Consider the following 72089-nt stretch of genomic DNA (forward strand, 5'->3'; position numbering starts at 1 on the left):
AGGATCTCATCATGTTTATATCGTTGAATTAGCCTCAATTCCCTCCGTCGCTATTAATCGCATTTTATAGAAATAATTTCCATTTTGTTTCTCAGAGAAGGTTTAACTTTTTTTCGAAATTTCCTTTGTAGTTTTCATTAAGAGAGTAAATGATTGCATTTGAAGCACGAACATCAGGTTTTTGAGTTGCTACTCGTGCCTCTGCATGGTATATAATAAAGGTTCGATCAAAAAGCAATATGAAAATAGCATGTGCAATGTTTAATATTTTCCAGGAGATTGTTGGAATGAAAGTGTAGGAAGAGTTCATCAGTAAATTACATAAATAAAGCTGCTGAAGGGTCATGTGCACCAAGGTTTACGTTGAATGTTTTTCTTCATTACATGTTTAATCAATTTCTTTGTCCTCTACTTCAAATGTATCTCATTGTCAAGTCTTGTTCATGTGCTCTACTAAATGTATTCACCCGTTGTCACGTTAACGATAATGGCTGAAGTGGAGTAGCTGCACCATTAACGTTCATTTCTGTTGACGCTTGCTTTAATATTCTAAGACCAAAATGAAACTAATAGACCATCATTGAACTAATCTACGATCGTGGAGCGTGGCATCTATACAAATTTTAAATTCGTAATCGTGATACGATGTGGAATTTTTTTAAGCTTTTCTATGTTTGATAGCTGCTGAGGGATGAGGTTTATCAACACTGCACCCTGACTCCAATTAGTTTCAGCCCTTGAAGTGATAGCTGCGCTGAACTAGTATAAGGTTGACCCATGAGCTCATTTCCGCGGATGGCGCATTTTGTTCGCGTGTGACGGCAGTGACGTCACGGGCATTAACCAATCGCCGAAATGCGTTCAAACCAGTCAACCAATCCGTCGTGGGAATGACGGGTTTGTTTACGTTTCTCGATCTACGTGACGTAACAAGAAAGCTGAACTGAAAGACGGAACTTCTCATTACAATACTATAATTCGAGTGTTTGAATACAATAAATAAAAATTTCGTTCGTGAATTTTGACGGCTATTGTGTAGATTGTATATTTTATAGTGTACAGAGATTCACCATATATACTAAAATATATGGTATAACTTCATATCATTATTGAGGAAGAACAGAAAGCTTTTACAATAAACTGTTTAATAACTTTCTTCAAAGTAAAACGCCAGAACGAGAAGTTCCCTGAAAATTCCCATTTACTTCAATCGATCTTCATTCTATATATAGTATCATTGCAGGGTCAGCGTTGAAGATTTTGACCAGACTGGTGGCAGACGGTTGAAAATTTTTGAACCTCCAATCTTGGAGGATCTCACCATGTTTATATCGTTGAATTAGCCTCAATTCCCTCCGTCGCTATTAATCGCATTTTATAGAAAAAATTTCCATTTTATTTCTCAGAGAAGGTTTAACTTTTTTTCGAAATTTCCTTTGTAGTTTTCATTAAGAGAGTAAATGATTGCATTTGAAGCACGAACATCAGGTTTTTGAGTTGCTACTCGTGCCTCTGCATGGTATATAATAAAGGTTCGATCAAAAAGCAATATGAAAATAGCATGTGCAATGTTTAATATTTTCCAGGAGATTGTTGGAAAGAAAGTGTCGGAAGAGTTCATCAGTAAATTACATAAATAAAGCTGCTGAAGGGTCATGTGCACCAAGGTTTACTTTGAATGTTTTTCTTCATTACATGTTTAATCAATTTATTTGTCCTCTACTTCAAATGTATCTCATTGTCAAGCCTTGTTCATGTGCTCTACTAAATGTATTCACCCGTTGTCACGTTAACGATAATGGCTGAACGGTAGCTATACACCATTAACGTTCAGTCCTGTTGACGCTTGCTTTAATATTCTAAGACCAAAATGAAACTAATCGACCATCATTGAACTAATCTACGATACTGAAGCGTGGCCTCTATACAAATTTTAAATTCGTATTCGTGATACGATGTGGAATTTATTTTTTTCAAAGCTTTTCTGTTTGATAGCTGCTGAGGGGTGAGGTTTATCAACGCTGCACCCTGAGACTCCAATTCGTTTCAGCCCTTGAAGTGATAGCTGCGCTGTTATTAGTCCATTAAAACCGACCAAAACTCGGTCGGAGGATAGTGCCCTGTGGGTCGGTTACGGCATGGTTGAACTAGTATAAGGTTGACCCATGAGAAGCTCGTTTCCGCGGATGGCGCTTTTTGTTCGTATGTGACGTCACTGATCTCAGTGACGTCATGGGCATTAACCAATCACCGAATTGCGATCAAACCAGTCAACCAATCCGTCGTGGGAATGACGGGTTTGTTTACGTTTCTCGATCTACGTGACGTAACAAGAAAGCTGAACTGAAAGACGGAACTTCTCATGGGTCAACCTTGTATAGTTCAACCATGGGTTATGGCGTGTGAATCGTGCACTACACTCGGAACAATGGACAAGCTAATTCTAACTTGTCCGAATAGCGATGCACTTCTTGCTCTAGTGTGGGCCATCCAGACCAAATTTTGTCCGGCTTATGGACGTATCAGTGCTACGTCACCATTCTGATAGAAATGACCCATTAATTTTCTGAGTGTACCACTTGTAAATCACGAAATTAGAAACCATGAAGGCACGATTCTTGCCCAAATACAAGTAAAAAGCTTAGGAATTTTTATTCTTGTAACAGCTTGGCAGGTATTGTATGCGTTAATAAAATTAGTTACTGTAAGAAAGGAATCTTATTCGGTGGCACCATTGATTTTTACCTTGCAGTCTTAATTTTACATGCGCAGTCAGCTTAGAGTCCACATCGCAATTATTATCATCGTTAATTTAAGCTAGATTGAAGTGTTGAATTCGAGAATTTTTCAAATCTATTTCTACTCTTCTAATGTGTCCATTTTTTAAAATAGTTTTAAATCGTTGGTTTGGCAAGAAAATTTCGCGATACGAGGAAATACCTCTTTTAATTTTCTAAATTCATATCCTTTTTTTTTCATTTGTTAAATTTGTAGGATTTGTTTAGTCACACAAGAAAATGTTATAGAATTTCGTTGAAATCTAAAATTTTTTGTGAACTGCGACTTGATGCCACATCTCGATAAGTTTATTCCATGTCTTGTTTACCATTTCACTGCTTCAGTTTCAGAAATTTCTAACTGACGTTCTAAAGTGTCATAGTTAGAAGATAGTCGAGGTCTTGTGGCCTAGCTTGGCGAATTCAAATTTTCGAATAACAAATTCTATTGTGATCTTTTTGCTCTCAATTAACGATGCCTAACCACCATTGCATTGACGACGTCGACGTTCCACAATACTCTTATTCGGTGAGTATATACAGTGCAGTGAAATAACTATTATAACTCGAACGGAACAGTAGTAATGGATAATTATGAGTGACTCTTATTTAGGATTAAAATGTTGGAAACTAATTTAGGATTTCTTTTCTATTCTCAATCGAATTGGAAGGATATTTGAATTTCCGACATTTCGGCGGATGGCCTGCAGGTTAAATTAATTTGGACAAGGGATATGTCAAGATTTTTTTTCCGAATATGGTAAACCTTAAATGATGAAAATTGAATGCATGATTTTCAATATAAAGCGTGACGTGCCATGGAGTTGTATACACCGATGGGATGGATTATCTTAGTTTTATCCATGAAATGATGGTTAATTTTACCAAGTTTCACTAATAGTTTCCCAGAGAGCTTCTATTGTTTTAAATTAATGCAGTTAGTCTAGCACCCGCGAGTTTGAGTGTGATGACCAACGTTACCAGCCCTCCACTAGAAAAATATTTCATGTGGACAGTTTTTTGTGACATGAACCTCCTTCATAGCTTGTGTTCCATTAGTGTAGAGAAGCTAAAAGTTTTAGGGACGTCAACGAACACCAATATTGTTCATGAAGTAAAATTGTGGAGGAGTATTTTTCTAAACAATTTTTAATAATTATGAGATTATGTCCTTTTCAGAGATTGTTAAGCAATTTTATTATTGAAGTTTTATTCCACAGAAGCCTGAAGCCGAGAACTGCAGTAGCCGACACTCACCAACGAGCGTTTACGTCTCCAACACCGACGAGCGTCTTCCTGCACTTTACGCAAGCGTTTTCCGCTCGGTGTCGCCTTACAGAGGTGAAGAGAACTATGGGCAAATCTCTCCTACACTGACAATTTCAGAGGTCTCCTCATTGTCTACGTCTAAGTCGAAATCGTGCAACAACAGTAGTAGCAGCAGTGACACTAGTTATTCAGGTCCTGATTTTGAATATGTTGGAACGAACGTCGCCCATCCAAGGGACAAACGGCCTGTTCAACGTTCAAGCCGATGTTCCACCAGTGAATTTAGAAAGGTTAAGAGTTCTCTGAATACCTACTCGTCTGTGATAATGTCGCGGGTGGCTGACGCCATGGAGAAGTTAGAGACTGATCGCTCAGAGGAAGACATATTTTGCGAGTATCTAAAAAAGCGCCTGCAGGATCTGGGTCCACATGAAAAACGAAGAACCATTTACAAGCTGCATACAGTAATGGCTAATGAGCTTGACGAGAACGGCGCTTGCTGGGTGCCTTCTAATGAACGATTGCAAGCTCCAGCATCCGTCGTAGAGCTGGAGAAAGGCCTTGAAAAGCTTCTAAGTAAATTAAACAGATTCGAACATGAATTGAGAAGTAAATTCAACGAAGTCGAACATGAAATGCAAAGTAAATTAGACGAAGCCAGACAAAACGTGTGCTACTCGGAAAACGTCGAAGTGGTGCAAGATGTCTGAAGCCTTATTTTCGTTTCTGAGAATACTTCATCTGACGTTGATATAACGTCGAAGTAAATTTGTTTCAACGAAATTAGCTCATAATCAGCGTTGTTTCAATGTCATTAGCTTGGAAGCAACGGCTTGTTTTAAGAATTTTATAACCTGGACATTCTCTCCTAATCCATGTTGTNGCGAGGCCTGAGCGCAGTCAAGGCAGCGATTGTTCTCCGGTTTCAGGCAGTCGCCGAGGGTTTTCAAAAACGAGGGTTTTCAAAAACGAGGGTTTTCAAAAAAGTAGTCAAGATTTGTTGAATGTTAAACAATTTACCCTAATTTCCGACATTCTCTACGTAGTCTACAATTCTTTTCAAAATTAGAGCTTACAAAGGAATGTATAGATATTGTCATTGGAGCGTGCATGTGATGGTCATATACTTGAAATTTGTTGATGTGTCTCAAGTATCATGGAATATTTTGTATAGAATACTCTCCTTGCCATCGTTTGCCCGGTGAAACCTGTTTTTTTATCTTCGTATGCAAATTAAAGTTCAGAATCGACCGAAAATAATTTATATCCAAAATCTTGTCCAGACAAGTTTATTAATATCCTTAAACTTATCCATGAAATTGATGAATGTCGTTAAATCCTGTTCGGGCAACTTCATGCACATTTTTTAAACGTATTAAGCATGTTTACCTTCCGTTGCATTCTCGAATAATGAACTTTCAAATCCATCGTTACGTTCACTACGTAATGTTTTTTATGTCGATTGTAAATGTTGAATATTGAAAAAGTCTCGGTGTTCAATGTACTTATGTCACTGACCAAGTTTTTAGTGCAAAGGCAAAACCTTGGATTGGAAAAGATTCTATATTCCAACTTTCAACTTCCAGAACACTAAGTTCTCTTCGGAAGACCTACAATCCTTACACGATTAGTTCCATCTAGATCCCGGCTATCTTGATCACGTCTTGACTGAAAGCACAATGACTCTTATGAGTATTAGACATTTAACTTGAAACCATGGATTTCGACTTGTAGAAAATCCCTCCGTGAGAATATCTGCCTCCTTCGATGACGGACTGTCGTACCAATTAGCAGGATGTTATGCAGGACGCAAAACTCGTTTTGTAAAGACTTTCTTTAGTGTTCTCGTTAGCAAACGCGGATGCTGCGCAAAATTGATAGCGAACGTTCATGAATAGAATTTTTCTGATGCGGTAGCTAATGTTTTCATTCTCATTGGCACCATCCCGCGAGATGAGTAATTATGCCCTTACGGTCGCTTAAACCAGGCACCATCCTTTTGATTCTATTAACTAAAAGAGTATACAAGTTCTTCCAGTAAAACCTTCTTGCCACTAAAATACTAATTCTTTCTGAATCAGTTCGATATTATTTACACGTATTAGCAAGGTTACAGAAACGAATCGAAAGTCTAACTTTTACTGGGAATTAAAATGTATCGTAATACAGAGACAGTTATTCAGGCTGTACAGAGACCAATAGTTTACTCAGAACGGCAGCGATGCAGGCATGAACTCCCAAAAGAGGGTGTGAGGGAATTATGGAGAGGGAAGGTGAGGTCGTGGCAACTCATTGAGGCTTTTGAGGGGTGGGAGTTCGGGGTTGAAATGATTGGAATCATTGGTATTTACATTGACATGATAATGAATGGTTACCAGAGCAAATAAATGAGCTTTCAGCCGCAATTTTTGGGATTTCTCACTCATGTTGTTACGTTATTCAATCTTGAGTAACGAGCGTGATAAATCATACCATCATCTTTTCAATGTATTGATACGTTTAGAATCAATTGGGCTTGGGCTTTTCGTTTGCTTAGTGTCACTTAAAGAGAAGCGCATGTTGTCACTGGGATGCTCGCCCACAAACAATACAAGGTTTTAATTTAAACGTGTATCCTTTTAACATCAAGCCGTAGGAAGGAACTACAAGTGAGGGTAAGCGAGGCAGTCCATGGTTGAACTATTAAGGTTGACCCACGAGGATTTCCCTCTTTCAGTTAAGTTTTCTTGTTACGTCACTGAGATCGAGAAATTAAAACAATCCTGTCATTCCCATGACGGATTGGTTGACTGGTTTGAACGTATTTCGGTGATTGATTAATGCCCGTGACGTCACTGAGATCAGTGACGTCACACGCGAACAACAAGCTACATCCGCAAAAATGAGCAGCTCATGGGTCAACCTTATACTAGTTCAACCATGGGTCAGTCTGCCTCCAAACGAGGTGGGGTAGAGAAGGACTTCCCCACTGCTCCATGTGGCGTAGACAAGAGCTGTCTACTGCACGCCAGTAGATTTTTGACCGTACAGGAAGGTATCGCAGGAACAGTACGACACTTGTTACGTTCTCAGCGCCAGCGTCCAAAGAAAATGTGAAAGCTCAGATATAGTAGTGATGAAAATGTGTATTGCCTGTAGATGTCTGCAGAACGGGTGTTGATTCAGATATGTATTCAACAACAATCAGTAGAAAATGAATCTGAGATGAGCGATGAATCTGAGAGCGAGTTTTTCCCGCCCATCGTGTGAAATCCTTGATCTGCCCGAAGCTCGGCCAGTCGCTACCATCGAGCTTGTACTCTTTGATATCCTAGCCAGCCCTTTTCTCGCGGCAACTGGTCGCTTTCAGGTGGCCGAGGAATGGTCAACGGTTGGCTATAACTAATTGGACTTGGCCCACCACTGGCCACGTGTTATTCCTCGCCCCTTATTGAGTTCGCAGTCACCGTGCCGCCCGTCATGAACTGACATTTCAGTAATTTACGACGTCTCTTTCCCTCATACCTTCCACAGCGCAGTTAGTATTGAGCAGTTAGTATGCGGGATTTTCCCTCCGCGTACCAGCAGGCTCGATCAAAACTTTTTTTTGGTAGATAATATCTACAACAAGTAGGCTGATCAAGGAATGCCGAGTATACCATTCAATGGAGAATAAAAATTACAACCCGTTAACATCTCGAAAAAAGTGAAAAATTTGCAGACATGATGAACAATAATATTCAAATTTTCTTGAAATTTCTTTTCATTATAACGCTTTTAATACAAATTTTATATATTTTTTGTTCCTGGCAACTGTTTATAAATAAATAGATGGGTAAACAATGTAAAAATCCATATCGCACCTCATTTACGAGCGGAGTAAAGTCCATGCAGCCTAATTTGTGAAGAAACGCATAGGGAAGAGCCGAGCCTGTTCGTAGCCTCGCGGTTCTCAATCAGAGCCTTAATTAAGTCTCCGGTAACATCGATGTACAACATTTTTCTGTCAAAACCGATGTTATACAATATTTATATTTATGTTACTATCCAATGATTTTAAATAAATAGCTGGATAAGGAAATAGCTGGGCCCGCGCTAACTGACCTCGCAAGTTCTTAAGAAATAATTTATTAACTATAAATGGAATATTCTGGAAAGTTGAACATGAATTTGGCATTACTCTGAAACTAGGTGAAATAAATATTTTTTTTGAAATTAAATTCATTGAATGTAAATAGTAGACAGTTGTTATTCTACCTAATGAACACTCATTCAAAAATAAAAAGGGAAATTTTTAAAGAAAATTCAGAAACTGCGTTTTTGAATTTTTAAAGTTACAGTCACTCATGGCAATCATTTTCAAAGTTGCAGTCACTGTATTATATAGCTTATTTTAAACATTTGGGAGCTTCACCGAAATTTCATTTCGGCGAGTCCGAAATAGATTGAAAATAATAATAATATTAATTGCGGAATCAGCGTTTATTAGGCCGTAGGCCTGTCGCCGATTCCTAACATCACAGAACATTCACAGCATTTTGCGGTCTTGAACACGCAACTCCCTGCTCCTATTTTTGCCTTGTTTCACCGCCCGGCCTCTTCGCCGATTTGACAAGAATCTGTCGCAGGTAGCTGGGATCGAACCCGCACCTCTCTGCTATAATCCTGGTACTCTGAACTGTAACCACTAGGCCACCTGCCCAGTAGTTACACCTGATATATGTGGTCGGACATATTGAAAAGAAATTAGCACTTGAACTCTTCAGAACCTTCCTCTTGTTGGGTTGTGTGTTTTTTTCGCAATGCAAAGATACATTTATCAGGCAATGTACAAAAACTGAAAAATATATTCGAAAATGGACGCACAATAACCTGCAATTGTACATTCAAATGGTAACGTGCAATATACCACAATTATACAGTCATATGATCACGTACAATAAAATGCTGTTGTATATTTGAACGGCAATGCACAACAACCTGCAGTTGCATATTCGCATGGATTTTAATATAATAAACTAGAATCATTCAATCGATTGGTAATGTACAGTAAACAGCAAATATGTATTCTATTTGTAACGTCTGAACAACAGCGCCTTTTTTTCCATAAATGAGAAAATGCGTTAAAAATTGCAGTTATACATTCGAATTGAACACATGAGAAACTGAGAATGTACTTATGAAATATAAACTGCAACAAATTGCAGACTGAATTAACAAAGTCATACGAATCAAAAAATCAATATAGTGACTTAAATGACATCGATGGACATTCAGACAAAATTCCTAAACTGCACACTACACCAACCTCCATCTTCCATACATTTATTTAGTACATTCACTGGCGTTCAGCGCTGCTTCATGTCTTTTTTGCACGCATTAACATTAATATTGTCTTGTATATATACAATATACTGTATCCTAACATGTACTTGGCTGAATGTGGGTAATATTTTTGCACATGTAGTGCATGTTTTGCGGTAATTTGTACAATTGTTTACATGTTGCCCATAATTATAAGGGGTGTACATGCTGTCCATATTTACAACGATTACATGACTTTGGAAGGGTACATAGTAAAAATTGCATTGGAAAGATATATGCAAGTAGTTTCTTAGGTTTACATTGGTAAAGTTAGCTTAATTACTGGCAGCTAGGGACCTGCACATATCACTATACTGAGGTTATTTTCAGCATTTACACCATTTTACAAATAGAACATCTAAACTTTTTTACATTTATGACAATATATACACCATTTTACAGGCACACCATCCATGCCTCATAAACAAAATAGACATAAATCAATAATTTGTCATTCAAAACTAGATTTAAATTTTCGAGATTTGAGTTTGTCGAATGATTAGTTCAGCAGCCAGATATAACACACAAGTGTATAAGCCGCTGTCAACCGATTTGCATGAATAATTTTTATTGACGAAGAAACCAAACATTGCAAAACAAGTTCAAGTTTACAAAAAGATTATTCCGTGAAAAAAAATTGAGTTTTCATAAAGAAAAAGCAGAATAGGAAAGAATAGTCGCATTTGAAAATTATCTGGAGACGTTACTTTTCCGATATGATTGATAGTTTCGTGCATGATTTTGAAAAAAATGCTATATTTCCAAACACATTTATGATTATGAGAAATGTTTATTTACAATTAATCGTTGCTGATTTCAAGTTCATATAAGAATTGTAATTTTTTTACAACGAGGAAACCTACTAATTTTTTTTAATTGGCCGACAATGAGTAGCATGATATGTAACTTACAGTGCATTTATAATATTTGAAACAAATGAAATCATGTTCATTTAATTTCAATTCGAAGTGATGTTTTTGAACGATAGTGGAAGAAACGAATAATCTATAGGTGAAACAAAAACGAATATCAAAAATATAAAGTAATATATATATATTTTGAACAATGAACTGATGTCCTTGCAAAAATTAAACTGATATAATTTTTGGTTTTCAAGTCGGCCAATTCACTTATTGTTGATTTAATTATTTATTTATTTGATGTTATATCTTTTTCAACTTATTTGCTTTGGAACGTTACTAGAAGAAAAGTTTAAGGATCTTGCCAAGAATATCAGGAAAGAATCCGGGAGAAAGTGATTTTTTGTTGTTATAGGCTTGACATTAAATGATGTTATCTACATCATAATTATTATGTAATATGATATTAGGAGGGTAATTTATTGATAATTCGTATTACATAATTTAATTTGCATGCTTGGGATTTTTAAAATTTTAGGCTGTATTTTTGGACCAGCAACTGATTTTCAGCAAAGTAAATTTCATCAGCGTAAAACACATCACAAACAAATATGATTTCTGAAACATTTGATACGTTCACATAGCAGTACAAACTAATCTAACGACATTTTACAACATAACGGTTATAGTAACAATATATAAGGTTATTGTGGTGATAGCACTACTGTAACCACCCCTCAGTTTCTGCACCACAACCACCAGAACAACCAAATTAGCTAATAAATGCATAACGACATTGCACCATTGAAATTAAGGTAATTTAAGTCTTCCATCCAAGTTATATCAGCATTATAAAATACAAGGACGACAATCCTGACTATCTATAGACAGTCGAGAAAAATAGACTTATGAAATATTATACTTTTGACATAATTTCAATATCTTACACATTCGAGAATATTTGTTATTTTGGTACATTTTACCCTTTTTTTTATTTATTAACATAATTTGGCTATGGTTTTGGTACGTTAGAAAAACCATAGCGTTTTGAGAACACAGAAAACTTTGTTCGTACATCATTTTTATTTCGATCAAGCATTGAAATATAGCGAGTCGCAGAAACAAGACAAGACATCAAGAGTTATGCAAGAATTATGATTTAAACAAGTCTCATTTCATTTTAAATTTCTTTGATCAGTTTTTAAGACTAGACATCATAATGCCTTGACCGGAATGATCACGTTTAAGGATACCGATACTCTAGATCCCGGTACTCTAGATACCGGTGCACTATGTACTGGTACTTTGGATTCCGATACTCTGGATACCGGTACTCTATATACCGGAGCTCTAGATACCGGTACTTTGGATACCGGTATTCTAGATACCGATACTCTATGTACCGGTTCTTTGGATACCGGTACTTTGGATACCGGTACTCTTGATACCGGCACTCTATGTACCTGTTCACTAAATACCGGTACTCTAGATACCGGTACTCTAGAAACCGTTACTCTAAATACCGGTATTCTAGATACCGGTACTCTAGATACCGGTACTCTAGAAACGGGTACTATAGATACCGGTACTCTAAATACCGGTATGCTAGATACCGGTACGCTAGATACCGGTACTCTAGAAACCGGTACTCTAGAAATTGGTTCTCTAGATACCGGATCGCTTACTTTGCTTTCATAAATAGTATAAAATGTATTAAAACTGCTCAGACGACGTGACTTAAGATTAAAAATATAAATTCAACTTGCTGCTCATCTGAAATAAATGTTTCACACATATATTCACCAGGATATAATAAAAGGATAAAAGTAATAGCTAAATATATTATTATTGATTAGCATGTTGCTCCTCAGTAATCGGTAAATCATTCTATTATAGATAAGACAAGGTCATATTTACAGAGACTAGATCTTCGATGTTATCTGAAGATGCTCCTTGTAGTAAAGGCGTTATCAACGCACACGCACTAGAAAATATTTTCGTTATTGCAAGATATTTATTAATTTGATTGCAATGAATTAAACATGATGTATGAGCAACGTCGTTGAATGCATGTTAAACGATTCATTTTTTACTAGTTTACGATGGATATACTGGAAAATGTTTGTCAAACACGAAAATTGTAAGATTTTACCAGGGAACAAGAAAACAGTAGAAAATTTTGTGACTGAACACTATACATTTCTCACCTAATAGATTTAATGCCTGCTCTGACATTTCAAACCGTCATAAATTTGTAATGTTTCGAATATCTACAACTAATTTATTATAGAACCATGTAAAAATAAATTTTCCCTAACTAAAATTAATAGACTAATCTTTGCGTGGCATTCACCTTATTTTGAAAACTTCCATAATGACACAATTCAGAGCTAATGTATCACAATGTGCACTTGGTCGCAAGTTACGGCAGTGAATTTACAATACTATAATTCGAGTGTTTGAATACAATAAATAAAAATTTCGTTCGTGAATTTTGACGGCTATTGTGTAGATTGTATATTTTATAGTGTTGTATCGTAATGAGATCTTTTGAACTGGCCACTCCTTATATTGACTTTTCATTGGAGCACAATAATTCGTTTTAATTTTCGGCAAATAATCAGATTGAAGTGTTGGTTCTCAGCTTCAGATCCAGGGATAACTTAAGGATATGCTTAATAATAATTTCGAATAATTTGAAGGGATATTTATTACCGTATCATCATATATTTTTTCCCTACAATATTCGATCGAAAAAATCATCTGTGTAACTATTTACACAAATGACCTTTTTTTAAAGGTCCTTTAAGTACGGAGTCAAAGAAAATTCTTATATGAATGTGAATTCACAAGTTGATAATTATCAGTGTTGTGAACGGAGCCGTCCAATCACAAAAAGTTTTCGGCGAGAATTTTGCCTCAAATTTGGAAAATCTGGACCAGGATCTCACGCTTCTCCAGGGCTCGGTAGGTTATCCTATGAGGACAGTTTAGACAGTTTAAAATTAAATTGAATTATAAAACAACGATGTACAAGAATAATTAAGTATACATTGGCAACATTATTTAAAAGAATACTATTCACTTCATTAGGCCAGCGTGCAATAAGACTATGATATAGCTACTTCAAAATACTGTTCAGAATCATCACTATCACATTCAGGTTTTAATATTTATATATATACTTCAGTGCCATAATTGTTGAAAAAATTTAAACGATTATTATGAAAGTCTTTAAATCCAAAAATATCCTCGTATTCCTTTTATAGTCCTAAATTGAATCCTGTAAATCTTCTTAAGCAATGTTTGACATAAAGTTTGCGGTCATTTTTGTTAGTAAATCTTCAAGAACATTTAAAAATCGCTTTAATAAGCATTTAGTTTCAATAGCACCGCATGGAGATTCTATAGATTTGTACATGTATGCTATGATTATTTTCTCATAAATCATTTAGAGGTATGCAGGGAGGCATCATTTAGAGGTATGCAGGGAGGCATCATTTAGAGGTATGCAGGGAGGTATCATTTAGAGGTATGCAGGGAGGTATCATCATTTAGAGGTATGCAGGGAGGCATCATTTAGAGGTATGCAGGGAGGCGTCATTTAGAGGTATGCAGGGAGGTATCAGCATTTAGAGGTATGCAGGGAGGCATCATTTAGAGGTATGCATGGAGGTATAATCATTTATATAGAGGTAGCATCATATTTGTAGGTCACTGCAGGAATACACAAGTTGATAGCTATGGTGAACTATTAAAAATAATAATTATTTTCAGTTAGATCAGTTCGTATCAGTGAGTTTCGTGTTATAGTGTAATTTCATTAATGTAAATATTCCAATGAACTTAACAGTTTTACGCCCAATGCAACTTTTAATGCACCTTTTTGTAAGTTGAGATCCTATTTTTTTGAGAACGTATCCTATGAAGAACTGAGCAATTGCTAACGTATTCAAATAAGATAGAAAAGATCCATTTCATGAGAAAATTAAATAAGTTCAATTAAATCAAACTTTAAAGCATTGTTTCATCTTTCTCGTCTTTGCAATTATCTTCAGACGCAAGCAAAGTCCTAGAAACTTTGCTGTCTTTACAATACATAACTTTCGAGGATTTTTCCTGTGTTTTGAATGTCTCTTGTAGCCCGTTTGCGGGTTCCTCACAAGTTACAAGTTGGGGTATTTTTTCCATCATTTTTTGGGGCTTAGAAGTTGCAGGGACATTTTTTTCAGACGCTTTTTCCCAGCCCAGCTCTTTTTTATCAAATATTTTACCTGCCAAAGAAACCGGGTCAAGTCCCGCGGTAACCGGGTCAAGGCTCGGGGTAACCGGGTCAAGGCTCGGGGTAACCGGGTCAAGGCTCGGGGTAACCGGGTCAAGGCCCGAGGTAACCGGGTCAAGGCCCGAGGTAACCGGGTCAAGGCCCGAGATAACCAGATCAAGGTTTGGATTTATTTCTCTACCTTTTGATGGACTGTTTTTGTGGAAATAGTTTTCGGTGTCACAGTTTACCTGGTCGACTTCAGCCAGATTTTGGTACGGTTTGGAGGGGTGGCTTAAGCTGAAGTCGTCTGTCGAGGGATCGTTGACGTCATCGATTAACGGTAAAAGGCTCATTAATTCCTCTTGAAAGCCGTGCTGACCGCCATCACATGCCGATTCCCGAGTGCCATCCCGAGTTGGATTCCAAGTGACATCACATGTTGAATTCCGAGTGCCGTCACATGCCGAGTGCCAAGTTTCATCACATGACGAGTTCCGAGTGTCATCACATGACGAGTTCCGAGTGTCATCACATGTCGGAGGCACTGCGGCTAACGTGTGTGCAGTTTCTACGTGATTCCGATCTTGTAATTCGATAAGCTCTTCTTCCAATCCAGATTTCTGAAAAGTTAGTTAGATATAAGTAGAATGAAAGTATATAATATATTGAAGCATAAATATAAGAAAAAATATAAGTAAATATAATGTATAATGAAACCATGTGAAGGTCTAATTAAAATCGGGTCAAAGATTATCAATCAATTGTGGTTAAAATTTTCGACCTATGTAAGAAATCAAATTATATAAACCATTTAAAAAAGCATAGATACCTTTAATTTAGCCTGGATTTTGAACTTATAACAAATTTTTTTTTTCACAAAAAAACATGTCGGGACTTAATGAAAAAGTTTCATTTTCGTTACGTGTGATATCCGGGTAGTCTTTTGTGAAAGATTTTGATACCTTTTGTGAAAGAAAATGACTTCATTATTTTGAAAGTTTCTTAGAATTGGTTTCCTGGATTGGATTCGAATTATTGAATAGGAAACATTATTGGATTCGAATTGGTTTCCTTTCACATTTTCAATCGAGTTTAAATAAGATTTTGAGAAAAAAATTAGGTTATATATGGTATCATAAAAAAACTCAATATAAAAATTTCCTTTCGGGTGAAAAAAAAACAGTTCCTCTTGTTGAACGCACATGTGCAACAAAAATTTTAAAATAATAAACAGTCTTGAGTTAATGTCGCGTTTTCTTCGGAAAAATAGATATCTTGAGAAGAAGGCTTTGGATTCTAAGGTATATCATACTTTCACTATCTTTTTTGATACTTTGATTGGGATTCTACAATAATCGTGAAGTCTTGTTTATTAATGAGTTCTTCATTCAATTATATTTAAAGGAAACTATGTATAGACAACGGTTTATAGATATTTGCTTGTCCATTATAAAAGACGAAGGTATTCTAAATAACTCACTAAAATGTGAATTTTTTCTCATTGAATTGAAAAATAAATTTTCGGTCATTAAAATAAAAATAATACCGGTGCGTATAAATAAAAACTCTATTGTTTACTCGCACAATGATTATTCTATTCAAATATAAAAAATGAAGGTTTTCGTGAACGTCAACCATTTCTGGTTGAATTGCAAAAAGATATCTCAGTTCATGAAATCGTACAACTATCTGCAGGCATCAAAAAATTTTTGTCAAGTGAAAAAAATTTTCACTTGAAATTTTCAAAAAATACTTGTAATTACGGAGAGAAAAGACAAGGTTTCCAGGATCGCCAACCTGAGATCGCCGCTGTTGCGAATAACTTGGAGCTGTGGCGCAGACGAGTATGGCCACCTCGCCACATCGGCGGCAGTCGCTGCCACAATTGGCTTCGCAGCTGTTGCCACATTTGCCACATGTCACATCGGCGGATCTTTGTGGCATCTTGGGCGATGGAGATTGCCGATCCTTGCGATCCGTCATGGAGTGGATCGAATGGATCGAAGTCCTGGTAGGACGGCTGTCGAAAATAGCCAATGTTAATATAAACTACAATGCCAACGGCGGTGCGGTAATTATTCTATTAACTAAGATGCACCAGCAGAACAATGATAAGTGTATTTTAATCCTAAAATACCATAAAAAAAGGAGACCATAAAGCTCCTCATGCCATAAAGCTCATGTGGGTTATCCAGTTTTATCCGGCAAAGGGTGCATCATTGTTGCAGGAAATAAATGTCACTAATGGACCATATGACTCAATCATATTGATGAGTGTTTAATGTAATGATGAACTATGTTCATGAACTATAAGTACATTATAGTACTCATAGTACAACTAGTATTAGTTTTGATTTCTTCAGAGTTGAAGTACGATAGATTAAGTGCAATTGTGCGGAAAAAAGACAAGCTGCATGGAACATATATATAACAAGAAAAATAACAGCGAAGACGCAGAAACAAACGCAACAGAGGATTATTAAAGATTGAATGAAAGACTAAACGATAGAATATCTCTCTGTACATTTTTATAATAATCTTGTTGTCTTGCAGGTCGCAGCGTGTCAGGTTCTAGTAACTGAATGTCAAGAATAACATTTAAACCCTGAAGTTCAAACGTGATCGAGGAAGATATTGTAATAATAAAAGTAACTTAATCAAATTTAAATAAACTTTAAAGTGTTTAGCATACTCTTATCTGGACCAGATTCACTGAATGTGTTTATTGAAAACATTTTTAATTTTCATGGCATTTCTTTGTTATCAAAACCGTGGAAAATTTGAAAAAAACCGTAGCGCTACTTTGACCATAAAATTGTTTATAAACGTAATAAACCTTAACACATCACTATCTAATGAATTGTTTAAAAGTTATATAAAAAATGTATTTGAATACAGGTTCTAATATTGCATATTTTGCGGATTAGATTTATACGAATTTCATGCAGATAAAATTAGTGCATGGGTAAGGATTATGCTGATTATATTAATGATATGTTGGAATCCTGTAACTGAAAATGAAACAAGAACCCATGTTTGGGTTTGTTGGAAATCATGGCAATGGTGTCACTGTATCTACAATTACGTATATAACGAACCCTGGTAGGCATATTAGAATCCTGTAGCTGAAAATGAAACAAAACCCATGTTTTGGTTAGTTAGAAATTATTGCGTAATGGTAATGGTGTCACGGTATCTACAATTAAGTATATAACGAACCCTGGGAGGGCCATCGAAACTCCGTCATGATAAGTTATGATTAGAAATAGTCATGATAAGGTCTTGAATGACTATAGTCATGGTAAATTATGATTGCAAGATGCTTATAGATTTATAGAAAATCAGAGTACCCTATATCTTGTAATTTTGTTGAAAATAAATATATTATTGACTTATATTTATATTATTCTCAATTCAAACGACCAGGATGTCGATCAGCTCTAGTTACATGTGCGGTTTAAATCATAATTACAGTTCTAACAAATTATAATACATAATTGAAACAAATCCTACAATTTAATTAATTGATAGTAATAAATAATAATAATAATAATAATAATAATAATAATAATAATAATAATAATAATAATGATAATAATAACAACAACAATTATTGAAATAAACAATTAAAGCTTATTTAGCATTTTGGACGATTGTGCAGGTTTTGGGGATGGGGTAGCAGGAAAATATAGGGAAGAAAGTTGCAAGAATTATAACATAATATAATCATTTTCAAAACTTGATCGAATTTTAACTTATAATTATTATTGTTTTCTGTTATTGTAAATGACCATTGTTTAAGGAAAGAAAATTTCAACGAAGGAGCTGAAAATTTACAACAAAGCGTTATTTAACTGAAATTTGAAATATATTTTAATGAAGCCACCCTTGTTTTTACCAGCACAGCAAGATCCGAGCCCGTATCTTCGCCCACCAACTGAAACAAAAGAACGAACCAAGACATAAAACAATAATAAATGAGGATAAATAATTATCGGCTTTCTCTGTACACTCCATGCCATAATTGTTTGTAAAAAAATGAGCCTTCATAAGAAGCAATTGTAAACATTCTGAAAAATTAATGCTATTCTACAAGCAAAAAATAATTGGCTAAGTTATTAATACATAATCTATAATACAAGGGGAAGATTACAGAGGGAAACAATGAGAATTTTGAAACTGCTATTAAAATAATCAAATACATCAATGGGAATAAATAATTTAAATTTGAGGCCAAGATCTCAAATTGGGTCTCTTTGTTGAAATAGGCTACAACAATTATGTATTTAGCAACCACCACTCAAATGAGCTGCTGGATATATTTCAAATTAAAGCACTTTCTCGATACGTGATTACAAAATGAACATGATTCTCCCTCTATTAAGTGATATTAACATTAACGATTGACACTGATTTCCCAATTGCGTGATTATCAAATGACCCTGATTAACCCATGATTATCATTATCAATTTATCCATTTTTTTGCAAAGAGGATAATTTATCAATTATAATTAAGTAATTTGCGCACTCAAAATTAAAGTACCGCCCTAAGTTTGTAATATTTTGATGCAACTCTGCAAGTTGCAACTCTCGATTATAATTACTAGGTTTTTTATTTAGATTAGTTGGTATTTTATTCGAATTTTAGTAGACTAAAAAGAAAGCAAATTAGGGAGAGGAATAAATTAGGGAGTTGGTAATTTTTTAATGTACAAGCAAAGATTTAATTTAGAGATTACTAGATTCAACTAAATCTACAAGCAGAGATTTAATTGAGGGATAAGGAGAATTAATTAAGTTAACAAGCAGAGATTACTTGCCTGGAATTTCACTAACATTAAGTATTCGACAATTAAAAATCTACGACAATAATTGAGAAAAAGTACAAAACATATTTAAATTTGCAAATAGCAGGAGAAGAAAATGCATTAATCTCGTAATTAATATTAAATTTAAAATCATTCAAAAATCAAAGTGCCTTTTTTCAAATTTCACTAGCAGAGTTCGAAGGGAGGTGAAAAAGTTTGGTAGATGAAAAATATTCTATCAAACTCACCGGTCTTGATGGCCTCTCAAAAAAATTTTTTAAATAATAAATATGCAAAATATTTTCCTGAAAATGCTAGTATGGCCTTTTTGTACATTTTCTCTGGTATAAGAATGTGTGAAGATAATTTGGGTTGATTAATGGTACAAAGGCAGTTGATTTCACTTACACTAATAAAAGTTCAGAAAAAATTAAATATTTATAAGCACAATTTTTTATAAAACAATTAATCGCGTTCGCTTTGAACTTTTTTCTGTCCACTTGTTGACGCATTATTGTGCATATAGTTAAAAAGCCAAGAAAATCAATAAATTTCTTCGTATGTAAGGGATTTTAGGAAAAATGCTGCGGATCCCGCTAAAATAGATCCAAACTATTGCAGTTTTTAGTGAACGTTCAATCGAAAAGAAAAATAATCAGGTCATATTGTCCAAATAGTGACACTTTATGCATGTACCACCGATTTGCCTTTTTGCCGGACTAAACTGGGTCAGGATGACCCACATAAATGTACGAAAGAGCATCGCTATATGGACAAAATATTGTTCATTCCTTCGAGGGAATTTGTGAATAAAATCTAAAAAATATACACTGCTCCTCTAAACGAATTATTTTCAATTTCATGTTTAATTGAATGAAATAAAATACTTAAATTAGTGAAGATGATGAATTTTAATTTTTTTAGGAATAGTTAATTAAAAAAATTTCAAGAGGTAAGTGATTGGTAAGAAACTACATCAATTGCAATAGATTGTTCGAAAATTTAGAATAAATCACAATGTCATCTTTTATAATTGGTTTCCGAAGTCATCTTTAACGACAATATTATGTTTCCTTCAATCACCAACACAAAAAGAGGAAGATTTGTCGTCTTAAACTTCGAATTAAAACAGCTTCTTGAATTTTCATAAATGCACGTGAAATTATGAGCAGCCAATGATCCACATAATTTTTCGATTTTACTGCTTGTCAGCTATTTTGTAATTTATTTATTTACATAAAGTTTCGATACTTAATAAATGGTTCTTGTAATTTCGTTCAAATCTCATTTGGTTATTTGCTTTCAAATTAAAATTCCTCCTATAGACTCCCCCATAACCTTCATAATCTCTGAAATTCTTCGCTTGATTTCTGTTATGAGGTCTTCATTTTTAGAAAATACCCATTGATTAGAGTAACTAAATGCAAAATTTTCTGAATTGTCCGAATTTTTATTTAGAAAGCAGCACTCAAATTTCACCCTACACGGGTTTCAATTTACATTAGGGTGATTCATTTAAAATATTCATGAATAACGAAACATATCCACGCGTTCAATAACTTTTTAAATTGAATACCTTCAAATATTAAATAAGACACCGAAGCTCAACGGTAATACCATGACGAAGTTCAGAGATGGCAATTAATTTTATAATATTGAGTCCAATTTAATTTTGGGAATCATTTGTCACTTCAATTATTTGAATAATGAAATTTCTAAAATAATTCTTGGTGTCCATTTGAAAAAATCTTTTTGACCTTTTCAATTTTTATTGTAAGTTTTTAAAGCATCTTTAAATATGAAAGCGAATGCATCTAAGGTTAGATGCATTCGCTTTCATATTTAAAGATGCTTCAAGAACTTACAATAAAAATGGAAAAGGTCAAAAAGGTTTCATCAAATGGACGCCAAGAATTATTTTAGAAATTTCATTTTTACAATTTTAAAATTTGAAATTTATTTTAGAAATAAATTTACATAGTTCATTTATATGACATTTTTACATGCAATATAAATTTTCAATGCGTTATTGATTTTGACCTAATACGTGCAGGGAGTCTAAACGAAAAAATGTTTGCATGGTTTTCCCGGTACTAAGGATATCATATAGGATGACATCTTGTGAAAAGATCATATGACTCATCTCCTTATCAGATTAATTGAGGGCATCGTTAACGTATCACGTACGTACGTCCTGCGATCGTTTGGACTAACGACCTTCATACAATGCAGCCTAATTGTTAAAAAAATTCCATGAAGTAAAAAGTGAAATTCATGTTGTCACTCCCTAAGAATCAGTCAACAGCCTAAATGTGTACTCAACTTAGATGACTTGCATACATGATGTAGAGCGTGTTTTTTATTATATTTTATAAATATAAAATCAGAGAATCATCAAGAAAATCGGTCCTGTTGAAATGTGTCTTGTTTAAGAAAGGCTTAAAGGGCATTAAAGGTTGTGGTGTTGAATAACTACTCGCCTTAAAGGTAGATTAAACAAATAATATTGAATAGTTCTCAATTTAAAAAATGTAATTGTATAAATAATTTTAAGAGTTGATTAGCTTGAATTAATTTGGATAAGTTCGGTTGAACATAAGTCCAAAAATGAACGAATGACTTTTTGCACAGCATGCGGCTCAACATAGCGACAATTATCCTGTCGATAATTCTACAGTTAATGCAATTTAATTTATGAAAGGCCAGATTCAAGCAACTTTAAAAAAAAAAGTTTCACTTCACTCTCGTTTTGAATCTTGAAGGCAACTTTAATTTGTAATGGTGAAAAAATTCACATTTTGCAGTTGAATTAATTATTTTCATTTCACAATCCAATTTTCCTCTCTTAAATTTTTTAAAATATCTTACAATACCTTCAAAAAAATGAATTTTCAAGCCCAGGTAATGCCCAGACACGATAAGTATTCTGGAAACAAACAGTAAAACTACAAGCATCGTGTGATTTGAATTTACATTTTCATGCGTTTTAACTCCTCAGCTAAATCGGTATAAAATCAACATTCGATTAAAATAAAGGTCAAAGTTTTCCTTTATATGAATATTTACCATATGACACAAACTTTTTTATTTTTGATTATAAACCTAATTTTGTTCAAGCATTAAGAATATTGAATTTCATTTGGCGATTTCAAAATAAAAAAATTAATTTTTTAACAATTTAAACTCATCTTCATTTTCTGGAAGTTTCTCTGAAAACGTGTAAAAACTGGATCCGTGATTGAGATAATTATCGCTTCACGCACTCAAACGAGAACGAAACGGAAACGACGTTCGTTATGGACCGGTCAGAACGATTTGGTCAAAAATCGCCTATAAAAGCTGTACACCGCTGCTTTGCACAAGCAAACACTAAGGTTCCTAAGGATTGTGCTCACCAATTAATGACTTCGTCTTAAAATTTGTGAGTAAGACATTTTGTCAGCTGCACGGTATAAATTTCAGCAGTTCAGAGGAAATAAAAGTTTCGTTTCTCAAAAAAAAGTAAACGGTACAACTTTTCCTTGTTGATTCGGTATTTGCATGTTAATCAAAATGTCCTCGAAAATATCTAAGAAGATCTTATCGAACAATATGATAACCAGCATCCACTGGGTACTCATTTTGATCACAGCAGTCAGTATTGTGGGTGCATATGCGAAGAAAGAGGGGAAAAATCGTGCCCAGCATCAATTATCACATTTTGACTCACGAGATGAAAATAATATCTTCAATTTCGACCATTACGACGGAGAGGACGAGTCAGCAGCTAATTTCCTTCACAGCCCCATCTCAAACAATCGAGTTAAAGACATAAAAAGTGTTTGGAACTTGCAGCCAGTGCGACAAGGGTCTAGAATTTCGGACTCGGCGTCTTTTGCGTCAAATGATGTGTCGAAATTTGAAACGAGCAACGAAAATGAAGCCTTTATTGATCAAATTTCGCGGGGACAACCTCGAGCTGCCGAGTCTACGCTTCTTCCTGATGTGGCCAAGATGGCGGAAGATAAGAGGAGTAATGTAGACCTTAATAATGATTTTGACGCTTTTTCGATGTTTGAAAATATTAACAAAATGGAATCGGACATGGCTAAGTTCAACTTAAAAAAGTCCGACATTCACTATAGGAACAGTGAATTTTCAGACGAGGGACACCGGTCGGGGACTTCGAATTGCTGGAATACTGACATAGTTCCTGCGAGTTTGGTAATCTTTCGGATGAAAGAAAAAATTATTTCGTTCGCCAATCTATTCGTGAGTATCATAGGTATTGTATTATAGGTCGAATATAAAATTTGTTTATAATTGAAGAACAGCTTGCAGATAAGTCAATTTCGTTTAACAACTGAGGTTTTTACGCTGAATTTAGGAAAGTTTGAGCTATATAAAAATGCCAATGATTAAGAAACTAAACAAATCGAATTATATTTTTTTCAGGCCCAGCTATTTTACAACACAAGTTGGGCAAGCGTTTTAAGTTTGATTTCACACCAAGAAGATGTGACAGCGCCCCTCCTGCTAGCGAATTTACACGAAGATCTCTCATACCTTCAACAAATTTTAAACTCGACCATAGAAACAGCAAGCCAATTAAATGCTAAGGCAGTTCAAAAATTATACAACTTCATCATCAAACTTAACTATTGGATTAACAGAAGCTTGCTCGACTTTTCTATTACTGAAGGAGCTCCACAAGATGTAAAATCCCGTTTAGTTGCCAAGCTGGTAGAAATCGAACAAGAATCAGCCACATTAGAAAGCAAGATTCTTGATATATTTAAGTGTATTAACGTTGAACCAGACAACTCAGTTATAAAAGAGATTTTTGAGTATCATCATGAGAGAATTGGCTGGGATGATTTGGTGGAAAGAACTGCTATACTCTTGAGAGAAACGTTGCATGGTCTGTCGTACTTATCATTTTAGATAAATATTAGACAATTCATATAACATTGTCAAGATATAAACATATCTTATTTGGAATCATACATTTATTTCAATGATGAAAAGTGATAGAAATTATGTCGTCTTCTAGCGCATATGTATAACAAATATTATTTACATTTCAAGCATAGTAATAATAATTTTTAATTGGTGAGATCACCTTTAGTTGATGATTTACCAATGCATAATTAATATTATTTTCAAATAATTTTACTGTTCCTGATACAAGATAAGCCCCTTTCTGCAGCATGAACGTGAGTGGATGCAATTGAAAGAAAATTAATTTACACAAAACTTTTGTTCATAGAAAGTGATCAAATTGGAACTTAGTAGTTTATAGACAATTTAATTTAGTTTATATGTAGTAATGATTTTTTGACATGAGTTTTAGATTATTTCATGTTGCTTTAAGATGTACATATATGAGATATAAACTGCGCTAAATGACGAGCAAAAATTTAGGAAATTTGCACTGTTTGTCTGAGCGTCAGTATAGCTTAAATTGTGTTATTTTTAAATTGATTCATATCTGATGTAACTGATTATCACTTGCTAAATTAATATAATTTTTCTCCAACAAAATTTCTTTTATTGAAGTGATTGCTAATTCCAAATTCTCCTGCAATTGCAGAGTTGGTACTCAGGACTCCTATTGAGCTGGACTATAATATTTCATTTTATTATAATATTCATGACGTATAACTTTTGTGAATGCTCTCACAGTTTTGATGAAAATAATACTGCTTAATTGAAATTAGTGATTAAATTTATACATATTTGTAGTGGAGCACGTAAAATACTGTACTGTTAGTTTATTATACGAGATTTTCGTGAGTGAAGGCAAGAGTATTAGGAAATACTTTAACGCGTTCTATTCAGAAATGATGCTGCTTGAAATAAAATTTTCCTTCTTAAAAGTCCGAAAAAAGTCCTGGTTCTTGAAGGCAGTTGGCACGTAGGTTAAATAGTAGTGATGCAAAATGAGTAATGATTCAAAGAAATGAATAATAATTTGTCGCATGAAGTTGCCTTTTCCGCATTTCCAAATTCCGTGCTGATGTACAAAGCTAGAGCTGAGAGATCTAATGGACGATTTTGAATTGGTTACGTTGAAGAATAAATAGTTGTTTCGCATATCTATGTATTATATAAATAGGGCATTCAATACTGATATATACCCCCTGGTATGGGGCTTACCTGGTAGATCGGTATTCTTTGCATCTGTTATTACACATTACTGTACCGGGTATATACCCTGGTATGGGCACTCGTATTGATATTGTTAATTTTACATCAAATTACTTTACCTGGTATATACCCTGGTATGAGGCACTCATATTGGTATTGCTAATTTTACATTAAATTACTGTACCTGGTATATACCCTGGAATGAGACACACCTGGTATTTCATACATTATTCCACACTGTTAGACCTGGTATATACCCTGGTATGAGACACACCTGGCATTTCATACATTATTCCACACTTTTTTACCTGGTATATACCCTGGTATGAGACACCATGGTGGACTGGCCGGTGAAGAGTGTATGTTCTCCGCCGCCAAATCTGCTGTGGTACATTTTCTTCAGCTCCTGACGCACTTCGCCGTTCATCAGGCAGTAAAGTAGAGCTACGAAGAATCCCTGCAATAATTGTTAACTTAATAACTATGATTAAGTTATAATATTAAATCATGAATTAATAAAGCCCCAAAATCAGGATTATTTCATCTTTAATTACTTTGTTATTGAAATGCAATCTGTAAGGTGACAATGTTAATATCATTTGTCCCTAGATATTTCTTCATTAATATCTTCCTTGTTCCACTGGAGTATACGAGAGTTAAGTCAAGAACTGCGTTAGTATGCTGAAAATAAATCGAGAATTATATTGAAAAAATTGTATTGAGGGACTTCTAAGAAACTTTTTCTTTTAAGTTGTTTTGTATCGTTAAAGTGCGAAAAAATAATCACCCAGAGAAGCTCATTTTTTATAATTCCAAGAGAATCTACCAGTGTTTTTGTAATACATGTAAACATCTAGCCATTTCTATGCATTGGATTCTACAAAATAATATGGAATAGTCGTCGTATATGTAAATGAAGGCGAACATCAACATGAACAAAATATTTTACAAATATCCGTCACATATTTGAAAGCCGCCGAGCACCTACGTAAGTGCAAAAATATTGCAAATATTTTAATATTTTTTATATTGTTTAAAGAAGCTTTACTTACCTGAAAATTAGCAAACATCAAAATGTACAAAATACTGCATTTATTTCTAAATTTATAATGCTTAGATATTTGTCACATAGCTGAAGGGGGGAAAATCGAAATGCACAAAATATTGAAAATACTATTATATTATATACTATGCATAATAGTAAAATTTTTTCCTAGTAAAGAGAGGCGAATAAAATTCATATTGTTAGGCGTCATATACCTGTAAAAAGATAAAAAATTGATCTTTCATTAACCTCACCGGTTCTTCGGTCAGGCAAACAGTGAAATGCACAAAATATCGAATTTATTTCTATATTTATATAATTAAAAGTGACCTTATTCCTCTATTTATATATTGTTTCATACATGTATATCGAGTTTATTTCTATATTTATATCATTCAAAGTGACCTTATTCCTCTATTTTTATAGTGTTTCATATATTATACCTGAAAAGATGCGAAGACCTGATCCATTATTAGCCACGCGAGTTCGACGGTTGGATGCTTGAAGGTAGACAGGCCCCAGAGCAGGCAGTAGTGCACCCCGAACAGCGGCACAAGCACGAGCGTCGACTTCGCCAGCTTCCTGTACAAAAGAGTTTTATTGCACCATTGTTGAAAAAAAATTATGTTATTTAAATTTTTGCATTGAAACGAATGCGTTTATTTATTTAGGCACTGAGCAAGCCGCGTTTATAGACCTTCAAATAGTGATCGGCGAGTTCTGTGTAAATAAATATTGCGTATATTGCGTACAGAAATATTTCGTATATTGCGTAAAAAAATATTTTGTATATTGCGTAAAGAAATATTGCGTATATTGAGTAAAGAAATATTGCGTATATTGCGTAATAGAATTTTGCGTATTTCCTGTATCCAGAAAGAAATATTTCGTGTATTGCGTAAAGAAATATTGCGTATATTGAGTAAAAAAATATTGCGTATATTGCATAAAGAAATATTGTAAATCAATTTAACACCCGACTATGATTCTTTAATCGGCTTTGAATCAATTTTAAAGCTTTACTTATTTATAAGACTTTTATTAATTTAATCAACACTAAAGAAGGATAATTTGTGACTGGATTCTAAACTATTTATGACCTGCATTTAATATTAGTAATAATTATTTCTAGTAAATATCAATATTATTAACTCCAGATAATATTAATATTAATGCTCTTTAGTAAACATTAATATTTATAATCTGCAGCGAATTTCAATATCAATGAACTGTAGCTAATATTGATAAAAATTACCTGAAGCAAATTTTATTATTAATTAACTGTAGCAAATAATTATATTAATAGACTTAGCTTCATTAGTGATAATGACCTGTAGCAAATAATAATATTACTGACCTTAGCTAATATTATCATTAATATAATTATATAATTAGTTATATTAATAATTAATTATATTATTACCTAAGCTATTAATAAAAACCTGTATTTCATGTTCTCATCCGAGACTGAAGAGCGCAGTTTGAGCGTGAGCACTCGCACGATGTTGATGAAGAAGAAAAAGTTGAGGAACACAGAGAAAGCCACAGGTATTCTTATGAGCACCAGAAAAATCCAGGATTTTTTATGTAGCATCCAGCAATGTGAGTCATCGATGGCGGCCCTTACGCAGGCCCAGCTGCCAACTAGCACCAGCGGTAGACCTGGACATCAAATTTTAATTAAATTAAAATTTTAATAAATAAAATTTAAAATAAAATTAAAAATAAAAATTTAAAATGAAGTTTAAAATATAATTGTAAAAAATTAAAATTCATACTGGAAACTAAATTATATTTAATAAAAATCGAAAACTCAAAGGAGTTAATAGATAAAAAGCTGTTTTATTACAAAAAATCTCAAAAAATTAAATTAATATAAAGAGATTCATCAAAGACTAAATGAATTGTTGCAGTTTCAAAGAAAAAAAATAATGCTAACAAATTCTGGAAGGTGAATTTTATTAATTAATTTATTAATTTACGTATATCTCATTAATATATTAATTATTAATTAATTTACAAATTTATGTATTAAAAATTACTACATTTATTGTAATTATTATTATTTCGTCTAACCCCATCCCAGGACGATGTAGAGTGTGATGGCGGAAGAGTCCGTGAAGAGCGCCCTGAAGATGAGGTTGTGCAGATACAGTCCCTCCATCAGGATCCATGAGTAATTCGCGGTGATGAAGTACTGCCATATGGAGATCACCAGCCGGCACCACCACGTGTCGTTCTATACAATAGACAGAACCCAACATAACGAATATAACGACATAACTAATTTTAGATTAACGATCTATAATCATTATTAATAAATACCGAATTATTATTTTATTATTCATGTACCAGATACTAACGACATAACTAATCGTAGATTAGCAATCTATAATCATTATTAATAAATACCGAATTATTATTATATTATGATTATTAATGTTACTGATACAGCCTTGCGCTTAAACCCGATTTTCCGCCAAGCGTTCATGGCTCGGGGAAACTCTCACAATTTCCATTTTCCTTTTCCTGTTCTTTTATTTTCCTTTTTTTAAAACTATTTATTGGCGCGGGCGCTTAATGCGTTCGCCGGATTTATCGTTGAGGCATCAAGGTGAGGCGGACCCTATATTTATTCAGGGATTTATTGACTTGAATGCCGAAATAAATCCCCTCCTGTAAAATCCTTGAGAAATCTCTTAAGTACCGTAAAAGCATCGAATTAATTGTTTCTGTTAAATGGGGTTTATGTTCTGACTATATTTATCGTTGAAATTTGGATTTTGACATAAAAGTTCTTGCATGGAATAAAAAATAATTTATCTCTACGCGCAATTTAAACAGAATTTGGGTATAGAATATTTGGTAAAATATTTATTCATTTTGAACGAGTTATTTACAACCGTTTCTTTTACAATTCATGCTTTCACATTTGTAAAATATTAATCATAATTGTTTACATTATACAAATTGTAACTCAAATCTTATTTATTCGTTATTTTTAATTTCATTGCATTATATTTCGGAGATGGTATATCAGTGTTGAAAAAATAAATGAAAAGTATCATAGGGTTCTAATGTATTGGCTTAAGGAAATATATAGCCACAGAAAGCCGCAGTTTACTTGGCATCATCAAAAGGAGAAAACCCGATTTTATGGCCGCCTGGAGGCGCATATTCGGACCGTAAAATCCATCTTTTCCGTGGTCCGCGCCTCAGATGAGATCGATTCGTGTCACGGTTCAGCAAGCTTTTCATCCAACGGTTCAGCAAACGGTTCACCCAGCGATTCATCTAACGGTTCACCTAACGGTTCAGGAAATGGTGTTTCTTACGATTCAACGAACGGTTCATCTAACGGTTTAGCAAACGGGTCACCCAACGGTTCATCTAACGGTTTACTAAACGATTTACCTCAGGATTCATCCAACGGCTTATCGAACGGTAACCAAACGATTTGTCTAACGGTTTAGCGCCCAAAGGTTCAGCAAACGGTTCACCAAATGGGTCATCTAAAGGTTCAGCAAACGGTTCACCAACGGTTTATCCAACGGTTTAGCCAACGATGCAGCGAACATCTCACCCAACTGTCAATGTGTTTTTCTAGTTTCATTATAGACGATTCAGAAACTTGCATACTAGAAACTAGGCTTCCAGAATAACTAGAAGCACTCACCAGGATAACTTTTGATAAATGCGTCATTTGATGGAACTAAGTATTTGTGTCCCTTTTTTGTTTTTTATTTTATAATAATTGCTGATGTACAATATAGTTACAGGTTTTATCTGTGAACGCCTAAATGAAAACTTTCTAATGTTATTCTCGTACGCTATTCGTTTTATTGATATTCAATACAGAGTTGAAAACGACTTCCTTATAAAAATCGTAAAATAGTAAAAATCTCAGCTAGTAAAATAGAATACGATGGTAATTTTATGAATTTGTTCGAAATTAAATTTTACTTCAAACCCAAGAAGGTAGAAAAATCTTTGTGATATGGTTTTACTCACCACCTGGTATGGTTTTACTCACCACCTGGTATAGTTTTACTCACCACCTGTTATGTTTTTACTCACTACCTGGTATGTTTTTACTCACCACCTGGTATGTTTTTACTCACCACCTGGTATAGTTTGACTCACCACCTGGCATGGTTTTACTCACCACCTGGCATGGTTTTGCTCACCACATGGTATGGTTTTACTCACCACCTGGCATGGTTTGCTCACCACCTGGCATGGTTTTACTCACCACCTGGTATGGTTTTGCTCACCACCTGGTATGGTTTTACTCACCACCTGGCATGGTTTTGCTCACCACATGGTATGGTTTACTCACCACCTTGTATGTTTTACTCACCGCCTGGTATACTGGTATGGTTTTACTCACCACCTGGTATGGTTTACTCACCATCTGGTATTGCTTTACTCACCACCTGGTATGGTTTTACTTTTACTCACCACCTGGTATGTTTTTACTCACCACCTGGTATGGTTTTACTCACCACCTGGTATTGTTATACTCACCACGGGGTTGAGGTTGGCGGTGGTGGTCTGTGTGGGTGACGGGGTGAGCATCGATGACGACAGCACAGAGGACCGCAGCAGCACCACAGCGGCGCGCAGGATGAAGGATGCGAACAGGTGGAGGTGAAGCATGTTGCGTGGACACCGCAGCTTCCTGGACGCAGGATTTGTTATCGATGTATATGTATTAAATAAATTTATAGTAATATATAAATAACATATATAGTTACATATATAAATATCAGCTGGAGAATCGTGTCGTTGCTGCAGTGAAGTAAACGGTTTTCTTAGTGAAGAGGTGAAGGTGAAGTACGTTGCGCAGACAGCGCAGATTCCTGCACCCCGAAGGATTTTTTGAACAAATGGATAAAATATATAATAACATAAATAATAACACATTATTTACATATCTAAAAACGTAAGTAACAGCTGGAGAATAATGCCGTTGCTGCGGCGGGTCAAACGGTTAGATTTACCCTAATTCTATTAGAAAAACTATCGCTTCCGATAAACTGGTTTTATTGTGAAAATCGAAAGAAGGAATATTGAAAAAAACCACACAGGTAGGTTTCGGCCTTGTATACAAAATTAGATAACAAATTATGATCCATGGTCATAAATATAATCCATGGTTAGCTTGTCATGACATTATCGTGATTTGAAATGAAATGAAATAGTAAAAATGTATTTCTGAAAAGATTTTAAAATATTATTTAATTATTTTCTCCTACTTGACATACAGTTTTCAATTAATGTTATTACTCACGTGAGAGCCGCTAAGATGATGAATGAAATGGTGAGTGTGATGAGTGAAATGCTGTAGCCAATCAGAGACGTTTTCTTCAAAAAAGGCAGCCAGGCCTGGAAAAAAGTCACAAATTAAATTACTCAATAATGAAAGAAGACGCTTCTTAAATAATTTATTCATTTGAAATTTACTTGAAGATTGAACGAGGAGTCACACTGAAATTTTTGACGAAAACATAGAAAAAATTTCACTTTTAGTGATTGAAGTTTTGCTGAGATCGAAATAATTGCATTCTACATTCGTGTTGGTAAAGTTTTTTATTACATTATATATGGTGATTGATAACATACAGTTAATGAATACGATTCAGGCGACATATGTTCATTCACTTTCTTGCGTGAATTTTAATTGATTCACAAAATTTATCAATATAACAAATATATACATTTGTTAAAATCAATTATTATATTAGGTAGTAGGTGGGTAATAGTGTACTGGCCAATTCTCACTATTCTATATATGATAGTTAACATTACTGTTACTATAGACGAAAAGGAACTTTCGTCTATAAGGAACTTTCGAAAAAAAGGAACTAAGGAAAAGGAACTTTCGCTCGATAATATATAATGTAAATATTAAGCTTACTCATTGAGTTTCGAACTCAACAAGAAAATTCTTCTAATTTCAATTATTATATTCTTTGATCATCCTTAATATGTGGATATCACGCATTGTAATTAATTGTAGCTAATTATAAAAAATGATAGTCGCTAATATCTGATGATCATACATATTATAATTGATGATCATAAACAATAATCTATTATGCTATCCAACGTATTATGTTTCGACATGTAATTCCTGTGGCATTTATGGTCAGAAGATTTCATTCAAGCACATTTCTGGTTTTCAGCTGCTGAATTTTAGCATAAAAAAGAAAGGTTACAAACTTTAATCTCACAACCCTGAAATTGTGGGATTTATGATACGCGATCAAAAGTTTAGCAAGTATTCATATTAGACTCAAAAATGATCAAATTGAACTATGAACTATCAAATTTAAGATAATTCAAAAAGCTAAAAGTGACATATACTCACATTATGCAGTTTATAACAACCCTGTTTTTCTTCATTATCTTTACTTATGTATCCCTGATTTAATATTTTGCTAATTTGAACCTCAGAGGTAATTTCTACAACAATACGAAAAATACTTTAAAGCATCGTATAGTTTCTAGTGCACGCGCCTACTGATAGTTCAAGTTGAATTCAACTTGTACAAGTCGATTTTCTCTAGTGAAATTTCGACAATAATAATAATAATATTTCTAACTTGGATGACCTAAAATCTAAATAAATTGACTTTACACTTAATGAAAACTAAAACTAAACACCGTAGATTTTTCGCCTGGCTATTGGCTGGTGGGTTTCATTCAAAATGCAGCTAACTTCACTGTGCGGTAAAATCAGTCATTCACGAAGTTAATTAAAGAAAAATAAAAAAAAATTGAAAATTGAGACGATTTAATTAGGTGATTTTAGGGATGAATTTTATGATTTATTCTTAAGCATGAAGGTGCAGCTTGCAACGGTAATTATACAGTGTATATGCGACTTTCGATATCATACACTGCCTACATGCTGCAATCATAAAGTGCCATTTGCATCGGCCTCGTGTTTTTCATCTTCAGAGGTGTACGTGAAAAAAAAATTATTATTACACTTATCAGTTCATCAGTGCTGGGATATCACGTGGGGAAAAACAAAGACTGATGCTACGACACGATGCACAAGTAAGATTTTGATGTTCTTTCGATTTCTTTTTTTTTTTACTTTTTCGTCTCTCACTTGATGTTTGGTCCCAGTAAATGTTTGACACCCAGTTAGTAGTTATCATTCAATTAGTGCTCGAATCTCAATACAAGTTCTACACAATAAATTTTTGGTTCTAAATAAATGCAAAATAACCAACACATGATCAGCACTTAATAATTTTTTACATCTAAATCAACGTTTATCCCAATGAATTTCTGGCCTTTAATACATTTTTATAAGCAATAAATTTTGTATCATCACCATAATGAGGGAAAGATCGTCATCATCGTCCTCGGTGCGGCGCAGGCATTGCGAGTAATCCGTCCAGCCGACATCGTAGCGTCCCGTCGTCCTCCTGGCGTCCACCTGACGGTTCTCCTGGACGCCGCCGTCCATAAAGAAAGGACGGGCGTCGTCCCTTATGATGTTCCCCGCTGAGACGTTGACGACCTGGGACGCGTTCATTTTTTCGACTCCATCAAAAGGGGACGACGAGACGACGTCTAGAGGGGACGATGAAACGACGTCAAGAGGGGACGACGATACGACGTCAAGAGGGGACGACGAGACGACGTCTAGAGGGGACGACGAGACGACGTCTAGATTGGACGTGATGGGTGGTTTGGTCCCCCAGCGTCCATCAAACTCGCATTTTTTGAAGGCGTAACCCTGAGTAAAAAGGAACTTTTCAGTTAATGGACAACTAAATGTGCTTGTACACTCGGCCAGTAGTGGCGGCCAGTGCCTCTTTTGGGTACTTACCGCCACTAATTACCGGGCTACTGGCCTCGTGTAGAGGGTTACTGGGTTTTTCCGTGGCCAGTAGTGCCTATACACGAGGCTAATAGTGTAATAGTACATAGTAATAATAAATAGTAACAGTAAATAGTAAATAGTAATAGTAAATAGTAATATTAAAAAGTAAAAGTAAATAGTAATAGTAAACAGTAGCGCTTAGTTTTTGAAAGTTGCAATGGCTGCCGCTACTGTCCTGGCATAAACTATATGCAACTTAACCAACATAATGTCATTGATTAATTCAATGTTTTAACCGTTTTTGTATTTTTAATGCCGTATAACTTAATTATCGATGTAGCTTTCTTAAAAAGCAGTATGACATCGTCTGGTTACGAGCTAAAACATTCAAAATAACATTTCATCTATCAGCAACATCCAATTTACCTGGGCATGGCAGCTAATATCATGGTAAAGTTAACACGGTTATTGTTGTTCATTGAATATTTGAGCACTGCATAGGGTTGTGTTGCTGTTGATGAAAAGTGTGTGAAACCAATTTTATTTCGCCATCAATAATATTATTTTTTAAAGAAATTGATGAAAATTTCCGGCAAGTTGCCTTAAAACGCAAGAGTGGATAATTTCGCTCACCCCCTCGTTCTCCATGCCCACGATGTAGGGGGGGCAGGGCTGACGGGAGGTGCTGTTTGGGGGGGCGGGGTCCCAGCACAGAGCCTGGTCCCAGATGCGGACACAACCTACGGGACAACACGGGACACTTACACACTCCTGTATACACACTTCGAGTCCTGTTTTTTTTATATAATGTCAGGTCTTGTTTAGGTTTTATGTCTGTCTAAGAATTTTGATATAATAATATGATTTTATTCATTTTTAGTTTTTCGAACTGATGATGGAGCTGGACTGCGAAACGTTTTAAATATCGATATGGTGAATTTGCTTGGTGTTTTCTTTGTTTTAAAATTTTTTGACTTACACACTCATGATGGGACACTTACGCCGGAATACGAGACCAATAGCTGGGACGCTTGCTTAGACACTTTGCGGAACACTTATAGCCGGACACTTACACTAGTGCACTTACGCCGGTACACTTACATCGGGAGACTTAGATTTAGACCCTCAGGGCGGGGCATATTAAGTTTGACACTTATGATTGACACTTATGATTGACACTTATGATTGACACTTATGATTGACACTTATGATTGACACTTATGATTGACACTTATGATTGACACTTATGAACATAAGATTGACACTTATGAATATAAGATTGACACTTATGAACATAAGATTGACACTTATGATTGACACTTATGAACATAAGATTGACGCTTATGATTGACACTTATGAACATAAGATTGACACTTATGATTTACACTTATGAACATAAGATTGACACTTATGATTGTCACTTATGAACATAAGATTGACACTTATGATTTACACTTATAAACATAAGATTGACACTTATGATTGTCACTTATGAACATAAGATTGACACTTATGATTTACATTTATAAACAGAAGATTGACACCTTTGAACATAAGATTGGCACTTATGAACAGTTGTGGCAGCTATTTATGACATTTATGACTAAGCTATCGATGCCAATATATTAATCCAGTATAGGCATTATAAGAGGAATAAATTAACGTTGAAAGTCTTGGTTGTAAATCCGGCCCGGTCGCTACCGTGATACTTCTACTGCGTATCAGTAATATATTAAAACTATATACTTGGAATTGTCAATTACTCAATGTGCGGAATTCTTTGCCCAATTCTTCATGTGATACCAAAGCTTATAAATTTATCTTGTAAAGTTGAAATTTAGCAATAGTAAAGTTAAAGGGATAAAAAAAGTGATTACCAAAAAAATAAGTTTGAACAAAATTTACCTCCTTCATGAGCTTTTCGAAAAAATTAATTACTTGCGCCTATGAAATACTCCGGTTCAGAGAACAACTTATGTAAACTGGTACATTCGTTCAGGTCTAAACTTGCATAAATTTGAATGCACTTGTACATTAGCTCAGGTATCAAGCACCACCAAAATTTTGAAATCAACCTTTAAGGAAAAATAATTTAACTTTAAATGCCTACAAATGAGGACTCATGCGGTCAAATAACCAGAAATTGAGATCCAAAATACCCGTATTTCTGATGTTATTCGCTTGCAGAGCTCCGACAAACATTCACATTCAGAATCCCAACGGAAATGCATTCGGAATATTTTAGGGAACTATGTATGCATTATTGGCTGGGATTTCTGGAAATTACCAACAAGGAAATGAAAAAATTGCAGATTCTAGAGTAAAATTATCGAGACAACTGATTTGTATCATCGATATATATCAAACTCTTGTTTTTTTATTATTATGTTTTCAGCTTAAACTTCAAATGCAACGCATGGTTTTTTTCAATTTACCGGCACTGAATATTTAATTTAGTTTTCAGAAATGGAAACAATCATTATTTTTTATCGTAAAGATTGTTTGGTAGGTTATCGTGCCGTTATATATTTTTAACTATATTCATGAAAACTTGATGAATTTAGTTATAAATTTTACAAAACTTATAGGCAAGATTTTCTGAATGCATTAAATTATAACCGGAGAGTTTAACATTTGTACACAAATTACGTTCTTAAGTTTGTTCTTCACTAGACTATTGCCTGACTCACCAGTCTCAGGTTCTGGATCACTCACCAGTCTCAGGTTCTGGATCACTCACCAGTCTCAGGTTCTGGATCACTCACCAGTCTCAGGTTCTGGATCACTCACCAGTCTCAGGTTCTGGATCACTCATGACCAGTCTCAGGTTCTGCATCACTAACCAGTCTCAGGTTCTGGATCACTCACCCGTCTCAGGTTCTGGACCACTCACCAGTCTCAGGTTCTGGATCAGACAGCATCTTAAGTCGGCAGTCAAGTTCTAGTCGCGCTAGCACGACTTTAAGTTGCTCCCTGTCGTTGTAATGTGAATCATCTCCTGAAAATGTTTCCCCTTGAGGCTCTTCGGAAAAATTCATTGCACTTTTCGGTGTCGTCTGTGGCGAACTTGAGACCAAATTAAGTGAATTTATCGAAGGTTTCGTTATAAAGTCGCCATCCATTTGTCGCCTCGCCCGATCAACTGGCGAAAAAATTGCCGATGAATTTATATTTTCGATTGAAAAGGGAGTAGTGAAATTTGGCTCTGGAATAAAATTTCCTGCGGAAGATCGAACCTTGACTTCACCGTGTATGTTTTCATAGCCTTCAGTCTTGAATTTATTGCCTGTATAATCGAGAAAAATTGTGGAACTATTTATAGTTGAGTGAATCTTATCATCCAGTTTAATGAAGGGTGGTTTTAACCCTTCGAAAGGCAGAAAATGTGACCAGTTTCCATTAAGATGATAATCTTTGAATATCATTCCGTCCATAAATATGGAATCTGATTGATTTTCTCTATGATATTGATTAGCTTCAGAAACACTGGCTGAAGTATTGTGTAATCTTAAATTCAGCGCAGATGTCAATGAGTTTCTTCCAGCGGAGGTTGAGATGTCAGTTCTTGGTAGCGAGGCAGCGGTTGTGAAGATAGAGACCTGCAACATGTAAACTTGGTTCACGATGCGGGTATAAGCCGAATAAAAAATGTTACTCTCCAACTGGTATCCAACTGGTATCATGTAGCAAAGGTTTCCAATTTTGATGCATCTGATACAAGTGTAAAATGGATAGAACATTAATGTATCTAATTTCAGGCAGGAAGAAAATTAGGTTGAAACTTCTAAAATACATTTTAGGATATGAAAATTTAAATCTTTCAGTATTATTAGTAGTGATAAATTTTTGTATATTGATTGGAAAAGAAGATCCAAGTCAGTTTGTTGCAAACCTACTAATTTTTGATTTCCTATAAAATTATTTGAAACAGTTGAAGCAAAGGTAAGGATTTTAAATATTAATAAGAACATATCATTTATACTCAAGTAAATTAATCCATCTCAGCACATTCTCATGAATTTAAATACAATGAAGATGCCACAGAACTCACTATATCTCTATTAAAACTTTTCAGAGGAAAACATAATCGTAAATAAACGTTTTTTGTATGTGCGATAATTTTCTTAACATATTTCTTTCTTTTGTTAACTTCTTTGTTAATTTGATCTTATGAAATTTATTCTTGTATGCCATTCATTAGACATTAATTAAGCATCCGGAACAACTCAAAAGCCAACACTTGGATAATATTATAATACATAATATTGTAATATTATCCATTAGTAACTATATAATGTATAATATTATATAAAATATAATATTATATAATTGAAAAACAACATGAGGGATAATTGCAAGTTTTCTTATAGTAAGACAAGACACGTAGCACTAATATGCAATTTTAACCATGAAAACAGTTTCAGGTTGACTCCTATAAGGATGAAAAATACGTCGCAATTTCGACAAAGTCTCGCTCATTTCTTTGAGAGTTAGGTAACAGCTCGATGTCCCAAATTCAATTTTGACACAATTCCACGTCGGCAGATGCTGACGCGATATTAAATTCATGACAAACATTTTTCCTATCCACCTGCACTGATTGAACGTTGCAGTCTTGATTAATATTTAAATTAGCCAATGCGCTAAAATATTGAGTAAAAAATTAATATTGAAATAGGTAATGGAGCTCTATGAATGAAGGTACTATTGTTATTTAATTATGACAGATATCGCAACTGATATTAGTTATATTATTCGAGACCAGCTCAATGTAATCTAAATTATTCTATTTACCTTTATAAGTAAAAAATTACTTGCAATAACACTAATTATATATATAACATTCGAATGCAATACGTAAATACACGTATGTACATCGTACAACGAGATATATTTCTGTCTGTATTTACAACACAAAATCAGATAAGAAATTTAATTTCCTTCAACTGTTCCTTATTCTTTATTTAACTTGACATTCGCAGCCTAGCAGCAACGTTCTTAAACAAAAAAATGCAATATTCTTTCCTTCAACTGCGCTTTAGTTTTTTTCAAACTGACATTCACACCCAGAAAGCAACGTTTGGATGGCATTTCCATTATTTCCGACGACGCAAGCCCTCGTCTATGAGAGGGGGCGTTTTGGTCGCAATGTCCGAGGGCTTCAAATATCCTCAAATATCCTAAAATATCCTAAAATACATTAAAATATCCTCGATTATTCTGAAATATCCTAAAATATATTAAAATATCTTCCAATAACCTAAAGAAACTAGCAATAATCTAGTCTTAATAATTTGAGGATTCAAAATAATTTAATATTTTTAGTACTCAAGTAATCAGTTATTAGATCACCTAAATATTAATATTTTGTTCATCAGTAATTAGAATAGCAACTCACGGTTACTAACGGTCACGGTTAACAACTCACGGTTACTAAGGGTCACGGCTATCAACTCACGGTTACTAACGGTCACGGTTATCAACTCACGGTTACTAACGGTCACGGTTATAGTGAAACATGAGTGAAACATGAGTGAAATATGAGTGAAACATAAGTGAAACATGAGTGAAACATGAGTGAAACATGAGTGAAACATGAGTGAAACGTGAGTGAAACATGAGTGAAATATGAGTGAAACGTGAGTGAAACAGGAGTGAAAGATGAGTGGAATATGAGTGAAACATGAGTGAAATTTGAGTGAAACAGGAGTGAAACATGAGTGAAACATGATCGAAACATAAGTAAAATATGAGTGAAACATGAATGAAACATGAGTGAAACATAATTAAAATATGAGTGAAATATGAGTGAAAATATGAGTGAAACATGAGTGAAACATAAGTGAAATACGAGTGAAACATGAGGGAAACATGAATGAAACATGAGTGAATCATGAGTGAAACATGAGTGAAACATGAGTGAAACACGAGTGAAACATTAGTGAAAATATGAGTGAAACATGAGTGAAACATAAGTAAAATATGAGTGAAACACGAGTGGAAATATGAGTGAAACATGAGTGTAACCTGAGTGAAACATGAGTGAAACATAAGTAAAATATTAGTGAAACTTGAGTGAAACATGAGTTCAATTTCAATCAACATGAAAATTTAATTTGCTCGAGTATAGGTGAAATTTAAATTCGCTCGAGGAACCGTGTAATTTTTTTTTTGTATAACAGTGAAAATTCAATTTGCTCTAGTAATGGTGAAATTTATATTCGCTAGAGGAAAGGTGAAGTGTAGATTCACTCGAGGAACAGTGAAATTTCAATTTGCGGGTTTTGCCCAGGACAATCAAATTCATCAAAACATTTTACTCGCGCGTGGAAACGTTGCTTGTTTAGTTCACTTTGGAGGATCTTAACCGCAAATAAAAAATTAATTTGCTTTGGCTGAGATTAGAGCAATTTTTAATAAACCTGGCATGAATTATTTCTTCCTAAATTATAGACACTCGAAATTATCAGATCCAAACTTTATTCAATGGATCTACGCAATCGAATGTACTCATTCAGAATACACAAAAATTAAAAAATCGATGAAATGATAAATGCCTGCACGCTTGTTAATATTACTGAAAAAAGTCGCATATCTAAATTAAACCTATGTTATTAAACCAACTATAATGTTATAAATGATTTAATTTACAAACTTGAATTGTGCAGTACAGCACCATGTTATACGAAATTCAAGAAATTCATAATAGACACAAACGTTCTCACTTAATCAATATACTGTAACGGCTGTTTGACTGAAGACGATTCAAGACACAAGCCCAACAATGAAGATTAATCAATTAAATTTTACGTATATTTACCTATTATCTTTGCCAAAAAACATTCAAATATTCTTGTTTTCTCCTCATTTATCTGTATTTTCATACATCCGAATATGCAAAACTTTTCAAAATACCTTTTTTTCTGGCGCGCACCTTCTAGTAATGACGGTTTTAGTCTTTAAATCTATTTTAGTAAATTTTTAAATAAAATGCATCTATTATAGTTCACCTTTTCTATGAATAACGGTATCAATTTTATTGTCAATGCTATACAAAAAAAATATTTAATGCATCTATTCTATGTCGCAGCTTCCAGGAATAACCTTTTCTGTCGTCTATTCTGAGTCGCATTTTCTCTAGGAATAACGCTGTCAGTCTCACCATTTATCTTATCTAATTCTAACATAATGTTGAGATCATCAGGTATTGGAGTCTCAGCAGCCAGAAAAATACGTTCCAGGTAATTTCGTTCCAAAGGCACTTCAAAGACCTGGAATGATGCTTGCCGGAAGGTTAGCTCGATTCCATTGAATTAGGAGCGTGTGTGCCGTTAGCTTTTATTTCGATAGCACACGCGAGCAGATATCGGACTACGTCTCTGCAAGCTTTGAACCGAAAAGGGCAAGATGAGTATTGTTTGCAAAATGGTAGGGCATATATTATCTAGTTTTTTTTGTTAATTTAGAACAAAGATTTAATATTCTTATAATTTCGTAATTTGTATTTTTAGCTTTCAGTTATAATATGCGGAAATTAGATTTCCAAGTTCCCGAAGCACAATTGCTAAAAATACCGATTACAGAAAATTCTGAATTTAGTTGTTACAGGAAATATCTCAGTTACTATTGAAATGCTTCAGTAACTGAAATAATTTAATTACTATAGTGATATACTTCACTTATTGAAATTTTCAGTCATTACTGAAATTTTTTCGGTACTACAAAAACTCGTCAGTTACTAATGAAATACCTCAGTAAGAGAAATGCTTTACTCACTACTAATTAACTGATAAAAATTAACGAATCAAATTTTTTAAGGTCGAACGAGCTCGCTTTTTGTGATGTCTGTCACTGAGACATGGCTGCATTAATTTTAACGTGATATGATATTAGGACTAAAATTCCATTGACAATGTTCACTGTAACTGTGGATATGTTTTCGATTCACCTGCAACAAAGCTTTTCTTTAAGCGTATATGAATATTTACAGTTGAAAACATTACAGTATGAATTGAATTACTTGTTAAGGTGATGAAGCTATATTTCACAATAATCAAATTATGTCGAATGGAACAGTTGTTGTTAGCAATAATGATGATATATTTATTATGATTGCTCACTTTTGACAAGTGAGACCAACGCTCAATAACATCTGTTTCCGATCGATTACATTTAACATTAAAATATGAAAATGTATATTCAATGGCAAATGAAGAATGGAATAATGCACAGCGCTCTCAATTAGTAAGCAGAATATGAGGAATGACTTGAACAAATTTGCACTTCAAATCGCTTTATAAACTGGAACGAAATAACTAGACAACTTGCACCACAAGATATCAATCCGAAATGAAAAATTTTAATGGCATGGGAAAAATGGGAAAATTTCGCTCGCAAATTTGTACTCGTTTGCTCTTTGAGTAATTTAACCTCCAGACACATGCTAGGTACTTATAGTCAGTCAGAAAGTGTGTCACAAAAAATCCCTTCTGTGTCTGAAACATTACACACGCCAGGTGACCAGAGTCAGCCAGAATTAAAGTGTGTCACAAAAATCCCCTCTGTGTCTGGAACATGACACACGCCAGGTGTTCAGATTGAACCTGAAAGTGTTTCACGGAAAATCCCCTCAGTGCCAGAAATTTGACTCGGAGTTGTCATTTCGAAGCCTTAATTTTATTCGCGGTAGTCGAGAGCTTCAGTTTCTATTCGTAGCCTCAGTAAAGACGATCAGAGCTTCACTCAAAATCTCGATTGAATTAAACGTTTTTAGTTTGCCGAGACCATCGGGTTATTTTCAGACGATTCGAGTGAGAAACTGATTTTTCGAAGAACAACAACTTATAAAAACTGTGCGCTTGCTGGGATTAAATAAGCCTATCGTTGAAAGTATGTTTTATTATTCGAAAGAGTTTTTGTAGGCTTACAACAAATTCCAAGCAAGAATAAACATTGTATAAATACGGCCGCGTTGGTCCTTCGAACTCAATTTAAATTCTAGTTCAGAAAAGTTAAAGTCAGGTCAAGTTTGTCATTCACTCATGAGACTTTCAGGCCTCAAAGATTTGAAGTTTTAAGACGCAAAGCTTTAGCTCTCAGGTTTCAGGGCTTTTAGTCTCTAGGGTTTGGACTTTTTCTCTACACGGGTAAGTAGAAAAAAATATATCTCAGTACTCACTGAAGTGAGTGACAGAGAGCGCATTTTCTCGTCGACGAAAACTTGAGGTCACGGACGGACGGACAGACGGACAGACAGACAGACGGACATGGCGAGCATAATAGTGCATTTTTTCCATAAATGAGAAAATGCGCTAAAAAGACCCCCACAAAGATAGCGCTACATTACAGTGGACGTTTTCGTTCATTCATAGGTGCGTCTATTGCCAATAGATAACAGGAAAACAATGCCACACTAAGGAAAATGAATGTCTCGTATTGTCCAAATAATGGCCCACTTCCTCACCCACACCATGAGCAGAGAGCGGATGTATAGCACTGATACGCGGGGCCAAACTGGGCCTGGATGACCAAAATAAGAATAAAAGTGCATCGCTATTGAGACAAAGTCTCATTCGTTACTTTGAGAGTATAACTTATAACAATTGAAATCGATTCTTTAGTTCAAACTAAAGTCTTCGAAAATAAAACTTCAGTCGAAAGTTCAGTTCAGCCAATATTGAACACAATTAGTAACTTTCTAGTGCCGAGAAGCGTACTTAAAATACATATGCTATACATACCATAACGTGCATTAATTATTATCATTTCCCAAAATACACGAATATAGCGTGAATTAATTATAACTAAGTAAAGAAGAAATCTTCTTTATATTCAACACTGCTGGGCTCTTGACACACCCGATGTTTTGACTGACAATTTGACAAGACGTTCGCTACTTACTAGGAGTTCTCGCTGTCTCTTTCATCTCAAGGTGAACGCGTCAATGGCGACCTGAAAGAGTTTTCTTTCAAAGGAAGACGATGTCAGTGCTGTAAAAATGTCTTGCTATTCAGACTGAGAAGCAGGAGGTGTAAGATCCACTTGAGATTGTGTCTTTTCCATCGTTTGAAGCAACGTGACTCTTGATAGGTGTTTGATAGCATGAGTTCACTTGGAAATAAATTGAAGGATGTATTCGGTGTTTGCACCTTCCAGAAATGTGTTTTGTTTAGCGCACAAATTGTGAAAACTGCCGAAATGTCACCACTCGCAACGAACGATTTCACTATAAAAAAATTGGAAAGGGTAAAATAGAAGTTTTAATTTATTTGACGCATTTTAAATATTAACAATATCTTAAAAAACTGAATGCTGTTTAATGTATCAGGCTAGAAGGCTTTTAAGATACATATATTCTGAGTTACTTCACATTACCGAGGCATGTTTCTCTCTTTATGTTCATAGAATTTATTCAGTGCACGATTCTAACTTCGAGAAAATGTGAGATTGACAGGCATTCGGCTCACGTGCATATTTAGTTAATTCCCCTATAATGCAACATTCGTGCTATGACTCAAGCAGTGAATCCCTAACTTCTCTCGTGTCAAAATTCTTTCATATTTTCTAAACACGATCGCACTCACATCAATGAATGAGACGTTGTCCAAATAGCGATGCACTTTTTACCCTCTATGAGTCATCCTAACACATTTTGACCCGGTAAAAAGGGCATATCAGTGCTACCTCCACTCTCTGCTCGTGCGCTCTATGTAGAAGAGTGTGTCACAATTTGGACATTACGACTCTACATTTTTTCTGAGTGTGGCTTCACACTCATTCGAGGCGCGAGACGCAGGCTCTCAAGGCGGCCTATTTTGCCGAGCTCTCAAAGCCCTGGCAAAAATGTTAAAGCACCAAATGAAAAACTGGAATTTTGTGTCTTTTTCAGGCCGGACGAGGTAACTGAGCTGTGCTGGCTTTTATTTAAGCATTACGTGTCTTAAATGGCGTGGTATTTAGATGCCATGATTTAGCATGAGTTTTTAACCCAAGTTTCGATGCTGATAGAAATTACTTTTTTCTGCATTCTTCTGCATTCACAAATTGAATAGCTGTGAATAATTTAATTTTGTGATTTTGTTATGAATAAGTTATCTTTTTTTTAACTGTAGCCTTTAAACTTCTGAAGAATTGCACAAGTTCATAACCTACCTATCATAACCTATATTACCTATATATCATAACCTATCTATCGTAACCTATCTAATACATCTAATCGTATTATTTTTAATTTATCACTATGTAATCATAAATATCCATGAGTCATCATTACACTTTATGAGGTCACAAGGGGCGGATCGTGATATCGAATGTTATGGTTCTGGAGATACATTAACGTTGATTAAGCAATAACCATTAACAATTAACCTTGATAACCTGGGCAGGGGAAACTTGACCATGCGGCATAAGAACATTCTGTTGTTTTTTTCTGGACTGCCGAGACTGTTCTCGCAGCCACGTGCTATGGCGATATTATTAACGATGTTGATATAATATTATTACGATATCAAAAGATATTAATACGTTATCAATATGAATTTATTACGATGTTAATGACATGTTACTATGATACCAACTTATACGATATTATAGTACGACATTTGTACGATATTTATACGATTTTAGATTGATATCGTTTTATTGTAAATTTGTCTAAAATAAGATAAAAATTGTTAGGTAATTTAGGTGAGCTGGGCGCTTGTATTTACCAAGCTTTCGTTGCTAGGATCTGAAGTGAGCTTTTATGCCTGATTTGCATAAAACACTCAGACAAATAAACTGGTCATATTGTTAAAATTGAGACACACTTTTTACACGTAGCACTGATACGCCTTTTTGGTCAGGCCAAACTGGATCTGGGTGACCCATAAAATGGGTTAAAATGCATAGCTATTGGACAAAGTGTCGTTTATTTCTTTGTGTGTACGACCTGTTGAAATGCTTCCATCGCTTTGCAAATCAGAATATGAACTCTTAACCCGGTACTAGAAATGTTAGAGTTTAGAAAGCTAACTTTTTGTTTAAAAAAAGACGATGTACGTTATAAAGCTGGGCATTGTTACGCATTGGATGCACCGATTAAATTTTGAATGTTTTATAGTGCAGCATAAAAGCAGATATATGTTGTACTTTGCATTGTCACTTGCCTAGATAATCGTTTAGCCAAGGTAATCAGAGCCAGTCTTTTAATATTTTAGGAGCGAATTAGTCTAATCAGATTTAAGTTCAGAGAACAAGAGGAAAATCGATTGGATAATTATTATTAAACCATTGTTTAGATTAGATGCGCAATCACGTAAAAAATATTAGCTTACAACTTGCGCTCACACGGCAATTTATTGATTCATTGCGCAGAATTTAAATATAAAATTAAAGTACATCCGCTTTCAAATTATAAATCTACTCTTCTTTTAAACATTTATTCTCACTTTTATCCAGTCCCCAGCGTCAATTATCGGAAATGAAAATGTAACCCTAATTAAACTTTATTTTTTTTCACCTAAATCTTGAAAGATGCTCCGCCATCCTTCGATGCCAGAACCCGATAAAAATGCATTAGCGTGATGCTACTCCTTCAAAGAGAAAAAACGGGTTTGGTCTTTAAGACCATTATTTTAATAAACTTCAAAACGTCTTTGCGTGCCCCATCTCATCCTCTAAGCCGGCTTGCAATATTTCAAGCCAGAGCTCTTCGCAATCTCCAGTCGATGTAGTCCTGCAAATGGAAGACGGCTTATGCCAGATCCTGCCACCCGTTTTTCCAGTCGTGAACAGGATTTTGAGCCAACAGGATTTCAGGCCAAAAATAAACAGGACATCGCAGGAACATCGGAGAGGTGAATTTTAGGTGATTGCCTCCGTGCATGGAGAACTGTGACACAAGTGGGTGACTTGCAATGAAAATATAATGTTATACTTACTGGCATCTGTTACATGGGGTTAAATCGTACGAATATCATCAACTTAGTAATGGTTTCTCCTTTACGGAGAACTGGATAACGTTGATGGGAAAAATATCACAAATATGGAATAAAGATGAATATTTGTTCTAATTTTTCAATCATCGAAAATTTTTCGTATGGACAACAGGTTCGTCAAAAAAGTTCCCCAACTGCACATTAAAAAAATTCAACCTTGAAAACAAGGGTTAGCAAACAAACTTTTACAATTAAGATCAAAATTTAAAAAAGAGATCAAAACATTAAATTAGGAGCAGAACTTAGCAAATCTAATTAAGTTGCTATACATGATTCTGGGATGAGTTTAGCTGGTAGTTTTGTATTAGAATTACTATAAAAATTTTCAGTCTAAATTATAATTTTCGAATCACAAATTATTAATGTTGCATCCTCGGTAAATATTTCATCTGGACTCAACAACAAAATTTAGTTTCAGTTTCTTTAAGGAAAACAGTTTATTTTTTCTTTGTATTTTTAGCAAGCGAAGAAATCTTCACTTTTTCGTAACTCTGTTAGGACAAATCCTGCCGTCGGCATCGATCAGATACCTCGCAGCGCTTTATTCATTGCAATTTTAAGTTTCTTGACGTGCAATATTTCTACAAACTTGGTCAACTGACAGCAACAAAGGCGTTCTTTTCTCGGTCGAGATTCCAGGGAAATTGTATTTTTCTGACTTTCATCGGTTTGAACACAAAAAGACATGATATTTTTTTTATGTACAAGAAGCCCGTGACCATTTTCCGCATTTCGGTCTGAAAATATGAGTGGATTTTTTTAAAACAGGCGTTTGAAAATTACTGCGAAATACGTGAATAAAACATGACTAGTAAGCTTTGTTTACTGTAGTCATCATTTTATGTATAAAATCGGCTCTGTAGAAATACAGAAAATTTGGCTCAAATAATCTCAGAAAAATCTCAGCAAAATAAATTGGCCGAATTGTCTGAACATTGACACACCTTTTTACCCACAGCAATATCAGTGAGCGGATTATTTTGGATGTTTCAAATAACTCTGCCAGTACTGAAGCTGTGAAGTCTAGTTTTGTGTGCTTCCGAATATTGATCAAGCATAATTAGTTTGAAAATGTAAAAATATAATTTAAAATGTGATAGTTAAATTTAAAATGTGAAAATGTGACAATTCCTCGCAATTACCGAGTGATGTGAATTCTTGGCAATGACTATCCCATGGCAATCATTTGATATTCCAGAGTGACATGCTGTTACTGTTCGTCTCATCATAGCTTCATTAAAACACACGCGAATTCAGTACATGATTGTTGAACTGGGATACTCATAATATATTTACAGTGAATCGAGACAAGCAATTACGACACAGGATTGTTCTCTGCAATCTCATGTGCCACGACCACAAAGTGGCTTAATTTCTCTAATGATATGCGCTCCCATGTCGACCTCTGTCCTGTACCTACACTCAGTGAAATGAACGGACTTTGTCCAAAAACGATGCTCCCTGTGCCCAGGTGTGGGTCATCATGACTCAGTTTTGCCCGGCACCCAGTGTTACATGACGGAAATGAGTCTCTATTTGGGCTGTATGACCCATTTAATATTTCGAGAGAATAGTAATGATTATACATGCATGGGTATTGGGGCGCTCCAAGAGTCCAGGTATAATTTGAAATGGGCATCGGGGAAAGCATTGAATTTGCTTACTTATGACTGCAGTCTCAGCAATAAAATTTTATGAAGATTCTGAAATGTCCAGAGCTGATGACAAGCTAAAAACGTCTAATTTTCAATGCTAGGCATCAATCTCTTATATTATTTTATCATAATGAAAAATGTCTTATTTTTCAACGTTCAGTAACATAAATTCGAGATCATTTCCCTGTTTTTTTTTAGAGTATAAACCAGCTACAACACTTCTAAAGCATGACTAAAATTCAAGTACTGTGAGACAATCTATCTATCCAGAGAGAAAGTGTTATTAATTAATTACAGGCCACTAATTTATTACACAAAATATTCACACAAAACTACTCACAATTCTCAAGTAACGTGGCCCTTTAATTCATGCGGTGTGGTTCTACACACCAGAATCTCGGTTAACGCTTGCAATTCGTCCGGAATTCGAACCCTCAGCGTTTATTGATCAACCGAGCACTAAGATGGCCCATCTACTGGCGATATATTGGCAATATATAGGCAGCAATATCCGTGTATAGGCAATAGCTACCTGTAACATATTCAAACGACTCCCCTGACCTCTAGGCAATTTGCGCAAGACTGTCGCAGCATCTTGCTTAATATCCGTACATTTGAGGGGAAATGGCACAATTTATTCACATTTGAAAGGAAATGACGCAGTCTGTCAAAGGAATCCTGTCTATATTTGGACTTAATGACGTTCGAGGGTTTGGAAAAGCCCCTTGAATTGACATGCAAATTATGTCTCGAGTTCAGAACTCGCAAGTAATGAGGACGTAGCAGAGGTAGACACAGGAAACGGTGTTGATGTTGGGAGGAATGAAGAGAATCTATGAATATTTTGACAATTTAAAGTAAAAGTAAAAACGATAGACTGAAAGGATACCTAGGATGCAATGTCGGTGTTGATAGAAATGAAGAGAATCTGGAAATATTTTGATAATTTAAAGTAAAAGTAAGGACGACACATTGAATGGATATATAGGATACAATGTCGAAACGATGGGAGAAACGATGGAAATAAGCAATATGTTGATAATTCATAGGAAATATAATAACAACCCATTTAAAGGAAACCTAGGATGCAACGGCGATATTGAGGAAAGAAAGATAATAATAAGGAATATATATTGATTATTTAAAGGAAAAATAATGGAGACACATTAATAGGAGACCTAGGATACTGTGTCGATGTTGAGAGAAATTATGATAAATATGAAATGTGTTGATAATTGAAAGTAAAAGTAACAATTTTAGATATTGAGGCAATAAATATATTGACTTTTAAAAGGTAAGGGAATTTTCCAGCTCCAGCATGTAATTAAGGTTACCATAATCATCTCGAAAATCTGAACCTCCAGTATTAATAATGTCGCTTGGGAATAAAATAAAAAATACGCTAAGTAATTCCGTTGAAATGAGCATGTCTAATCAACAGCGAGCAGCCAGTCTAATCGGCATAATATTAATCCTTAGTAATCCACCGCTGGATTGGCTAAATTCAGGCATGAATCCAACTCTTATTAGACGTTGCAAATAAAAAAATGTCGCATTTGATTATAAGCGCATGCTGTTTGCTTATAGCCATACTCGCAGCGTTCATCAGAGTGCTGTTTGTTGACTTTGAGTTTTTTAGCTTAACAATGATTTAGGCACGTTTATCTTACCAGTGAGAACGGTTTGGCGAATTAGAATAGCTATACTGAAAATTTGAATAGCTATACTGAAAATTTGAATAGCTATATTGAAAATTTTAATAGCTTTCCTGAAAATGTGAGTGTGCGCGCTTAACCGTATTGCTGAACAGGCGTACACTTCTGCATCCAAGATGAACCGGTGAAATTTTAATAGAGAGTAAAATTGACATTGAGAAAAAAGAATAACCTTGATTTGAGTAATAAATAATTACTAATTAACCATTACTTTTGTCTTTTTTAGTCATTTTTAAAGTAAATAAGCTTGCATTAAATTATCTTTCAGAAATTTCTTGCACAATTAATAAAATAACCTTGATGAATTTGCCTTTATGAAAACACTTCCAAAATCCCTGAGCGAAAATAACCTTCGCTGAAAGTGAGGAATTAAAAAACATGCACTCAATATTTTCGTCTTATTTTATTCCAAGTCATCAAGTCACGCCACTGAAATTTTTATTTTAAGTTTAGTGTGCCATTTCCATGAATAGAACAGAAGGCTTTAGTCTGCTGGCAAAAGTGAACAGTAGAGCAGAAAAAATGAATTATTTGAGCTTCTTTTGAAATTCATTTGGAATTTTCTGAATTAAAATCATCACACTTTTCAATGACTTGGATTCAACAGCCTAAGCGCAATCCGACACCAGAGTTCGAGGATAATATTAATGGACTTGAAGTTTATAATTTATCCCTTAATTAAAATTCAACTGCGTAATTTTTACAATAAAGTACAACTAAGAAATTATATTTCTGTCTTTCGTTCTTCCCCCAAGCTGACCACAAATTCAACCACAAGTTCAACTACAAGTTTAACCATAAGTTTAACCATAAGTTTAAACACAAGTTTAACCATAAGTTCAACCATAAATTCAATCACAAGTTCAACCCTAAGTTTAACCATAAGTTTAAACACAAGTTCAACCACAAGTTTAACCACAAATTAAACCACAAGTTCAACCACAAGTTCAACTACAAGTTCAACCATAAATTCAACCACAAGTTCAACCATAAGTTTAAACACAAGTTCAACCACAAGTTCAACCACGAGTTCAACCATAAGTTTAACCACAAGTTCAACCATAAGTTTAACCATAAATTCAACCACAAGTTCAACCATAAGTTTAACCATAAGTTTAAACACAAGTTCAACCACAAGTTTAACCACAAGTTAAACCACCAGTTCAACCACAAGTTTAACCACAAGTTCAACCATAAATTCAACCATATGATTAACCATAAATTTAAACACAAGTTCAACCACAAGTTTAACCACAAGTTCAACCACAAGTTCAACCACAAGTTCAACCACAAGTTCAACCACAAGTTCAACCACAAGTTCACCCATAAATTCAACTATAAGTTCAACCATAAATTCAGCCATAACTTCAACCATAATCTCAACCATAATTTCAGTACCATAACCATTACTTGAGTTTTACATACAAGACACAATCTCGCTAGTTTATCAGACTTATGAAGCCATTCACTACAAAGATAGCCATTAAACCTTCGATATATAGCGCTCTATACATCCCTTCTATATGTTTTATTGTGCGGTGTTATTTAAAGAAAAGAATGGAGTTGTGGGAGGAAGGTTTGGATACGACCATGTTGTGTTAATTATAATCTATTGTATTCAAGTGGCAAGTATATAGTATTATATAGTGTTCAAGAAACTATATAATATATAAAGTTTCTATGTATAGACACTAACCCATCCATAGCTGCCCATTCCAGCTTGACTTCTAATCGCCATTTAATTTGAAGCAATGACTTTTATTAAAAAACTATTTATTTATCAGTAATAATTTACTTTTCCTAGTTTATTTGTTATGTAAATTATAGTGCAAGATCGTTAAGATCGATTAATTATGGTCCTGATTAACAAGCAAAGGTCATAAAGATCGTTCAAATAGTACCGATTAGCAAGCAAAGATAATTATGTAAGATCGATCATATAGTCCCAATTAAAAAGGGAAGATAATTAAGATCGAACACGTAATCCCAATCAGCAAGCAAAGATAATTAGGATCGATCAATTTCGGTCCTGATTAGTAAGCAGATGAGATCCTCAGGATCCCGGAATGTCTCTGTTGGGAATTTAGACTAACTAATGCGGTTGTAAAATCGATGCTTGCTGAGATTCCTAAGTCGGGAATTTGAATTTGGACGTTCAGGAATGGGATTTGCGGATTCAGGAATGTTCCCTCAGAATTGGAAGGGTCTGGATCGCCAAGACTTAATTTTGTTTTCTTTACAGCCAATTTGCATACTGCCCCCTTTGTCGCTAACAAAAATAAACATTTCAGGTTGGTGGTGGGAAGTGAATTTAAATGAACTGGCACTGTTTCAATTAATTTCTTGTTCAATAAATTCTTTTATTATTATTAAAATGTCCGTTGTAATAGAAAATAATTGCTCCTTAGCAGTGGTTGGAATATTAAAATGTAAACAAGGAAGATTTCTGTCTCTCCTTTGGACCAATATTTGGTGTGACCATCATTAGTTTTAACGACATATCTGGAGTTGAAAGCAAATCGAGAATTCGAAAAAATCGGAATAAAAAATTGCAATTTGTTGCTATAAATTTGTTCTGAAAATGTTAGCTATTTCCATTTTAAATGGGTAACTGATTAAAATTCATAATAAAACACCGAAATTTGTTAACCTGGCAGCAATCGTGAAGTAAATGTTTTTTTTTGATAGATGTGGTAGGATGAAATTCATTGTCAGAGAAAAAAAAAACAGAAATTATTTAAATGCCAAACAAGCAATTACTTTCTTACACTCGACAACCATCCTGAAGAATTCTGACTTATTTTTCGGAATTTTCAAATTATTAACTGTATTAACTGTTTGTTATATGCAGTTTAAATAAAAGGCTACAAAAAATTGAGTAATTTTCAAAAACCACGTCGTGGAAACTTTACTACTGTAATATTTCGCAAATGAAAAGTCATGTCAAGGTCTAGAACCGATCATTTGAGCGTCCTTCATCGGAGATACAATGAATTTTTAATATATTTTCCATTGGAAGTGTTCCTTCTGCTTTTAAACTCATCGTCACTTTTATTATATTGCCAGGCACAAATATGTATATATGAAGGTATTCACTCTAGCATGGGATGTGTTGCTCAAAAATTCATGAAATTATTCACTGACTACATAATATTTAATATGTACTTAATTGACAAAAATATGAATTGCATGACAGTATCTGCACTTTATTAGTGGAAAATTAAAATGAATCAACTTTCATAGCGGCGCAATAATTCCTTTACAGTAAATAAGAATGTCATGCAGAAACTATAAATTAAAATTAGCATCCTATATTAAGTGGCGCTACCACTTTATTTTCAAAGGGTGGTAATTCCCACCATTCCTTTAATTTAATTTTTCATCGGTAAAAAAATTGACAGCGGAAAATCGTCTGCCTTTAGATAGAGTTTCTATTGGATCAATTAAACGGTATGTCATTTATCAATGGTGGCAATTTTATTCCATCATCACATAGCAATGCAAATTGCAATTAGATTTCTGGGCAGTGAAAATATTGCTTCAATCAAGTCATCTGAATTAATTAACACCCGAACAATCAGCACTAATTAACACCCGAACCCAATGAGTTCCAAACCAATAGGGGAAACCCTGAATATTGGATATCAAAGTGGACGACAGATTCGGCAGACAATTTGACTCGACAGATTCGCTGGGTCATATTTGACCGAATCACATTTTACGGCCTTTTTAGAACTTTCAATAATTTGCAACAGAAAAACAATTTGAAATAATCATTTTTAAATTATATTTTAATTATTTCACATATGTAAATTTTATGATAATGTTTCATATTTTTCGAAGCAGTTGTAATAGTATGTAATGATTCATTAATTTAAAGAACTCATGTACCGAGAAAAATCTTTATATTTAACTTGAGTTTGGTCTCCGCCGAGTAAGACTCGATTATCCAAGAGTCGCACTATCCATCCAAGAGTGGAGTGCGAATGTTATTTTCTTCCGTAATACAATGAGATAGCAGTTGATATTTGAATTAAAAATACTCACTTCATTGCAAAAAATCGGGTTTTCGCACACAGCGACGACAAAATACATTTGCAACTATAAAATTTGTCTGAATAAAATAAGCATATTAAGCATAATAGTTTTATTTGAATAATTAAATATAATTCAATTAAATCCTGATATGCTAGTTGTACAATTTTATATAAGTGTAAATTATTACAACTTTGAATGCATGCAGAATTCATATTGTCCAGTAAAAATGTAACCCCTTTTAATTTATAAGAAATAAATTGAATTCCTTGCTTATAGACCAAACAGTATCTCTTCCAGACGATTTCACACACCATATTGAAATTCATTCGAATGGAAAACCGTCGTTACACAAAGTTTAGCTGGCAGATAAAAATAGTTGATAAAATTTATTTTCTATTAATAGTTATTTGGAGTCCACTTTCGTAGGTAGAATTTCGCCCAGACTGCCACTTGTTAACCACGGCAATTGATGGAAGTTTATAAAAAATGTCAGGGAAACTTAGGCACTTGAGCGCGTAAGTTTACTGCATTTTTCAACTTGATTGCTAGGTGAAGCTTGAAGAACGAGTCTTAATTTCTCGAGTTAAGTAGAAGAAGATGTATGAATTATAATTAATTTCGGGAAGCAATAAAGTTATGAAATAGAAGGATGGAAGGAGGATGTAAAAATTTATAAGGATGTAAAATAAATAATTGACACAGCTGAAAAATATAAAAAAGAGATAATTTCCCCTTTCACGGAGATATAAAAATTAAAAATACTTCCTCCCCATTCACAAACATAATATATTATTGTGATTTCTCCAATTAAAAAGAGTGTTCGATATTTGAGCGCCTGAAGCTTTCTCACTATCAAATCATTCAAAAGCTGTCCGCGTGCGATCTATTAGTGCAAGGATAGTTCAAGAATTGTGTAATTATCGTAATTTTTTCGATGCTAGCTAATTTGAAATTAGATTGTAGCACGAGGATATGTGAATAGCACATTTTCGAATTTAATTATAATCAATTGTCATGGCAACACCAGCAGATGAATTTACACAATTGAAATTTATAAATAAACTTGCAATCAATATCTTTTTATTTTATCAATGCTATTCTCTACAAACTGATAGTGGGGAGATATTCCGGAAAATAATTTGTTATATCGAAAATGCTTTAGGAAGTCGCATTCATTTGTTGCTATGATGAAATAGGTTATGGACTTGTAGTTGTGATGGAAAAATTGGTTGATTTGATCTGGTAGTCACGATGGTAAAATTGCTTTTTACAAACTGGTAGTTTTAATGTAAAAATTGTTTCGATGTAGACAGGAATTTGTGATGGCGAAATTTTCAAGTTATGAACAAAACAACGGCACTTTCTCATGTCCATAATATCAAATTCTGAATTAAAATGTACCTATGTGTAAATATCAATTACTATATCTGATTTCAAATTAAGGGTTAATGTGTCAGCGTAACCACTTAGCAATGCTATGATTGGTGCCTAATTTAGAAATCAAATAAATTTATCGGTTTAATCAAGTCTACATTTTTTCGACAAGCTTGATTAGAAATTGTTATACTATATATATTGTAATATTTTATCTTCCACGCAAAATTGGACGTTAAATTTATTTTCGTGACCACTGATAATAAAATAAATAAGTTTGGCAGACCAGCTTCTTGAGATCCAGATTTTCATCTAGCAAATAATTTAAGACTGACGCGAGAGCAAAAATTCAGTTTTCGAGACAGAAAAATGTCAGAAAAATTGCAACAAATGACGATTGCTTTGTAATTCATTCGCGAAATAATGGTGAATAATAAGAATATAAATAACAAGGATGAATTAATAAATAGTACACTCAGCTCCAGTGATTTGCACTTTTCTCAAAACGACATTCGCAACTTCTAAAATTCTTACAGTGGAAGGTCTCTCTCTCTCTTTATTTAAGAAAGTTGGCGGTAAAACAGCTGCAAAAGCTTGCCCAGAAGGCATGACTGAGCACCAGCGAAGTATTCTTAAAAAATGCAAAATGACTCGTAAAAAGCTTCCAAGTCTTAACGACTCGATCCCAACCTCGGAAAGTTTTTGCAACTTCGTTCATTGATCGAAGTTCTTCTAAAGTTCGTCGCATCAAGTTTATCACTTTCATAATTATGGGATTTTTTCAAGGCTCGGAAGATAAGGCCGACTTTTAAGGCCGAATTTTTTTGAACGTCATTTTTTCGGCGTCAAGTCTACCTTCCCGACACAAGATGTCATAAAACACCGGAGCACTAAAAAAAATAACTCAGTACTTACTGCAGTGAGTGATAGAGAGCGCGTTTTCTCGTCGACGAAAATGTGAAGTCACGGACAGACAGACAGACGGACGGACGGACATGACGAGCACAATAGCGTTTTTTTCCATAAATGAAAAAATACGCTAAAAAGGCTGGAGAATGAGCGTTGCATGTCCTTCCCAACAACAATAAACATTGAAATTACTTTGCAATAACATTAAATTAAAATGTTTCCACGAAATTAATTACGGTAATTTCGTTGAAACGTAGTTTCAATATTTTCACATTAACATAGTTTCAATATCATTTGCCTTAAGGGTTTGGCCATTTTAGCGCATTTTCTCATTTATGAAAAAAACGCAATTGTGCTCATTATGTCCGTCCGTCCGTCTGTCTGTCCGTCTGTGACTTCACGTTGCCGAGTATCTATTATATTCGGCAACGAGAAAATGCGCTCTCTGTCACTCACTGCAGTGAGTACCGATACATTTTCTAGTTCTTATTTAACGCTTGAAAAACATCGTCATAAAATGGCAATTTCAAATCTATTTCGGAAACCAGAGCAACCTGTTAACTCGATCTTTGTTGGAAGAGAACTACCATTGCTGGGTCCATTTATCAACTAGCCTTGCTTGAAACTAAATATTTTTTAAATATTATTGTGAAGCATCTTAAGAGCCTAGCAAAATCTTAGTAAATGCTAATTCAGACGAGTGTTCACCATAACACTTATCATGTAAAGGTCTCCCTTACAAGCACATCGCCGTAATTTCAGATAACCTATCGTGCAACGCGAGCATCTGAGATAAGAGGTCAGGTCACTCTGTTCCCTGCTAGGAGAGCCTGCACTCAGAGAAACAAGCGAGCATTTGTCCAAATAACGATGTAATTTTTGTCTTTGCGTGTGTCATCCAGTAAGCGCAACGGTGAATTCCAAACGAACCTACTTCAGCGCCAGTCAGGCAACCAAACTTTAACCGGGCACAGAAGTGAAATTGATATTTTTAGCACTTTATTAATACGAAGGCACTCGTGGATACTAATGAATGTAGACTAAATACAGAAGCAAGAACACAATAATGAACCCAAAATAAAATCAACGAATGGCATACACCGAAGCTAACTGATCGTAGTAACTGGGTTCTCTAAACAAACAATAACAAACTTAAAATGTAGCAATAATACTTAAACCTAGTTATTCCTAACAAAATTACAATTCACAAATAACAACGCAAAGTTAAACGTCACAATATAAACTATTCACAGAAGATTTATTAACACTGAAGTGCACCGAGTTTCACCACCGACAGAATGAAAGTGACGCGTATCGAATTATCGCGAACAGCAAAATGTTTCTCTAAATGAAAATGCTAGTAAAACCAAAAAGATAAGACACATAAGAAAACATGTTTATGATATTAACAGAACAAAATATAATAAATAACTCTTGAATGATCGCAAAAAAATGACAAGAAAAATCGCGGTACAAAAATCAATGACGCATGAGGCGCGGCTACAATCCTGACTCAGTTTGGCCCGGGAAAATGTCGTATCAGTAACATCGAATGAAAGTCGTAACATCCACTCATTTTTCTGAGTGCCATGGCATAGAGTGTGGCTTATTTGAGTTTTTGACTAAACTTTGGCTTATTTTTATTATTATTTTTGGCTTATTTGAGTTTTTTTAAATTTCTAGTTTTTCGAAGGATTCGAACAAAAAATATAACTCAGTACTCACTGCAGTGAGTGACAGAGAGCGCATTTTCTCGTCGACGAAAACTTGAGGTCACGGACTGACGGACAGACAGACAGACAGACAGAAATTGCGAGCACTATAGTGCATTTTATCTATAAATGAGAAAATGCGCTAAAATTGATAGGAATGACCAAAATTTTTATTCGTACAGTGCATCAGATGGTTGCATGCTAAAAGTTTTTTATGTTACCTGAAATGCCTTGATATATTATGAGCATGAGGAACGGGTTTTTATGTGATAGAGGTTACTACAGAGTTTTAATCATAATCATTCAAGTGGTAGATGTTACTATTGAGCTTCGATTGTTATTATGTGAAACAATATGAAGAGTAGGGTAAATGGTCAAAAGCTGATCACATCAGACTACGATGTTATGAAAAACGAAAATCACACAGATTATAATGTTACTATAAAGAATGTATATTTACAATAATGAAAATATAGCTCCATTCAGAATTTACAGTTATTATACAGAATGTATAGTTAGTTACAATAGAGAATGTATAGTTCTGATAGATATTAGGGACCATAAATATATATAGCGCATTCTTGGCATGATGTTATGTGCTGACAGATCCTTAAACGGCGGCTGACATTGACAGGTGTCAGTGTGGCTTGAATCTGTGCTTAGAGTAACTGAAATACCTACATGTGGCAAGGGCAGTTCAATTATAGGTCAAAGAGATTCAATTTATAGCTATATACAAATGAATATATATACCGTTTCTTCATGCATTTTCATGGGAAATAAATGCAAAGATACAAACAAATGAATATATTTTCCCTATCTTCATTCATTGTTACTGATTCAATTAACTGAGCTACCTGAAAGATGTAATTCATTTCTGTTATCTTAAACATGATTTGAGCACCGGTTTAGCAGCTAGCTGATCACGACACTTATTAATTAAAGCCATAAAAAGGAACTTTGAATGAAAATGTTAAACATAAAAATTGAGAGGTGAATAAATTCAACGTAGAGAACATGTGTAAATCTTATTCATAAGCATCATAAGTTATCAGAAGTTGCGAAGAAATAACTTCTAGCACATTAAATATCTTTTAAAACTTTGAAATTTGACAGAAAAATTTGATTACAAATTGTTTTAACCGTCCTTGGTAGGTCAAAAAATTAAATAATATTATTGTACATATATACATATTAATATGTGCGTCTCATTCATCTACAGTGCATTACTGTCTTCAATTTCCAGGAACTTTCTCAATGCAGATTGATCTTTAAATTTAATTCCAAGCTTCATCATTGTGTTTTAATTGGAAAAACAAGCTCATAGAAAAATATGTACGAAAACATTGCTTTTAATTCATTCTTCTATCATCTTCTGGCACTGATTCAATCAAGACTTAATAAAATCTCTTAAATTTCGAGGAAATTCATCGTTATTATTTTTTTGAAGGGTTATTGTTCCACCATAACGGACGACTATTGGAAAACAACACACAACAATTAATTGAGTTTTCATCACTCTTTTCTTCATCGAAGTAATTCAGTTTTCTTATTTTTATCATGGCCAAAATATGCCAAATTACATATTTTCTAAAGATTTTAACATTTCCATTTTCTCTCACCATAGAAATTCGGGAAAGATTTTTCACTTGCGTCTATCATTAAAAAAACATTGGTCGCATTAACAGTTTTCCATTATATAAATGAAACAAATTCACTGAATGAAGCTAAATAACTTTTTCTTTATTGTTTAGCCAATGTTGACCTAATGAGGTAAACTCTTATCAATAGCGCATCTACTGCCACTTCTTTCCTACACTCATAAAAATAAGGGGGAACTTGGTCCAATAAGCGATGTACTTTGAATTCTATGTGGGTCACTCGAACCCAGTTTGGCACGGCAAAGGGGAGCAACAGTTATTAACAATTGGACAGTGTGACCCATGCGTTTTTCTGACTGAAACGCGGAAAATTTTTATGATTTCCAACTCACTCAGTGAACCGACTTCAGTAAAATAATATAGATAGATTTGATGGAATCTCGATAATAGCGAAGTAATTGGGTAACATTTTAATGTTACTATTCTTATTGGTCCGCAGTTGACTGGAGGCAAATGAGACTTGCGATTGACGCCATGAAATTAATGAGACGACATACAATCGTCTGCTTTTAATTAATGAGACGACATGCAATCGTCTGCTTTCAATTAATGAGACGACATGCAATCGTCTGTTTTTAATTAGTGAGACGACATGCAATCGTCTGCTTTTAATTAATGAGACGACATGCAATCGTCTGCTTTTAATTAATGAGACGACATGCAATCGTCTGCTTTTAATTAGTGAGACGACATGCTATTGTCTGCTCTTAATTAATGAGACAACATACAATCATCTACTATTATTTGATGGGATAACATGCAATCATCTACTTTTAATTAACGAGACTACATGCAATCGCCTGCTTTTTTCTAATAAGACAGCTTGCAATCGTCGGCATTTTAATTGAAACTTTAATGAGTCAATTTTTGGAAGACCCCGCGCACGGATTAATTAAACGATTATTCGGTAGCGATTTTTAAATTGTATCACCCATCACCCAGATTTAAGGTTTTTCAAAGTTTATCTTCTGTTGCTCAACGAAGGTGTTGTTTTCTACGCTATAAATGTCGTCGTAACAAATTTGTATACTTTATTATGAAATTTTTCACAGGCATTCGACCTAGTGAACGAGAATCTATCCAATGTTCTCAGTTTTTTTCTCTCCAACAAATTCTTAGTTTTTTATATATTATTAGCTCAATTACTTATATATTTGTATTAAATCATTATTCTTCACTGAAGTTCCTTGTCTATCAAATTCAGAAATAGGTGAAGAAAGCGCATCGCTGTTTGGACAAAGTCTAACCCTTTTCTTTGAGCGAGTATATCTTTTTAGCGCATTTTCTCATTTATGAAAAAAAGCACTATTGTGCTCGCCATGTCCGTCTGTCCGTCCGTTTGTCTGTCCGTCTGTCCGTCTGTCTGTCCGTGACTTCATGTTTTCGTCGACGAGAAAATGCGCTCTCTGTCACTCACTGCAGTGAGCACTGAGTTATATTTTTTCTTGCACGGGAGCGGCGGACGAGTTTCAAGTCCGCAATTGCTGAGGCGGAGTCAAGTTCCGTTCAATAGAGACCAATTCCGGTGTCGAGAACGTAACCGGACGCTGCAAAACGAAACGACTTCCGAACTCCGGGTTTTGGTTTACACTTTACGCTAAAGTTTAGTGTCAAACCAGAGATATTTTTAGCTCACAAATTCGGAGAAAAAACATTTTGAGTTTGTAAGGCCGTCAGCCAATCACTGATCGCTATTCAAGCTACGTGTAGTTGGGCCGCTACGAGTACTTAGGCCGCTACGTGTACTTAGGTCGCTTCGTGTACTTAGGTCGCAACGTGTACTTAGGTCGCTACGTGTACTTAGGTCACGACTTGTACTTAGGTCGCTAGGGGTACTTAGGCTGCTACGTGTACTTAGGTCGCTACGTGTACTTGGGTCGTTACGTGTACTCAGGTCGCTACGTGTACTTAAGTCGCTACGTGTGCTTAGGTCTATACGTGTTTTTAGGCCGATANACGAGTAATTGGGCGCTACGTGTACTTAGGTCGCTACGTGTACTTAGGTCGCTACGTGTACTTAGGCCTCTACGTGTTTTTAGGCCGATACGTGTACATAGGCCGCTAAGTGTACTTAGGTCGCTACGTGTACTTAAGTCGCGACGTGTACTTAGGCCGCTGCGTGTACTTAGGCCGCTGCGTGTACTTAGGCCGCTACGTGTACTTAGGCCGCTACGTGTTCTTTGGCCGCTACGTGTAACAAAGCGAGTTTTGATAGTACAGCTCCTGTTCAATTACAATTTCCTGATCTACAACTAGATTTTATTCAATATCTAATGTATAAAATTCTATAAGATATGATAGTATCTGGATAGTACATAGCGAAGAAACTGCAATAATTTTAATTATATCAAGGATTAGCAAGCCGGATACCAATGCTTGTATCAATGATTCTTTCCTAGTCTGCTCATAGCACACGAAAAGAAAGGGTAACTAAAAAGTTTATTGTTTTTTCTTTACGGTAAATTTATAGATATTTTTATATAAGTACAAAAACGGGTATATAAGTTTCAGGCCAAACTTCATTGAATTAAAAAGTCTAGGTAGAAAAGATTTAATTATCTATGTGATTTAAGTGTGTGAATATTTTAAAGTAAAAACTAATATTCAGAAAGAGGATTTCTTTTCGCGTGGCAAGGCGGAGATTATCCGTGGATTTGCACGCCAAGTTTAATAGTCGAGCCTAATAGCTTCTAGAGTACCGTCTAGATTGCTTTCCGATTGCTTTTTGAAACTGTCACTTAAATTCTTGAAAATCGGATGTAGAAATTTATAATATATATCAAATTAGAAATTTCATTTATAAAGTGAAATTATATACACAATTTGTGAATAAATTGTAAATTATTGATACTAAATAAAGAAGATTTATTTATTAAATAAATATGAATTATACATTTAAATATATAAACTAAATTATAAATTACAATCATTGGATATGATAAAATTAGAGTAAAATGATACTTAGAGTCCAATTACGAAGATGAATATTTTTCAGCAAGTGGTACCAATTCAGCGCGAAATTATTCATATTCCTTACCCATCAACTAGAGACATTTTTTTCCGAAATTGTGATGCCGCTTAGACACAACAATCTTTATATTTTCTTACATAACAACTAACGCTACATATTTTTTGCAGAAAAAGGCGCCATTTTGGCTCAACTAGTATCAATTATTTAATTATTTAGTTCACAAGTAAAACATTCCAGCTATTACTGATGAACATTACTGCAAATTGTAACTATCAAATAAAGTAGCAATGTTTGAAAATAATTAGAATTTACTTCTAACTAACTTGATCCCTAAAGTCTGACCGTGCACTTCACTCCGGTGCTTAACCTTGTGTCATTAACCTTTACGATCCACCTTTTCAAGACTGTACCCAGAAAAATGAGTGTCTCATTGTCCAAATTGTGGCACACTATCCTACCTACAGCACTTGCAGAGAGCGAAAGTAGCGACGATACGTCCTACTACCGAATCAAACTTAGGATGACCCACGCAAAGGTGAAAAAGGGTCACTTTTTGGACAAAAAAACGCATATTTCTCTGAGAGTGAAGAGGTTGCCGACCATAAAGCTTTGGTCGGCGTCGTTTGCTTTAATTAGGCTTCAGGAAATTTTAGGAAATTTCGCACGTACCTTTAAAAAAATTGCAAGGGACAGCGGCAGGAAAAGAAGAAAACCGGTTTCTCGAGTGGAAAGAAAGGAAATATTTAATAGAAATAGAAAAATTTTAGGTTTGTTCTTTCTAGAAAATGCAATAAAAACTCAATTTTAATCAATAATATATTAAAAATTGGTTATGGTTAGCATATCAGTTAAGTACCGACGATACGAGATAAGTTAATAATGAATAAGGCAATGCAACAGAAAAGACATGTTATTTGTACCAATCAAGAGATATGGGGTAAATGTTGAATGATTCAAAAGAGATACTGGATAAAAATATTTTCTGGATTCAATTTTTCCATTGAAGAAAATTCGATAATTTTTTAGGCCCCTAAAGTTATCAAAAATTGAGGATTTAATTTTTATATTTAGCTTTTAAACAGAATATACCGATGTCTTTAAAACTATTAGGACTTCATGAAGGTTTATGAGAATAACAATAATGAAATCAAAGCTACAAAAATATTGTTCCATTGTCATAAATAATATAAACCATTAATCGAAAATCAATGCATTGAATGTAAATATTACACAACAATTAATTCACGCAAAAGAACACCATCTTCACCATTCCAGGTTTTCCAAGTGAGCAAATGTAATTTCTTTTCATTTTATTCTGTCTGAAAATAAATATAAAATTTTTCCGAACCTTTACTGTCCCCAGCCAATAAGGCCTCAAATAAGGCCTCATATAACCTGGCTATAGATTGTTCCCACAGAGAAACACCGACTTCTGTCATTGCTCGAACCCCGATTCGACAATTCCCTGAATATCCTCGGCTGGTCAGACGCTCAATGCCCGCCATCTTGCAATAGCAAATGCAAATTTAGTGAAGAACATTGACGACATCGACCGAAGGCTGTCAGGCGACACGGTGTGTCTCTTGTCAGGATAAACTTATTGAATCTAAGACGGCTCTTAGTATCAGGAATCTTTTAGATTTAATTATACAAAAACGAAGATATCCAAGGCGATATATTTATATTTATTTTTAATGAACAGTATCTCATTATAACAAACAGAGATATTTAATTGAAATATAATGAGTTATTACTTCATTAATCATATTTTTAGTCCATTTTCTCATTTATGGAAAAAAGGCGCTATTGTGCTCGTCATGTCCGTCTGTCCGTCCGTCCGTGACTTTACGTTCTCGTCGACGAGAAAATGCGCTCTGTCACTCACTGCAGTGAATACTAAGTTATATTTTTTACGTTTATGCTTGAAAAAAATTCGTATTATATTCCTATGCGTATTCAAAATAAAATATGAGTTATTTGCATCTCGTGTGCACTAAGAATTTTCCGCTCTTCCAAAAACAGCATATTTATAATTTTCTAATATTTTTACCGAAAAAAGATTCACTATCGTTTAAACTCCTAGTATGTTATTGCGTTAATTTTCGAATGTTATACACAAAATACATAGAATTTTCTGATACTATTTAAATTCTTAATTTTGAATAATAAAATGGGAGTACGTTGTATTCGTTTTATTTTTAGTAATTATTGTATCTTATATAATTAAAATTATTTTATGTAAATAATACAATTTTATGCATATAATATAATTTTATGCATATAATATTGTAATTTAATATAAACATTAATATCCCCACCGTTCACTCTCCCCTAAAATCAAATTTCATTTAAGATTTAACATGTCATGGAGTTTTTGTGTTAGCCTGCCCTAAAAATATGCATTCAAATTAATGGTTATCAAATTTGTTGGTGGTGAGCGTCTTTTGTGTGCGACAGTCATTCACGATTGGTATATCACGCAGTTTGAATTGGTGAATCAGGATGAATTTGTTATTATTCAGGTTCCAACACCAGCAGCCTTGCATAATAAAGGTTCTCATATCTACTCTCACGAATTCCCCTCTCTTTGACCTACCTTCATAACCCCTCTCTCTCTCTCGACTGACCCACATAAGCCCCATCATCTGGTGGACTTCATATTCCATAATTCCCCTTCCATTGACTGACCCTCATAACCCCTTAACTCCCTTCTCCCAACGTGCTTACATAACCCTCTTCCCCTAACGTACCCTCGTAACCCCCCTCCCCCAACGTACCCTCTCACCCCCTCCCCAAATTTACCCTCGTAAACCCCCTCCCCCAACGTGCCCTTACAACCTCCCTCCCCTAAAGTACCCTCATAACCCCCCTTAACGTTCCCTCATATCGCTTCTTAACCTACCCTTATCACCCCAATTACCCCGCCCTGTCCTCGCTGTGCGGTGGCCGAGTCCATCAATTGGTAAGATGGGCCGCCCGACCTTCAGCCGCTCCGGCGCCTGCCATTTTAAATGCAGGTTCATTCCTAGACACTCAGAAAAATGAGTCTATAATAGGTACGGAAGTCATAGAATTCACGTAATTATTATAGACTCAAAAAGTTTAATCTAAGGACTTCGAATAATTTCTGCAAAAATATGCATTTTTCTTTAAGATGGTCTGATAAGAGCATCGAACATTGGACCAGCTTTCGAAATAAGTAGTACATAATTGAGTTTATAACACGTTTAAATTTATACGTAGCGGAATGTTTCCTTGTTAGTTAAGTGACCGTGAGGACCAAAAGCTGACTTGGATTTTGTTAGATTTATCTCGGTTATGTACCATGAGAGTATTTGCCCTTTGCTTGTCGAGTGATGAACCAAACCAGATTTCCAAATTAATCATGCACCACGATATAACCCCTTAGTAATCGTAACTATCGCTTGCACCAACCACACTAAACACTCTCACTACACACTGCACCACACAATATACTCACCACATATTGTACGCATTGCACTTCACCATATACATGACCATCATTCATGCTACCATGCTACCTCCCTTCCCGGCCCCCTCATGCATGCTGGCCTCAATGCCGGCAATTTAGTGATGCCATTATCATGGAAATAAAACTGTAGGACCATTAGCTACCTAATTTGCATACCTGCTTCCTCCTCATTTACTGTTTTTATAAAAATATCTTCAAGTTTCGTTAGCGCCTTTAGCGTGCGAATTAAGGAGGGGTTTGAGAATCTGAAATAGTCCTATGGAAATATATGAAATTACTGGGTTAAATTTCGAAATATTCAAATTGGCAATCATATATTTTGTTAAGTAACAATTTTCTAGAGCAAATTATTAATGCATTTTTTCGTACTTGATGGCTCTCAAATATCATGGAGAAGTTAATTAGAATGATGATAATTTATGAAACTCATTGACAAGCAGAGGAAGTTAATCTTCAATAATTCAGGACGATCATAATTTTAAGATATGTAACATATGTTCTTGTTATTCGCTCAAATTCAGCCATTAGATATTTTAGACATGATAGGTAAATTAATTCAAACATTTTTTGAGGTTAATGTAGAAGATTGGATAATAAAAATAGGAACAAAAAAAAAACAAAAAATAATAAAACTTTGTAGAATCGTCTTTGCCAAATAGTATATAAGATGAAAAATTGTACTGAAGACGTATAATCATCGAAAAAGCGTAAAATCATCTGCAATAAATAAAATCATAACAAGACGTAGAATCTTGCATTTGACGTAAAATAGCCTAAGAAACGTAAAGTCGTCAAAACGACGTAAAATTAAACCAAACACAAACCTCTGCATTACAAGTAAAAATTGGACATGCAGTCACGGGAGTCTCGAGAAGACGTGAGCCACTAAATTGGTTGAGTGTATCTTTTTAATAATCCAAATGAACTAATTTTGTGCTTCAATGATTGTGGCTAATGTCCTGAAATTTCCCTCAAGTAATAAAATCGTCATTTATATTTTGTTCATCTAGTGTTATAGGTATTATAATATCCGTATGGCAGAAATGGTCGATGTTATACATGATATAATAAGTTCCACGATACAATAATATCAATTGATTAATATTGCTCTCATCTTCACGAATATCCTTTTTCTATAACAAAAAAGCCATGGATATTTTGTTTTGTTTACAGGCGATGCTTGTCATGCACAAAAATTCTGTAAGGCCATGGTTCCTTTTGCCCCCCCCCCCCTCTGCTCTCAATTATTACGAAGCTGAAATTATTATTATGTTAATTATTATTATTAAGGCATTTCTAAGTAATAAGAATTGGAACCCACATCTTTTCAAACTCTGCCAATTGTTGGCCCGGTTCATCTAACGTAATCAAATACTATGCATTTAAACAACAGTTGGCCCGGTTTATTTAAAATATTCAAATACTATGTTTACATTCAAACAATATTTGGCCCGATTCATTTAACATATACAATTACTACGCATTCAAAATAAAACCTCATGAACATATGCTATTTTCGTTTCAATGACATGATTGCGACCTCCACATATGTTGGGGGAACTGTAATAAAGAACTTACTATGCAGAGCAAACACCCGTAGCTCAGGTCGAACATTTTGGCAAGCCTTGGATTTTACAGGGTAGAATTTACAGCCTACACTCAGAAAAATAAGTGGGTAATTTTACCTAAATATTGACACGCATCGCCACCATATTGACCACAGCACGAGCAGAATGTGGCCGTAGCACTGATATGACTTTTTTCTGGCTCATCCCGGTTAGGATGACTCACAATCCATAGAAGAAAAAGAAGTGCGTTGCTATTTGGACAATGTTTCACTAATATATCTGAGTGCACCCAGAGGCTGGCCCCACGAATATAGGAAAACTTCTGCCAGCCTACGGCCAGGTAGGCCGAATTTATTTTTGGCCAAATTATCTAAAATTCCAGATATAGACGTGGCTCATCGCCGAAACCACTCAGAGAGATGAGTGTGACTTTGCCAGAGTAGAGATGCAGTTTTTGCCCTTGCATGCGTAGGGTCGTCCTGACATTGTTTGGCTCGGCAAAAAGGCGTATGTATTAAACTATTACACACAAATTTTGCAAAAAGTGCGCTGGCTTTACTAGTTAATTTGTTTTCACCACTAACAGCTTGTAACCATATGAATAATCGCTACACAGTCTCATCTATTCGATCAAAATTTAATCAAATTTTGATCTCAATATCATTAATAAATAATATATTACTAAATAAAATTTTATCAAATTTTGATCGAAGGAGGAATAACTTGTATCTTTAGGTGCGTGCAAAAGATGTAAATGATACATTTTAAAATCTACTCAGCTATGGCAAAACTGTTTTTATTAAAAATTAATTTCCTTTGATCATCTTTCGCCCTGAATTATCATTTCGCTTGTGATATAATCGAGAGCGTTATTAATTATACTTGCCTCCGACAACATTATTAATTATTAATCTTCTCCGTCATCATAATTAATCCGGGATTAAAAGGATTAAAGCCGTGGAGGGTTCAAGAAGGTGTCGAGAATTAAGCGTAAATATCCCGCGCTCATTAATCTGATTACTTTACGTGAGCTTCAGCAATTTTCTATTTATGGGAAAAATTTTCGGTTCTTTACCTATCGAAAAATATTTGAAATATGTCCTACATTAAAAATTACGATTATAAACTCATGCATATATAAAAATTACTTATTTGATATCTACAAGAAAATTACATAAACTTAGCATTAAACAAAACAAAATTTGAGTAAAAAATTAGATTGATCAAAGATTCACAACGTTCGCTTCATGCGGCAACGAATACGATGCATTCCATCATATGGTAAGGATTGTGAAATGATACAATGATGTATAATACATCGATGAAATTATCACCGTCACTGCTAAAGTGTAAAAATAATATTTCACGAGTTTGGTGAAAATCCATGATTGCTTTAGGCAGTTACAGGTTAATTACACAATTCCGAAACAACTTCTTTTTTGGGGGGAGGGGGATGCCGCTCTCTTTATGTACACCGCTTACGAAGTACAACGTAGACTGCGGAATTCATGGAAGCTCTGCAGAGTTCAACATAAACTTGTTCTGCAGGATCAACTTGCAGCCAATTTCTGCATGCAGCAATTGGCTGGAATTGTCCAGGAGTTAAAAGTAGCTTTGTTCAAACTCGCCCTTTGCGGAAAACTGTTGCGCGCGCATGTACAATGTACGCCTTTCATCATAAACTCTAACAAGTGATCTTAGATGAGGATTAAAGAATAAAAACATACGGCAAAGGATTTAACAACATAGCAGAGCAAGATTAAAATTTAGGCAGGAAACGCTAAAAAATATTGACTTTTTGAAAAAATTTTTAAGTACGTCGAAGTATGCAGTGAACCTTTGAAGATATCGAACGCATAATGATAATTCCCCGCTATTTACATGGTGGAGCTGAGTAAATGGGGCAATTCATCAAATTTTTCGGTAAGACATTCAAGCGTCAATTAGTGTGAAAGTTGGTCCAATGAAGATATAATTTGTTTAATTTGCAAGGAGTAATGCTGAAAGTCCAACGTTCGAATAATTTTAGAATCCAATGTGGAATCCAACAGTTTAAATAATTTTATAAAAATCCATAAAAATAATTTAACCAAAAATGAGAGTGATCATGTATAAAGGAAATTTGTTCGATGGATTTGAAAAATGTGTTTATATCCACAGAAACAAGTACGGGTTTCACAATTGTGTAAATCAAGTTGAAATACCGTTTACTAAACTACACGCAGTATTAGAGTTGCTACAATTTTTTTTAATATTCTGCAATAACTTTTATTACAAAATTTATTTAAATATTTAAATTACATTGCCAATTAAATAAAATAAAAATGAACCTACTTTTTATTTTGGGGCGATATTTTATCTATAAGTTTGAAACTATGTTACAAATTTAATATAATTTACATAATTTAACCGTCGAGAACATGACTTATGTTACATCCCAGTTGTTCAGTTGCCGGGCAAACCTTCTGAGCCATCACAGAGCCTTGTTCATCTGTGTGACCATGAATGTAGTTTCCTGTCTACCCTGATCCATGTCTACCCTCACTCATATCTACCGTCACTCATATCTACTCTCACTCATATCTACTCTCACTCACATCTACCCTCACTCATATCAACCCTCACTCATGTCTACCCTCACTCATATCTACCCTCACTCATATCTACCCTCACTCATATCTACCCTCACTCATATCTACCCTCACTCATACCTACCCTCACTCATATCTACCCTCAGCCATATCTACCCCCATTCACAAGGTGTATTTAACGCCGCTGGTGGACAGGGTAGAATTACCGTGTGCATTGACCGTCTCATAGCTGAGACACCGTGTCCTGCATTCATAGGATGCCATCCATAGGATGCAAAGACAATAGTGAGCTTAGGCTGAAATTCTATAGGCTCAGGATTTGGGCAGGCGGCTTGTAACTTCTGCTCCACATTCACTATGATGTAGGTCAGTGACTGTAAATAGTGTAGAGCGTCATCTGCCTAATGGTGATCCGCTATCATTTTGATTTCTGAGAACCGAGTTAGTTATTTGTCAATATCCTTGGAGAAAAAAGTGTGTATTTCAGAATAACTATTTATAAATGTATTATTATGAATACCAGTATACTAACATATATTTATTCATCTACTGCACAGTACCTGTTTTTAATTATGGCTGCGCACTAGATACATCCATTTATCGTGGTTTTTATTTTTACTATATCTATTTTTAAATTATTTTTGGCCAGGGCAAAGGATTATCGCGTTCAAAGTTACATGTCCCAAGACCTAAGCGAGATTATATTCTTATATATATATATATAATATATATAAGATTACAATATTATATAATATAAGAATATAATCTTATTATATAAAATAAATTATATTCCCACGACTCTTGTGCATTAGTGATAACTGGATTATATTGAAGTTGGATAAAATACATTTAACTTAAACACGATTTAGCTTCCCAAATTTCAAACGGATTAATGCAAAATTCAGGTTAAATTAAAGATAATAGATCAAATTTAGTTAAACCCGATTATATTTTTACACATTTTAATTATTAATGCAAATTCTAATTACATTAAAGTTTATAAGATACAGTACGTAAGAATATCGAATTAACTTCAATGCAAAGCAGAAAGATGACCGATGCCTCGATATACATTTTGATAA

General features: G+C 34.6%; 3 protein-coding genes across 3 annotated transcripts in view; 1 reads left to right on the plus strand and 2 right to left on the minus strand.

Moving 5' to 3' along the window:
- LOC108671833 overlaps positions 1 to 4931 on the plus strand; it is a 5842-nt gene extending 911 nt beyond the window's left edge. Inside the window, exons 2-3 of the mRNA XM_018159425.2 lie at positions 3123 to 3306; positions 3998 to 4931. Of these exons, the coding sequence (XP_018014914.1) occupies positions 3253 to 3306; positions 3998 to 4756 (813 nt within the window). The 5' untranslated portion in view covers positions 3123 to 3252 and the 3' untranslated portion in view covers positions 4757 to 4931. The remainder of the gene's footprint in view (positions 1 to 3122; positions 3307 to 3997) is intronic.
- A 5814-nt stretch (positions 4932 to 10745) lies between these two features.
- Positions 10746 to 33987, minus strand: LOC108671831 (parathyroid hormone/parathyroid hormone-related peptide receptor). Its single transcript, XM_018159423.2, has 11 exons — positions 33848 to 33987; positions 31790 to 31884; positions 31024 to 31177; positions 28573 to 28735; positions 27939 to 28158; positions 26940 to 27078; positions 25760 to 25908; positions 18412 to 18450; positions 16311 to 16533; positions 14762 to 15133; positions 10746 to 13226 (listed from the first exon to the last, which is right to left on the minus strand). The coding sequence occupies exons 1-11, from the start codon at positions 33980 to 33982 to the stop codon at positions 13197 to 13199; spliced, it is 1719 nt and encodes a 572-aa protein (XP_018014912.2). The 5' UTR covers positions 33983 to 33987; the 3' UTR covers positions 10746 to 13196.
- Positions 33988 to 34005: 18 nt separating this feature from the next.
- LOC125179307 lies at positions 34006 to 38026 on the minus strand. The gene is made up of 4 exons (XM_047884923.1): positions 37237 to 38026; positions 34976 to 35082; positions 34080 to 34255; positions 34006 to 34036 (listed from the first exon to the last, which is right to left on the minus strand). Exons 1-4 carry the CDS (start codon positions 38024 to 38026, stop codon positions 34006 to 34008), a joined length of 1104 nt encoding a protein of 367 aa, XP_047740879.1.
- Between the last annotated feature and the right edge of the window lie 34063 nt (positions 38027 to 72089).

Source organism: Hyalella azteca, unplaced genomic scaffold (assembly GCF_000764305.2).
Source record: "Hyalella azteca isolate HAZT.00-mixed unplaced genomic scaffold, Hazt_2.0.2 contig16467, whole genome shotgun sequence".
NCBI lineage: Eukaryota > Metazoa > Arthropoda > Malacostraca > Amphipoda > Hyalellidae > Hyalella > Hyalella azteca.

Excerpts from the sequence above, each read along its gene's own strand:
- LOC108671831 (XM_018159423.2), bottom strand. The coding sequence starts at position 33,982 with ATGGACGGCGGCGTCCAGGAGAACCGTCAGGTGGACGCCAGGAGGACG. Across the intron at positions 18,451-25,759 it reads CATACCAGGGTATATACCAG|TTGGTGGGCGAAGATACGGG; the intron begins GTAAAAAAGTGT and ends CTTTTGTTTCAG. Across the intron at positions 13,227-14,761 it reads ATCTGGCTGAAGTCGACCAG|GATAACCTACCGAGCCCTGG; the intron begins GTAAACTGTGAC and ends CTGTCCTCATAG.
- LOC125179307 (XM_047884923.1), bottom strand. The coding sequence starts at position 38,026 with ATGATACCAGTTGGATACCAGTTGGAGAGTAACATTTTTTATTCGGCT. Across the intron at positions 35,083-37,236 it reads TGATCCAGAACCTGAGACTG|GTTGTGTCCGCATCTGGGAC; the intron begins GTGAGTGGTCCA and ends GTTGTCCCGTAG. Across the intron at positions 34,037-34,079 it reads TCCCCTCTAGACGTCGTCTC|GTCGTCAACGTCTCAGCGGG; the intron begins GTCGTCCCCTTT and ends AACGCGTCCCAG.